The 70,864-nt window shown below is 41.7% G+C and overlaps 2 protein-coding genes and 1 pseudogene across 3 annotated transcripts in view; all 3 read left to right on the top strand.

The window, feature by feature from the left end:
• The first annotated feature begins 21,871 nt into the window (after positions 1-21,871).
• Positions 21,872-30,240, top strand: LOC134480493 (uncharacterized). The gene is made up of 5 exons (XM_087568626.1): positions 21,872-22,072; positions 22,803-22,962; positions 24,290-24,421; positions 25,090-25,273; positions 29,439-30,240. The coding sequence occupies exons 1-5, from the start codon at positions 21,943-21,945 to the stop codon at positions 29,442-29,444; spliced, it is 612 nt and encodes a 203-aa protein (XP_087424752.1). The 5' UTR covers positions 21,872-21,942; the 3' UTR covers positions 29,445-30,240.
• Positions 30,241-52,892: 22,652 nt separating this feature from the next.
• On the top strand, positions 52,893-53,783 carry LOC134480452 (reticulocalbin-1-like; annotated as a pseudogene).
• Positions 53,784-63,050: 9,267 nt separating this feature from the next.
• Positions 63,051-70,864, top strand: part of LOC148003416 (uncharacterized) — an 8,477-nt gene continuing 663 nt past the window's right edge. The window contains exons 1-5 of one of the 2 annotated variants that reach the window (XM_087568612.1): positions 63,051-63,244; positions 64,070-64,229; positions 65,218-65,349; positions 66,017-66,200; positions 70,485-70,864. The exon at positions 70,485-70,864 is cut by the window's right edge and continues 663 nt beyond it. In XM_087568612.1, the coding sequence (XP_087424738.1) occupies positions 63,115-63,244; positions 64,070-64,229; positions 65,218-65,349; positions 66,017-66,200; positions 70,485-70,490 (612 nt within the window). In that variant the 5' untranslated portion in view covers positions 63,051-63,114 and the 3' untranslated portion in view covers positions 70,491-70,864. Of the gene's footprint in view, positions 63,245-64,069; positions 64,230-65,217; positions 65,350-66,016; positions 66,320-70,484 lie in introns of those variants that run through there. The other variant, XM_087568613.1, reaches the window with a different exon arrangement.

Raw genomic sequence — 70,864 nt, 5'->3', positions numbered from 1 at the left:
TGAGGGTGTATTAGCAACTCTATTACCATTTTTAAAGAGCTGGGTCTATGGTTTTGTTTAGTTGTCTGAGCCAGAGCACTGAAGGGACAGTGAGTTGTCAGACATTTACACTGAAATCACTCACTGATTTCATGTAGAAAACTTGTCTCTAATAAAGCATTAAGTAATTGAAATCAATTGTAAACCACAAACCACACATTGGCTATCAGTATATGAATTGAAAGCTTGATTTTTTAACATTTTAAAAACAGCAGCTAAAGCATGGAATTTAATAATCTGTGCTGAAGCAGCAGAAACTCAAGAGAATAAACAAGTGATCTAATCATATATGTAGCCTTTTCATTAGATGAACCACCTATAAATGCACTAAGCGCATTTCCTATGGGTTGTACGCACAAATATGCAGGAAGTACAAAAGCATGTAAAGAGTAAAATTATCAATTTTGCCTGAAAAAGTTGTATATGTAATAGGCCAAATATCAGTATTTAGTAGTAACCAATTAACTGTTGTTTGGAATAAGATATGTTTTACCAGGTTTCTATTCAAAATACTTCCATGACTCTAGTCCACAACTCTGTACTAACACAGCTGAAGCTTTATCTCCAATGTGCATAACAAAGACCTAAGTCCTCTGGTAAGGTGAGGTACTTAGCCAATTAACATATCTTTAGAAGCTTAAAATTAGCTTCAAATATTCTTATCCGGAGTAGTGTGACAGCTACTCCCCAAATATTAAAGCTCATTTTAAGAGCAAAGGTTTGTAGTAAAAATTTCTATATACATTGATAGATTTAAGTTCTAACTTCTTACACTGAAGAAGCAACAAAATTATCTAACATGAGGCTGTTAGCAATCCTCTAAATCTATCCTGAAATGGCAGTTGGAGTAAGTAAACTGGCTGTAATGCTCTCACAAGTTCCAAAACCTCATCAGTCCTTCGTAAATCTTGTAACAATCTCTACCTGTATGATTTTTCCTTAATTAAAAATATGTTTGAGTTAGTCAATGTAACACTGGCAATCCTAAATCACAATCTTTAAGTTCTCTTTGTAACACCAGAGCACAGCCACGAGGTCACCTGAGTTCTGAGTACGGGACTAGGCAGCTGTTCTCTGGGCAGTGGAAATTAGCATTAGAATACGGATAACTTCAGGGCAAGCCACAACTTTGGAAAGCAAAACTCAACCTCCAACAAACAATCTAGTCTCCAAGGCACCCCAGGTCTATCTATTATGTTACAAAGTTTGACTGTCAATTCTTACATTTGGACACACAATGGTGCGGTCTCCAATACCTCAAGGGACAATGTCCTAAATTCTTTTAGAAGCCTGGTTTCTAGGATAAGAGTTCCATAAAAATATTACCTCAATTTAGACCTGTTTCCCTAGGTTGGCTCATGTCACATGTTATCTAGAATTACTCCATCCAGATTACCAGCTTTATGTCAACTTTCTGTTACCAATATTATACCTTTTTAACCATATCCAATAACTTGAAAGCCAATAGTCCATAACCAAGGCAAGTAGAGCATATTTACACATTTAAAACCAATGAGAAACAAAATTGAAGTGGCTACACCTATCTTTAATATTTAGACCAAACACCATTTTTACCCTTTTAGCTATGATTTTAAGAGAAGCACCTTGTCACCTGTTGAGTCAAGTAATAAGTCAGGGATTTTTCTAAGAGAAACAGCTATCAACTCTTGTATGAAGAAGCTGTTGGCGCTTTTAAGATCAGCTCGTGTAGACGCTTAGCTTCTGGGCAGCTTCTCCAGCTGACCTATGTTCCTAGCTACAGGTGCAGGGCTTTAAAGGCCTGATTGAAACTGTTTTTTATTCATTGGTCCTTTTTGAAACGAGTTAAAACCAAGTCAAGGTGTGCACGACCAGCAGGTAAAGTTTTTACCATTTTTTCTTTTGAACATGAAACATAAAACATTTAGACAACGAGGAACAAAAACCACAGACATACACTGACAGACATGGGGACATCCTGGTGCACCAGAGACAAACAATAGACAAAGAGGGGAAAAAGCCAGATGGTGTTCACGGTGACTATCCACTCGAGTGGAGTTGATATGGGCGATGGATTGTCTCAATTCCTGGACTAGTCCACCAACGTGTTGAAACCCAATTCCTGTAAGATACTGAGATATATTATCTGAGCGGCACAACCAACATTCGCCAATGGTATGGAAGTGAAACACAGCCCTGAGTATTTTTACTCACAACCCAATTATATTAACTCTATCAGGCTGCGCACGGGCACTGAAATGTCCTTTTGCTTGATTCTCCTGAATAAATTTTCAGGCGGTCTGCCTCTATCAAATCTGATCAGTATGACTCTGTAAAGCTGTCGAGTCAGCGCCCGGATGCCGCGGCGTCCCCAGAGCCGGCGCGGGAGCTTAATAACACCTTTTATAAGCACCAAGACAAAGTTTTTCTCCCAAAATACTGTGTTCCTTTTACCTCCTCCCTTCTCACCCGGGACGTTCTTTCCCCAATCTTTCACCTCTGGCGGTGGTAAGACCGCAGGGGGGCCTGGTCCTTGAGATCGATCAGGATCCTTTTCTCGTTGCAACTTTTCACTACCCTCTGTTTCTGACCCTTTGTCGCTTCGCCCTTCCCCCAACACTCTCCGCTTTGCTGTTATAGCTGGGCAGTTCCCACGCGACCTCTGATGCCGTTTGGCGATAGCTAGAAACTCAAAGGTCAATAGAAACAACTCGAGGGTTGCCAGAGCAACCATAGCCGCACCTGCCGCGTCTGGCAGGGGACTGAGCTGGAGCAGATCAAGGCTAAACATAGTCTCTCAGAGTTTTTTACCTGCATTCCACAGTTTCTGGATTTCTTCCGTGAAACGGAGGCTTCCTCTTGGCACCGGCGATGATGTAGCTTTCTGGGTCCCGGGTTCTCGGCACCAAATGTCCCGCGCATGACTTTTCGCCGGCAAGGAGCACGCGGACATTTAGAAATCCTTACTGTGACCACTTTATTAATCTTAGAAGAGGAAAAACCATGCCGCGCCAACATGGCACGCTTATAAAACCCTAGTGCGGCGCACCCACACCTGATTGGTTGTTACCCATGATCTCATAAGGCACGCCCCGGAGTGGGCAAAGACCTGGCACAAAGGCACTCTTGCACATGCGCACAGTTAACTTCCTGAAAGGTGGCCGGCTGATGCAGCGAAGGCTGGCGCCATCTTGCAATGGCAGAGTCTATCCTAGCCTACCACGTGGGGCGCAGTGGAAGCCAGCGCCATCTAGTGGTGGCAAATGTTATTGCGGCCCTCTACAAGGACCCCTGCCTGACCTCACTTAACTTTGCCAGCTTTGTGGGCTTCTACAGTGCTGCTCTGAGAAGAACTGAAAACTAATGGAATAAATGTGTAGCCCCCCATTACCTTTGTCATTGTTAGGATATTAGTAGGAAAGGTTTGATTCAAATATACTCTCAAGAATATTAACAAAACCATTGCCTCTTGTGTACCATCTGGATAAAGTACCAAGTTCCTAGACAGTTCTTCACCAACTTCCAAAAGCCAGCAAACTGGAGCATGAAGAAAGCCAAGTCCAAGGCATTCAAAACCAGTATCCTCACCAATGCTACCAGGAAAGGCTTTGGTAAAAGGAGGGAGGTACTGAGACAGTTGGCCCTCACACACTCAGAGAAGACTGTGGCAGGAGAATTGGGGAAGGATTGTGGGAGAGTAATTAGGTATCAGTAGTCAAGAAAAAGAAAAAAATATATAAATAGAAATAAAATAAAGGTCTTTAACAAAATGGGACACAATGTTTTGCTGAACTAACTCTACTCTGTTTACACTTGCACATGCTTTAACATCTAGAGAGACTAGATGTGATAAAGTAGGATGCCCTTGTCATTTACATATACTATGTATACAGCAAAGATTATGGTAGCAGAGAACAGGCAGATCAAAGATCCATTGTTCCCTCACATCTATGTGGCTCTGCTTCCCTTTATCAGGACTATGGAGGCCTCTGCTCATTAAGGTCTCACGGTTCAACCAAAATGCAGTCCCCTATGATCTCTGGCCAAGTGCTCTTCTGTTCCCAGTAGAACTCTGCCTCAGGCTGCAGAGGCACTGAAGGGCCAGCCTTCACCTTCAAGGTACAACCACTCTTTCAGCCTTTTCAGGCTCCCTGTTACTCAACTGGAGGCTTCAGCAGAGGCCTTTCATCTCAATAACAGAAGCTTACCTGATCCAAAACATTGGGAAGCCATCCTACACTCCTCATTGTTTGGTTACCTGAGACCAAACAACACAGCTCTCTTCTTTCTGCCTGTTTTCCTGATTTGAAAGTAAATATTGTGCTCATCTGTGCTGTTGGTGGTAAGAATAAAATCCTTAACATGAATAAGAGGACCATGCAGAGCATGGCTTTACATTCTACTTGCAAATTGAATAGCTAGAGGGAATTACCAAAGAAAACAATAAGAATCCTAACAACAATTACAGCAATAATGAAATGAAATAAAACAAAAACAAAAGCAAAAACAATATTTTGTGGGTGCTGGAATTTAAGGCATGTATTAATTCTGACCTGCTTTGTAGGTATTTCCAATAAAAAGCAAGCAAACAAACAAACAGCCTTATTAAAAGTGCAGCAGGTGCAGGAGAGAAAGCTGGGAGACATCCTGTGCTGCTGCCCCCATGCTGTGATTCTGCAGCAACAACTTCCTTGGGATTTTTTATGCAGTGGGATCCCTTGCTGGGCCTGTCATCTCAAAAAGAGGGGCTTCCCTAATCCAAAACCTTGGAATCCAGTTTACTTCAGGCCAGGAATGAAGTCAGCCATCATTTGTGAAAGAGCAAGGGAAAAATTACATAGGAAAAAATATGGGCCTCAATCAGAAAAGATCCTCAAATTGTAAGGCCTCCACAATCTCCACCCCTCTCTTCTGAGCTGTGCATAGTGATGTTGTATAACTCCAGATGGTAGTAAAAGGCAGAGTTCTTCCCAGAAAAGTCATACATGATTTTCACCGTGACATCTGTGAGGTGAAGTGGCATCGTTTCTCAGAGTCAGCATACCCGGGATAAGGACACAGAAGCCACAGATGACAATGCCAAATGGACTCCCTCCCGAAATTATGGACCCATTAAAATTGAGGTTTAGCCTAACCTTAGGCCATTCCACTCCCTGCCCATCTGCCTGATTTTTATGTTTGCTCTGAGTAAAGGATCAGAGTGGAGCCCCAAATATCCTCATGATTGGACTTGGAAATTCAGGAAGAATGATATTGGAGAAGGGATGGCTATGTGGTTACAATGTAGTAACTAGGTTCTGACCAGGAACCTCGTCCTTAGCCAATGGGGACTTTAAGGCCGGGCCTCCTGCTTGTTCCAGTGCAGGCTAAGACTTCAGGGTCAGGCCACCTCCTGAGCCCCACACAGGGCTGCCTGCATACTCTTGTGACTGCATTAGAGCCAGAGTGCTCTCCACCCTATCCTCTTCTCTCCTCTTTGTCAAAGCCATGGTCCCCAAGAGCACTTGTCAAACACCTTTATACATGTATCTCTATCTTAAGGTCAGGTTCCCAGAGAACCAATCCACATAACTGAGTATAAATGAGTATTCAATGTGTGTGTATATATAATGTTTTAGAACACAGAATGGGGATTCTTGGTGACAGCTTCTTGGACATGTGTCTTTGCTAGATGTCTTTCCACTGGGATCTTTCCAGATGACTTAGATATCCTTGCCATGAGTTCATTACCCGTCCCCTTTCCATTTCAGTTTCTTTTTTCTTGTGGATGCTAATGCTCTTTGACATAAGATCCAAGGATGAACTTCCATACTGGGCTATGGTTTCAGACTTGATTTACAGCTATGTGGCCCTCAGGTTGCTGCCTTTTGATCCTAGAGGTTGATTAATCTTTCCAGCAAGGCTTCCAGTAGTTGATAGGATTGTGCTACATGCTGTCAGAGCAGAGTTATACAGAATTCATATGCTGGCCTTCCTCTGACGGTGCTTACCTTTGCCAAGTCCTCAAACAGGGCAGCACTTGGAAAAAACACTTCAGGGAAAGAAATCATATATGTGGGTCTACCCCTGACTCCTTGAGAAATGAAAGAGGAATATGGTCTTGACTTACTGGAAGTCTTATCTCAAAACTAGGGAAGGGGACTCCAGAGAGCACTAAGCCTTCTCCTCATCCATCATAGTCTGTATAGCCTGTGGCTTTCATTTGGTCGGTGTGGTGACCTTGAAATGTTCTAGGTATTTCTGCCATGTTCTGTCTCTAAACCTAGACATGACCTCAGGTGTACAGTCACATTGGAAACATAAAAAGCCTTGCACCTGAATTGTGAGATTCAATGTGTGTTATATTTAAAATACCACAATAATTGAGTGGCCATTGCTAGAGTAAATATTATTAGGGGGTTTCTGCCCCACCGTAGATCATTTAGTTCCCAAATAAAAGACACAAAACTTTTAGATTTAGAATAAGCCTTAAAGTACTAGAGCTGGGCAGACATCAACCCTCTGTGCTATTTTTTCTGCTTCCCTGTCCATCACCCCGAGGTATTGCTTGCCATGCTCTGCCTGGGCCACTCCTGTTCTGACAGGCTGCCCCTCATGGTAATACACTCACGATCCACCTACCCTATGGGGTGGTGTCTCCTTCCTTCTCCTCCATGTCCTTTCCTTCTCCTCATGGACCCTGCCTGAGCCCCCAGGCCCAGGGAAACTTTGTTCTGTCCCTTCTCTTCTGCCCAGCCCATGTTGTAGGGATTTTATTAACCAATCAGGAATAACTTAGGAGGCAAAAAAAAAAATCTGGTATACATGAGGATCTCCTTGTTTGGAGCAACCAGGTGTTAGGGTACAGAATTTAGCATTTGAATATACAGCAGCAACAGACCCATTATAGGCCAATCTACTTTGTAGTTGGACTCAAAGCTTGGCTCTCACACCCATTGGATGTTCAACCGTGGAGAAGTTATTTTACCTTGTGTGACTCAATTCCCTTTTCTGCACAGTGAGGATGATAACGAGTGTTTAATTCACAGAGTTGTCTTGGGGACTGACGAGTCAATATATCTAGTAGTTAAACATTAAACACCATGTACTTTGCATAACTAATAAAAGTCTGTGGAAAGAGCAAAGTCATAAAGACAGAAGAACATCTGATTTGGAAATTGGGCCATACAACTACTTCTAATAACAAACTGAGAATCACGGAATGGTGGAAGACTAAGGCCAGAGATTTGGGAAATCAAGGCCAGCCTGGGCTGCATAATAAGATCCTATCTCAAAATAGCAAGAAAATCAGGTTCATACTAATAATAAATCAAGAAATAGCCATTGTAAAGAATTTACAAAAAGCAAAGCAGTGGAGCAGAGTGGACGCTGTGTGTCAAGTCCCTCTGCTGTCCATCTCTGGGACCAAGTATGCATCAGATCAGTGACGGGAATGGGGTGCTGAGAGCCCGGAGCAAAGTGATGCTGGCTGCATGGCCACATTTGAACAGCACTAAAGCAGGACTAAATGCTAAGAAAAAAAGCCATATGCAAACCATGTAAATTTTAATGTCCTCCAGAAAGGCAAAACCACAATAATTTTACTGTTTGTCAAGCTACTTGTGTCACCAAACTTCTAATATTGGTAAGGATGTGAAAAACTCTTCTGATGCAAACCAGCTGCCAATAAGAAGAGCAACCACTGTCCTGACCAAGGTGACCTGAATGCTGTCAAACAGGCTGAGGCAGCCTGGACAGCCATCAGAGTTTGTTTAACACACAGATATCTGTCATTTCAAAGGGGGGGGGAAATGAAGCCACACTTTTCCCCCCACTTTATGCAAAACCAAGAATACTCCAGCACTGAGGCTTACAAATAAAAATATGCGAAGAAACTTCATAGAATATACATTTCTCTTGTGTGTGCTACTGAGTGTGTGTGTGTTTGGTATGTGTTTTGTGTGTGTTTTGTGTGTGTGTATGTGTGAGTGTGTGTGTATGTGTGTGTGCTTCTGTGTATGAGTGTGTTTGAATATGTGTGTGAGTGTGTGTGAATATGTGTGTGAGTGTGTGTGTTTTGTGTGTGTTTTGTGTGTGTGTAAGTGTGTGTTTTGTGTGTGTGTGTGAGTGTGCGTGTTTTGTGTGTGTGTGTGTGTGTTTTGTGTGTTTCTGTGTCTGTGTGCACTAATGCTTCAATTATCTGCTATGGTGAATACTGTCCCCAACTCAATCAAGAAGGTTAATATTAAACTGTGAGTAGTATGTGGAGAGTGGTCACAAAGAATAATTAGGAGTCCTCTTCTGTTAAGTTGTCTGAGACTTCCAAATGCTGCATGCTGTGAGTGGGTCTCACATCTCAGCACACTAACTCTATTAAGTACAATTCCCGTGTGTTTTTCTTAAACAATTTTCTATGAAAACCTTTAATAGTTTTTTTCTCCCTTTCATTTTTTTGGGGGGGTAAGGGTCTTTTTTTTTTTTTTGCTTATTTTCGGTCAACAGGATTTTCTGTGGCTTTGGAGGAAGTCCTAGACTTAGGACACTGGATCTGTATATTTTAGGGAATTAACCAGTTCACTGAGCACATTTCTTCTTTGTTTGGTTTCTGTTTTTCTTGTGAGATCTCACTGTGGGAGCAGAGGAAGCCCTGAGGGAGTGCAGCCCTAAATAGATGTGTGCTTTAAACATGATATGACCATGCCATGGACCCAAAGCCATCTATCCACGGGGAAAAGGCAAAGGCCCCCATGCCCTTGAGGCTCAGAGACATGACAACGCCTTCTCAGGATGGCATTGATAATGTGTGCAGAAAAAGTCTACTCCACCTTTCTCTGTGGCCCCATCTGGATATTTACAGCCTGAAGACTGCTCCCTGCAGAGACTGCTCCTACTGAGATTAGGATTAAATCTGCCCCTTGTCAGTTACATATGCATAGTCCTCCCCTCTTGTTTATCTGCATGTAATGCCCCCCTCCTTGCTTCCCTGTGCAACAGCCCTGCTTCCTGGCCAGCTCTATATAATAAACATGCTGAACTTCTGGGATGCTGCATTTTCTCCAGCCCACGGACCCAGCCTTCCCCATGTATGTTTGTCCAATGTCATTCTTCATTTCCTCCTCACCCCTGGTCAGGCCCAAGTCCCTGGAGCCACACAAAGGACTTGGCAATCTAAGTCTGCTCCACTTTGAAGGAAGTGCTTTCTAAACTGAAATCTAAAGCACACAGTGGGTTCAGCTCCCTCTCAAGTGTCTTTGGTGAGGGTTGGGGTGGGTGTGAGACCAGTTGCATTCTGACTACTGCAGAAGAGTAAAGGATTCACAGTTTCCTTTTGGTGAAGGTGAGCTCCCCAAGAGGCTATCATTGCCAACATTTTCCCAAGTCACCTTCTAGGAGGTCAACTGACTCCTAGGTGAGTCTTTGGTTACACTGCTTCAGTTTTCTGTGGCTACACTGTTCAAATGGCACCCACTGGTCACACAGGGCTATTTGAGATGAACTGAACTTAGAACTAAAATCTGCCTCTTAAGTCACAGCAGGCAAACCAGGAGGCAAACAGCCAGCCAGAATCCATAGCCAGAAACACAGCAGATATAGAATATTTCTATCATCTAGAAATTTCTCCTGGACAGCAGTGGTCTAGGTTCTTGGTGTCCGGTTTTTCCTTCAGGGAGAATTACTTGCCATACTAATATCCAACGGTTTATTTTTAAAGCAACTTTAACAAAATATGACTTACTCATCCCCAAATTAATCCAGTTTAAGGCTACAGTGCAATGGTTCCCCATAAATCTACCCGAGTTCCCCATAAATCTACCCGAGTTCGTTGCTAGACCACGGAACAAAAGAATGAGAGTATATGCAGTTATGTAAAATGGTATGCAACAGTATTGACCACTGCATAATTATACTGCACTACTTTTGAATTCTTCAAAATTCAGGCCTTTTATTGATAGTTGTACAAAAATACATTATCCTAGAGTTGAGAAAATATACAGTATTTCATCTGGGCTTTTTTTTCATTGAGATTTTAATATTTTTGCATCTTTTGCTAGTATCGTTAGATTCTTTATAAGAGTTTTATTTTTTGGAGTTTTTTTTCTTTTTGTTTTTTGTTTTTTGTTTTTTTTTTTACCAGTCTGGTCAGTATTTGATGCCCTCTTCTGGTGTGTCTGAAGACAGATGCATTGTCTGACATATAAATAAATAAATCTTACAAAAGATTGTCATCTACTGCAGTTTCTATGTGGACAGGGCACAGTTGAAGGGCTTAAAGATCAAGTACATTGTCTGTCTTTAAAGATCAAGTGTATCACCTAATTTTTAAACCAAGAAATGTAGTGTCTTTTTTGCTGCTTCTGTACCATTTAATGATGTATCTTTTCTCCCAGTATTTTACGTCATTTGTTTCCATGATAGTTGTTTTCAAGTGTATATGATCATTGATCCTATTTGCAGAGCTATTCAATATTTCTGTTTTCATTGGTTAAATATTTGTGGTGATCAATCCCCAGCCCTGAAAAAAAAATATTTGTGGTGAATTTGCATTGTGATATCAGTGAAATGTCATGTGAAAATTTTAGAGAATATACCGGTTTGGGTAATTGTAACAACCTTTCCCCTCAAGTGGTGGCCTGTTTTCACATTGAAAAGACTGGAATGTATTACCATCCATAGCAGGATTGATAGGGAAACACAATGGACAGCGACAGTGTTGTTCCCTTTGACAGTTGTGGGAGCCAAGAAAGAAGTGTGACTTGCTTTTTGTGTCTTACAAAATCGAGACTGAGTATCATTACTGTGGAAGCCCATGGAAAAAATGATGAAGTTTTCAGAAATCACCAGTTAAAGAAATGGTGGTTTTGCTTATATTGAATTCTGAGTTTCAAAGTTACGTTTCATTTTTCTTTATTCCTTAATGAGGCTTTTTATTAAGTTTTTTATTCACCATTACACCCTGAGATGCACAGTGCTAGAATCGTAGTAGATGCTCAATAAAGCTCTGACCATCGGGGAGGAGGAATGATAAGAAAGTATGTATTTTCTGTAAGTTCTGTTAGTTTTGGGAACAGGTGGTTTTAGGTTTACCATCATAGCTTGGTATATTGTCCCACATAAGACAACTTGACAGAACCCCCTTTCTGGCCATTATGTTGAACTTATTTTTCTCTTAATCATTCTTGAAAATCATGGAAGTAGTGTGGAAAATTGATTGTACCTGCAGTATAGCAAAAAAGGCCAGTCTAGATAGGTAAGCAGTTATGTTTCTCCATGAGCTGATGTCTTAAAACATCTAGATTTAGGAATTTGGTGTTGTGTTTTCTAAACATACATTGTACAGCATACAGATAACACCATAATAGAATAAAGGAATCTTTTGATTTAGCACCAAATTCCATAAAGCAGTGACTACTGCACAGTTCTCTTGGCCATATGAATAGCCGAAGTTATATTTCACTCTTTTAAAGAAATAATGAAAGCACTTAAGGTTAAGCAAAGCCAATGGAAAAGGTCCCTATGGTGTTTCTCTTTGGTTCCTTGTGCTCTTTCTAGAGAATGACTTTAAGAAGTCAGGGAGGTCAGGTGGTCAGTGTGGTCAGGCAGTCATGAGCAGATGGTTAAGCGATGTGCTGGGGCCCCATAGGCCAGTGAGCCCAGCTGAAGAGTGCAGGCTAGGCAGTGAGCCCAGCTGAAGAGGAGAGCCTAGGCAGTGAGCCTGAGTGAAGAGCAGAGGCTAGCCAGTGAACAGGCTGAAGAGCAGAGGCTAGCCAGTGAGCCTGACTGAAGAGCAGAGGGTAGCCAGTTAGCCAGGCTGAAGAGCAGAGGCTAGCCAGTAAGCCTGACTGAAGAGCAGAGGCTAGCCAGTGAGCCAGGCTGAAGAGCAGAGGCTAGCCAGTGAGCTTGACTGAAGAGTAGAGGCTAGCCTGTGAGCCTGACTGAAGAGCAGAGGCTAGCAAGTGAGCCAGGCTGAAGAGCAGAGGCTAGCCAGTGAGCCTGACTGAAGAGCAGAGGCTAGCCACTGAGCCTGACGGAAGAGCAGAGGCTAGCCACTGAGCCTGACTGAAGAGCAGAGGCTAGCCACTGAGCCTGACTGAAGAGCAGAGGCTAGCCACTGAGCCATGCTGAAGGCTGATGAGCAGTGATTTTAACCTTTATTTCTAAGTTCTTCAGTTTTCCTAAAAGTTTCTACAAAAGTTTGCCTCCATACAGTTTGGTTTACAAGGTTCTCCGTGCTCCCTTCTTCTTATCTCCATTCCTCTTGCTCTTATGACCCAATAATTTTCTTACTCTCAATGCCTTACTCTCAACGCTATGCCTTTACCTCTAAGTTCTTCTTGAGTTCTGTTCTCTTCTATTCTCTTCAGTTCTATTCTGTCTGAAAAGCTTTCTCTCTCTTTGTCCTCAGCATTTGTATATCTTTCTGAACACAGCATCACATGGTGAAAAGTTCACCACAAGTTTGCACAGGAATTCAAATCATAAGTTGGATAATAAGTTTACGACAGAGAATGTTTACATGCACATCCAGGAAGATTAATCATCAGGATAAACCATCATCATCTGTCACTGGCTCTGCACATTCATGGAGAGTTAAAAGCTGTAATTTTTATGAGAAAAGAAGTGAAATTACCTATAGGCAAGTCCAGTCAATTATTTATGTTCAGTCCTTGTACCTATAGTAAATCATTAGTTCTCTTTATGAACTTTGGTTAATTGGTTTATACCCTCTTAGGATGGGCTCTAATTTGTAGATGCCTGCTTGGTATTGCAGAAGCAATTCACTCATGACACTTTAAGAATGGCAGAGTTCTCAATGCAATTTTGATTACCAGAGAAAACATAATAGCAGTCCCATTATAAAGGAGCTTAAAATTACTAATCTAATTTTAGGAATTCTTATAGAACCATCATTAGGAAATAAGAAATCATCTATTTGTCTGTACATCATCATGCCAAGACAATACATCTTCGTTGCTCTGTGGTGATGTGCTGAAAAGAGTGGGGTAAAGAGCATGACAAATACAGAGGCAGATGCTTGCAGCCAACCATTTAGCTGAGATCAGGGTCCCCAGTGGAGAAGTACGAGAAAGGATTGAGGGAGCTGAAGGGGTTTACAGCCACATAAGAACAGCACTAAAAATACCCAGAGCTCGCAGGGCTGAAACCACCATCCAAAGAGTACACATGGACAGACCCATGGCTACAGCGGCATATGTAGAAGAGGATGGCCTTCTTGGGACAAATGGGAGGAGAAGCCCTTGGTCTTGTCAAGGCTTGATGCCCCACTGTAGGGGAAACCAGAACAGGGAGGCAGGTAGGCCTTGGTGTTTGGGTGGGTGTGGTAACACCCTCCTAATAGAAGGGGGAGGGGGTTTTATACGGGGTTTTGTGGATGGGAAACCAGGAAAAGGGATAACATTTGAAATGTAACAAAGGCCCTCTCTGGGGATGGACAGTGGCTAAGGTGCTCTGAGCCCACACCCCCTTTGATCTGAGCCTGCTGCCTCCCTTTGTACACAACTGTGATGCAAGGTGTCAGCCTGGGACTCCCCATGGGCTGCTGCTGGCACTGGTCTTGGCGTTCAGGGCCAAGAGCACGATGAGCAAGGAGCACATGGTTTGTCCTGATTCAGAGCAGGGCCAGTGGCCACCGGAGAACAAGCACAGCTTCCTGTACGATCATGAGGTCTTCCTGGGCAAGGAGGACTCCAAGACCTTTGATAGCTAAGCCTGGACGAGAGCAGGAGAGGCTGGGGAAAATTGTTGATCCAATTGACAGTGATGGAGGCAGCCTTGTTACTACTGAAGACCTGAAAGTTTGGATCAAACAGGTACAGAAAAGATACAGCAACCATAATGTGGCTAAACTCTGGAAGGATTATGATAGGGACATAGAGGAAAAAATCTCCTGGGAAGAATACAGGCAGGCCACCTCTAGCTACTACCTGGGAAACCTTGCTGATTTCCAAGATATCTCTGAACATCACAACTTTAAAAAGATGCCTCCACGAGATGAGAGGAGGTTTAAGGCCTTGATGGTGACCTGACAGCTACTCAGGACGGGTTCATTGCTTTTCTGCACTAACAGGATTTAGAACATATGAAGGAGATTGTAGTTCTGGAAATCCTGGAGGATATCGACAAGAACGGGGATTGTTTTGTGGACCAGGATGAGTACATTGTGGACATCTTTTTCCCATGAGGACAATTGCCCTAAGACATACTGGGTTTTGTCTAGGGAGCAGTTCAATGATTTCCCAGATCTGAACAAGGATGGGAAGCTGGATTAAGATGAGATTCACCACTGGACCCTCAGGACTATGACCATGCACAGGCTGAGGACCAGCATCTGGTGTATGAGTCAGACAAATAAAAGCATGAGATGCTGTCCAAGGAGGAGATTCTAGACAACTGGACCATGTTTGTGGGAAGCCAAGCCACCAATGATGAGGAAGATCTTACCAAAAATCATGATGAACTTTGAAAGACACTCATCCTCATGTGGCCAACGGTCACAGGCTTCCTGCGGATGTCTGGGTTATTGCTATATTTGTCAAGTTTATAGCAGTTGTGTCCCCAATGAGAAACCTTTCTAAAGCTCAAAAAATCGTACATTGCACCACAAACCATAATAGTAGGCGATTTAAACACCCCACTTTCATCAATGGACAGATCAGGGAAACAGAAATTAAACAGAGACATAGAAAGACTAACAGAAATTATGAACCAAGTGGATTTAACATATATTTATAGAACACTCCACCCTAAAACCAAAGGATATACTTTCTTCTCAGCATCCCAGGGTACCTTCTCCAAAACTGAGCATATAATCGGTCACAAAACAGGCCTCAACAGATACAGGAAGATAGAAATAATCCCATGCATCCTATCAAAAAACCACGGACTAAGGCTGCTGATCAATAACAACAAATAGGACAGAAAGTCCACATATATATGGAAGTTGAAGGCAATGACAACTTGGTCATTGGAGACATAAGAAAGAAATTAAAGACTTCTTAGAATTTAACGAAAATGAAGATACAACATACCCAAACTTATGGGACACAATAAAAGCAGCGCTAAGAGGAAAACTCACAGCTCTGAGTGCCTGCAAAAAGAAACAGGAGAGAGCATATGTCAGCAGCTTGACAGCACACCTAAAAGCTCTAGAAGAATATTAAATAAACCCTAGAGGAGTAGAAGGCAGGAAATAATCAAACTCAGGGCTGAAATCAAACAAGAAGAAATAAAACCGAGTATCAAAAGAATCAGCAAACCCAGGAGCTGATTCTTTGAGAAAATCAACAAGATAAATAAACACATAGCCATACTAACCAGAGGTCACAGAGAGAGTATCCAAATTAATAAAATCAGAAATAAAAGGGAGACATAACTACAAAATCTGAAGAAATTAAAAAGATCATCAGATCCTACTACAAAAACATATTCAACAAAACTAGAAAATGTGGAGGAAATGGACAATTTTCTATACAGATACCAGGTACCACAGTTAAATCAGGAACAAATAAACCATCGAAACAACCCCATAACTCATAAAGAAATAGAAACTGTTATTATACATCTCCAATCCAAAAAGAGCCCAGGACCAGATGGATTTAGTGCAGAATTCTATCAGACCTTCATAGAAGAATTCATACCAATACTGCCCAAACTATTCTGCAAAATAGAAACAGACAGAGCACTACCAAATTCCTTCTATGAAGCCACAATTACTCTTATACCTAAACCACACAAAGATACAACAAAGATAGGGAAATTCAGACCTATTTGATTTATGAATATTGATGCAAAAATGCTCAATAAAATCTTGCAAACTGAATCCAAGAACACATCCAAACAATCATCCATCATGATCAAGTAGGCCTCATGGCAAGGATGCAGGGATGGTTTAATATACAGAAATCCATCAACGAAATTCACCATATAAACAAACTCAAAGGAAAAAAAACCCACATGACCATTTTATTAGATGCTGAGAAATCATTTGGTAAAATTCAATACCCTTTCATTAATAAAGTCCTGGAAAGATCAGGAATTCAAGGCCCATATCTAAATATAGGAAAATGCAGAATACATCAAACCAGTAGCTAACATCATACTAACCTGAGAAAATTGAAGGAATCCCACTAAAATCAGGGACGAGACAAGGCTGCCCACTCTCTCCCTACTTTTTCAATGTGGTACTTAAAGTTCTCGCCATAGCAATCAAACAATGAAAGTAGGTTAAAGGGATGAAAATTAGAAGGGATGAAGTCAAAACACTAATATTTGAAGATGATATTATAGTATATTTAAGCAACACCAAAATTCCATCAGAGAACTACTTAACCTGATCAACAATTTCAGCAAACTGTCCAAGAATAAAATTAACTCAAACAATTCAGTAGCCTTTCTCTACTTAAAGGGTAAAGAGGCTGAGAAAGAAATTAAGGAAATGACACCCTTCACAATAGTCCCAAATAATATAATATAACTTGCTGTTACTTGAACCAAGCAAGTAAAAAATTTGTATAACAAGAACTTTGACAAATTCTGTATGACAAAGAACGTTGACAAGAACTGTATGACAAATCTCTGAAGAAATTGAAGAAGATCTCAGAAGACGGAAAGATCTCCCATGCTCATAGATTGGCAGGATGAATATGGTAAAAAATGACCATTTTGCCAAAGGCAATCTACAGATTCAATGCCATCACCAACAATATTCCTACTCAATTCTTTATAAAGGTAGAAAGTGCAATTTGCCATCATTTGGTATAACATAAAACTCAGGATAGCAAAACTCTACTCAACAATAAAAGACCTTCTGGGGGAATCACCATCTCTGACCTCAAGCAGTATTACAGAGCAATAGTTTGTATGGTATTGGCATACAGACAGGCAGATCAGTGGAACATAATTGAAGACACAGAAGAGAACCCACACACCTATGGTCATTTGATCTTTGACAAAGGAGGTAAAACATCCAATGGAAGAAAGATAGTATTTTTAACAAATGGTGCTGGTTCAACAGGAGGTCAGCATGTACAAGAATGCAAGTTGACCCATTCTTATTACCCTGTACAAAGCTTAAGTCCAAGTGGATCAAGGGCCTCCACATCAAACCAGATACACTAAAATTAATAGAAAAAAGTAGGGAAGAATCTGGAAGACATGAGCACTAAGGAAAATTTCCTGAACAAAATACCAATGGCTTATGCTTTAAGATCAAGAATCGACAAATGGGACCTCATAAAACTGAAAAGCTTCTGTAAGGCAAAGGAGAGTGTCATTAGGACAAAAAGGCAACCAAGAGATTGGGAAAGAATCTTTACCAATCCTGCATCTGATGGAGGGCGAATATCCAAAGTATACACAAAACACAAGAAGTTAGAGTACGGAGAGCCAAACACCCCTGTTAATAAATGGGGTTCGGAGCTAAAGAAAACATTCTCAGCTGAGGAAGATCGAACAGCTGAAAAGGACCTAAAGAAATGCCCAACATCCTGAGTCATCAGGGAAATTCAAATCAAAACAACCCTAAGAATCCACCTCACACCAGTCAGGATGGGTAAGATCAAAAACTCAGGTGACAACAGATGCTGGTGAGGATGTGGAGAAAGAGGAACACTCCTCCATTGTTGCTGGGATTGCAAACTGGTACAAGCACTCTGGAAATCAGTCTGAAGGTTCCTCAGAAAATTGGATATTGCACTACCTGAGCTCACAGCTATACCTGTCCTGGGCATGTACCCAAAAGATGCTCCAACATATAACAGCATACATGCTGCACTAAGTATATAACAGCCTTATTCATAATAGCCAGAAACTGGAATGAACCCAGATGCCCTTCAACAGAGGAATGGATTCGAAAAATGTGGTACATCTACACAATGGAGTACCACTCAGCTATCAAAAACAATGCTACGTTCAATTCATAGGCAAATGGAAAGAACTAGAAAATATCATCCACAGTAAGGTAATCCAATCACAGAAAAACACACTTGGTATGGTGTTGGGAGCGATGGCCTTGAAGCCCTCCATTATTGATGTTATTATTATGGTTAGAAGTATGTATGACTGGGTTCATGAAAAATTTCCAGCCACCTCAGAAGACTAATACAAATGTTGTGGTCAAGATGAATAATCATATAATAACGTGTGACATTAAGATACCTAATGTCATGACCTGTAACCTTTCTGAAAAACCAACATCCTGCTGACTAATAGATATGACAAACCTGTGACTTTTCTGACAACTTGTCAACATCAGCCGATTCCCTGACCACATGAATATTGTGTCCTTGGCGTGGGTAAATGTTTCTTACTTCTCTCCTCTCTGTTACCCATTTTATGGTACAAATTCAGCCTTGGGGAAAAATAAAATTGTCACCTTGATCAGACTCTTGTCTTGGAGTCCTTCACATCTCTTGTCCCTCATTCTCTTCCAGGTACTCAGCACCCCTCATTGACAGTATGCACTCATTGATAAGTGGATATTGACCAAAACCTCGAATTACCCAAGATGCAATCTACAGATCTCAGGAAACTCAAGAAGAAGGATGACCAAAGTGCAGATGCTCCCACTCCTTCTTAAAATAGGGGAACAAAAATATCCATAGGAGGGGATATGGAGGCCAAATCTAAAGCAGAGACTGAAGGAACAGCCATTCAGAGTCTGCCCCACATGTGGCCCATATATATACAGTCACCAAAACTAGGCAAGATTGATGAAGCTAAAAAGTGCTTACTGAAAGGGACCAGTTATACATCTCCCCTGAGAGACACATCCAGGGAATGTCAAATAAAGAGGTCAGTGCTGGCAGTAAACTACTTAACTGAGAACAGGACGCCCTTTATGGGAATGAGAGGAAGGATTCAAAGAGCCGAAGGGCTTGCAACCTCATAAGAACAGCAATGCCAACCAAATAAAGCACCAGCAAAAGACTATACATGGACTGACCCAGGGGTCCAACTGCATATGTAGGAGAGAATAGCCTTGTTGGGGCACCTGTGGAAGGGGAAGCCCTTGTTCTTAACAAGGTGGGACCGTCAGTGCAGGGGAATGTCCAGGAAGTGGTTTCTAAGTGGCGTGGATTGGGGGACCATACATATGGGAGAGGGCACGGCAGGGCAGCTTATGGACCAAAAGCTGGGAAAGGGAATAATGTTTGAATGAAAAATATATATCTATTAAAAAACTAAAACTTTAAAAATGATAATAATACTAAGAAATAATCAAAAAAAAAGAAAATGTGAATAAGAAAAAAATTTTAGGATTTGGAAAAAGATGAATGCCAGGTATTTGAAAAACTGTATGACCATGTAAACACTTTAATATACTTGAGAAAATTTTTACACGTTAATGAACCGCATCTTTTTTTTTAAATAGTGAATGGAAATACAGCTAGGTATCCAGATGTAGTGGAATTCATTATTTGTTGAGTCCTGAACCTTTGAGTCTGCTTCTAACTCAGCTTATGCCAAGGAAACTAGGCTAAGGTGATATCTAAGCCATTGACCAAACTATCTGGACTAACAATCACAGGTGAAATTCCACCTTGTAAATGGCATGAGAGGAATAAAAGATACCTTTAAGGATTTAGAAAAAAATGAAATGTACCCAAAAAATTCAATAAAAAGGTTTAAAATAAAGATAACTTAGGAAATACAAAATACTGGGGTTCCACTGCACAATCATGATGTGTTTCTTCTGTGATAGCTTACAGGTTAATTTACTTCTCTATGACTGTTTTCTTATTTGAAAGTAAGTAATGGCAACATCTGTGGAGTGGATACTGAGAACAAAAGCCTTGCCAAACTTGAATAATCGATCCTTCCCGAGCACATGCTTATCATTCTAAGTACAGGGAAATTTCCTGAGGGGATGAAAAAACAAAATCCAAACATAAAACAGGAACAACAACGATTTAAAAACATTCTGCAAGCTGGGTATGAAGGCATGTTACAACTTTAATCAGCTTTGTAGGTATTTCTAATAAACACACAAGAAACAAAAATCCTATCACAGTCCTAGCAGTTGCATCCAACAAAGAGAGAGCTGTGAGGTAGTGCCTGCTGCTTCTTTCCCCAGATACCCCTGGGCCTCAGGCCTGCATCCAGTGAGCTGGACCAAGAGCAGCCAGGTTGAAATTCCTGCTGCCATGGCAGGATTCTGCAGGAACATTTCCCTTTGACAACAAGGAACCTGTGTGGAGGAGACCTCTTGGTGAGTCCTCAAGGACTCTGCATTTCCTATTCTATAGGGAGAAGCCCTGCCAGGTCTTGGCAAAGCCAGCCAGTTGTTTGGGGAAGTCTCTGGTCCTGTGGCAGAGGGCGAGGAATGGCAGAAAGAATGGCAGCTCCACTGAGAGCAAAGGCTACCCCTTCTAGGCCTATGACCTCCTAATTAATTTATCTTTTCACCTGATGCCTATTCACATTTTCTTACTATCATACAACTGTGATCTTGATGAGCAGCTGGTCTCTTCTTTTCTTAATCAGTTCTTTGTTGTCACAGACCTTTTTAACTTACTCCAGCCCATGAGACTATTCATACCTTCTGTATGCAGTAGGACCCTTGGTGGGCCTGTCATCTTAAAAATAGAAGGTTCGGTAATCCAAAAGATTGAACTCCAGTTTACCTCAGGCCAGGAAAGTAGTCAGCCATCATTAGTAAAAGAACAAGGGAAAAATTACATAGGACACATAAGTGCCCTAATCAGAAGAAAAGATCCTCAACTTCTAAGGCGCGCACATCTGCACCCCTCTCTTCTGAGCTTTGCATAGTGATATTGTGTAACTCCAGATGGTAGTAAAAGACAGAGCACTTCCCAGAAAGGTCAAACATGATTTTCACTCTTACATCTGTGAGATGGGGTGGCAGTATAGCACACATTCATGTTGAATTAAAACACCTAGGATAGGAAGACAGAATCCATATATCACAATGCCAAATGGACAACCTCCTGAACTTATGGACCCATTAAAATTGAGGTTCAACCTGAACTCAGACCATTCCACTCCCTTCCCGTCCTCCTGATTCTTATGTTTGCTAGAAGGAAAAGATCATGGTGCAGCCCCCAATATTCTCATGCCTAGACTTGGCTATTCAGGAAGAATGATATTGGAGAAGTGATGGCTATGTAGTTACAATTTAGTAACACAAGGTCCAGGTTGACATTTGCTCACTGATGTCCAATTTAATTGTCTTGTTATATTTGAGAAAGGGAGGATGTCCTACATAATATATAAAAGAAAGAGAAATTTATTATTTTATATATGCCCTGTAGTTGATCCCTATGTTCCCAAGGAAAAGGAGTTTTTATTGCAAAAAAAAATAGGATTATAGACCATTGATTTTGTGAAATACATGGATATGTAAATGGAAACAATGTTGGCTGTCAAGGACTGCACAGTAAGCAAATATTTCCAGGTTTTATACACTCAGAGGTATAGAAGAAATATATTGGCCTCCAGAAAAAGGGAAAAGCTTAGGAATGGAAATGTGTGTCACATGCATTGTCTCAAGTAGTTGATTTACTTTTAAGAAAAATCTCCCTCTTCCTTGGTCCCTAGAGATTTGGGTGCTAAGAAAACTCTGTTCTCCAATTCAGGGTTGTAAGCAACCCTCCCCATCAAAAGCATTGTTGACTTCTAATGAAGCAGAGAGACATATCTAGCTTTGAAATAGAGGTTGCCAAATGGTATTCCCAGTGACACATGGGAGACTGGAGGAAAGGGTCCCCACATAAATTCATCAGTGTGGGGAAAGCTGGTTAGTAGGTAGGCCATAGAACTTTCCAGTGACATCACCAGTAAGCCGTTCACTGGACACTCTATTGTATCTAAGAGATCCCTAGAATCTTCTGTGATGTCACCAGTGTTGTGGTGACACCAACTGCCTTTGGGATATTACTTCAATTCCCTTTGGGTTCACAAGCAGGCATGTTTCGCCAGCTGCTCAGGCTATTTCGGAAGGAAAGTGTTGATCAAGGAGAGATCACACCAGGTCAGAGAGAAGCTGACCCCCTCTCTAGTGACACAGGAAGGAGGAAATCATTCTGGAGAAGGCTTGGTGAGTCCTGGGCAGAGTTGGGGAACATCCTCAAGGAGGTAGGTTTGAGATGTGCCTTCTAAGACTAGGCCTTAAAAGCAGGAGCCTTGGGATTTTTCAAAGGCAAACCAAGAGTCAGGAGTTCCTGATCTTTAATTTGAGAGAAAGCCATAAAGTTTTAAGACTTCAGTGTCTTTTCTTGAAGCTTTTTAAATGTGAGTGTCAACGATTGGCAGGAGGAGGCACTGTGAGATTAACAATGTGACCATCCATGTTTGGGAGTTGAAGCACTTCATCCTCTAGATTACTGTAGGTTACATAAGTCTCTGATGGCGAGAACAAGGAAGGATGCACCCCTAGTCATGAATTGAGTTCTCAGACACTTTGGGCTGGACCACACTTGGTTAGAGCTTGATGGTGGTAAGCATAATGAAGTCATTATGAACTCCAGGATTATCTGCACCACATCTGATGTAAGATAACATTGTCGCAGATGTTTATGTCTCAGTCATATTATAACTTTCAGTGCCGGGAGTTGTTTAATAGTGAGTGTGGCACGTGTATGGCATTAGAGGTTGGGAAGAGGGACATAGCTTAAGAATCAACCTTTAAGAAAGCTTTTCTGCTCTTTCAGGGATTCACCCAGTCTCTACCATTTCCCCTTCCTCAACCTCCTTTTCGGATTCAGAATGTTCTTTTCTGCCCATGGGCCATCAAATATGCAATTTCACTTGGGTTTGTCTGTCTACAGGTTTTGGTAGGAAGGCATCATCCCAAAATGTCATCAGTAAGCAAGAGGAGTGTCTAAAGGAACTGGAGGAACTCAAATTTGAAATCCAGAAGTGTCAATTCGAGAGGGATGAACTTTATCAAATCCTGGATCTTTATATCTATGATGAGTGGGACCACAGGTAGTCATTATGCCCAGTAACCTGTTCACTGTCTTGCGCTTTCTCTCTGCTACCTCAAGATTTACTCATAGCACGAGAAAGTTTCACCTCTCATCCTGGATTTTAAGGAGCTTTGGCAGGCATTTGCTTGTGAGATAAGCTAGGTGCTGTGTGTTTAGGGTCAACCTCTTTTGTACTTGACCCTGAGCCTCTTGGATTAGCGTTGGTTCTGTCATCAGCTGGAAGGACCTGGTCACAGTTGCTGCAACTGTGTGTGTGAATGAAATGCCTGCACGGCATCACTCTTTCCTCTGAATTTGTTCATTATACACTGATTCTATGGCACCTCCATGCATGTAGTTGACATTCTAAATGTGTTTGGATATGGGTTGCTATGTATGTATGTGGAAGTATATGTGGTGTTTACTCAGGATCAGGACGTCTGGGACCTTTGATGGGGTCTGAGGATTTGTTTGATCAATAGTCTGCAGGTCATGAAAGTGATGAGTAGGTGGAGGCCCACACTGATCAACAGAGCACTTTGCTCCTTCTGTATACCTTGGTGGCACCCAGGACTCTCCCGAGGGGAGGAGGTGCTATAAATCCTCTTCCCTGTCAAACTTAGTTATGCCCTCTGGGAATTCATGTAACGATAGAAACCAAGGATTGAGTATACCTGCTTTCAAAACAAGAGAAATGTCATCACAGCTTTCTCTTGGGCCCAAAGCTGTGGCACAGACTGGAGGAATCTTCTTCCTGAACTAGTCAATTCCATCATGCTCACCTGGCCAGCTCTTGAAGGTCAGGTCCCTCCAAATGGTACCGTGGCTCTGTTGTCCTGTGCCCAGGATAATAAACTTAACCAGTACAAATACTTTGAAGGAGCAAGTATGTGGTACATACTGAGTTTAAGTAATAGAGAGAACAGTCTGATTTTACCTAATTTGTTTCACCTGCTTTGGTCTTTAGTTTTTTATTTTTTTAACTATCCAGGGATTGTTTATTGTGACCTAGAAATGGTCACTGTGGTCTTGACAGTGTTATTACCAAACAGGCAGCTCTCAGGCTCTGCCCCCTCCTATATAGTGAGTCTTTGCAGAACCATATCTCTCAGGATTCCAAGGAGTCCTTATTTCAAAAGAAATGTTGCTTATTTACAGAGAAATATTTTCTGTGGATTGAGTCTCACTGTTGGGTTTTGGTCTGGTTTTTGACTTTGCCATTTTCTTCCCTTCCACCATTCCTTGAATTTGAAATTTTTTATTATACATTTTTATTTACATTTCACCTAATTCTGAAATCGTGAGTTCAAAACATTATTTGTTCCTTTGGCCATGACCTAACCCAGGCTGCACGTCGAATTGCCAGTCCTTCAATCCGAACATGAGATGAGAATGATGGCTATGCAAATGATGACCAACTCAATAAGTGATGCCATGGAGAGGTACAAGGAGCTCATACAAGTGAACAGTTCCAACCGGTGAGTCGCTGACAGAGATGAGAACCCAGCACTAGGCAGGGAATGCTTCTGTCCTGTATGACTTTAACAAATGTCAGGGCTCTGGTTCTGTAGTGTCTGACTCTTAACAAGAAGGCTGCCTCCTGGCAAGAGTCTTGGATTTGTAGCTCTTGGACTCAGTTGTCGTACATGTGAAGGGTGTCGAAGACCCTCCAATTGTTATTTTCCCCGTTAAAGATCCTCTAGATAGAAAAGGTTTGCACCATGATGGGAATATCAATCAATTCTGAATCTCTAGGACTCTGACAGGAGATTTAAAGATCTGTGATCCATGAGAAACACATGGAAAGATTGTACAGCTATTGGGTCATCAACTACCCCTCAGAGGGGCTTTCCCCACAACGTGAAGATGGTTTCACCATACCATGGACATACGAGCTCCCTTATGGACCATCTCTTCTTCCTTGATTTATATAAACCGTCTTAGTGTCAGGATTTTCAGAAGTACTTTGATTCATGTGGAATGTGGATTCTGGATTTGACCTCCTCTAATTGGTGCTAACTTGTATAGTGTGGCTCTATTCTGGGGATTTCTGAGGATGAGAACCCTTGAAGGGATGATTGGACTTGCAGGAGTGACAGGCAAATAGAAGCTGCCTGGGATTTACCATTTTTTGTTTGTGGTTCAGCATCAGGCAATCCCAGCTCCTACGGGAACAAACTCAATTGAAGAACAATATACAGATTTTGCTGAATGAGAAGAGAGAACTGCTGGTGGAGCAGACTGAACTGCCAGCATCCTCTGTGGAGACAAAGAGGTTCTGTGAAGAGGCCGGAATGAACATCTCTGACCCCAGAGCCAAGCAACAGCAGGTAGGGTTAGGCCTCAGGGTCAGGTTGTCCTCAGGTCTTACCATAACCATAGACAAACCAATGTAACTGTCTATATACTGATCCATGTCCTGTCCTAAGTCTCATCCAAGTGTTCATTCATGTGATGGTTTACAAGGCTTTCTGTGGAGATAGCCCCTTTACAAGAAACTGCATGTTTGGAAAGCAAATGCTCCTGCTCTTCGAGAATCTGCAGTTTATTAAGGGAGATAGGTTGATCACACAGCACAACACTACATGCCATTATGTATGGAGGGTGCTATGTGTGAGTCCCTCTTTAGACTAGAACAGGGCTTTGAGGGATAAAGCAAAAGCCTGGAGCTCATTTTCTTTTCAGGGATGGTGTGAGACTCAGGAAGTAAGTAGTTTTCAAGGAGGAGAGCCTGCTGGAAATGCCAAAGAAATGGTTCTCATTGTCATTTGTGGTGGCTTTTGTTCTTCCTCCCCTCATGTCCCTGTATATGAAGATGGTGTCTTCATGCTTCATAGATCTTGGGTAACTACAGAGCCTGTGTATCAGCATGTCAGTCCTGTCTTATTTGAGTTCTCCTGGAGAGTTCATAACTGGGCCTTACAACCTGAAGCTGGTTAGAAGAGCAAGGATGTGGAAAAGGTTTCTCAAAGTCTTAGGGTTGGCATGAGAGACTTGAGGCTTCAAGAACAAAGTTATCCGTATGTACCCCCAATTCTCACCAAGAAAGGTGCATTGCTGTGCTGACCTGCATCTTAGGGAGCATGTGGGGAGGCCAGTTCATGACATGCAGTTTTTTGTCCAGTCATTATCTAACTTAGTCCTTTAAGCCTAGGTCTCTCAACAAACATGAAGCTTCCTGTTTTGTGCTGGCCAGCAGTCTTTGCATCATTCATCCAGTTCCAAGTGGAGCCCCCTCTCTTATTTGTCTCAACACATTCTTAAACCATTCAGCTATTTTAAAAATAAGGATTAGATTTCTTCACTTTACCTGAACAGAGTTATCCCCCGGGAAGATTCTGGATTGTCTTATTGGCTTCACCATGATCTTGCATGGAATCCTAGAGTGCAACCCTCTGCTGACATTGCTTTGCTGACTATATCATGGGCACTGCATTCTTTCAGGATAGATTCCCTCTCAATATTGTACACAGTGCTGCATTTCAGAAAATTCACTGTATGTTATTTATTTAGCCTTTTTCTGACTGACACTGAGGTTGTTTTAATAACACAGGAACTCTAATGTGATGAAATGTTCCTGGTAACTGACCGTGAGTTACTGTCTTCTCTGATGCTTCCAAAGTCTTCTACGAAGGAAATAGGGTAGTTTTAGTGAGGGGCCTATGATGAGTCAGCATAGAGCTTGATGGAGTCTTTTCCTAGTCTTTTCCAATCTCTCTCTTGGGGATTTGATGTTGTGTTGTTTAGGCTATCTGTGCAGAACATGTAACTTACTTGTCGGACCAGCAAGTATCTGCATAGAAAGGTTTCCTGAAGTGGAAATGAGTACAGGCCAGGGCAGCACATCTTGCTTGAGTCTAAGAGACTTGTACACAGCATTGTTCCCACTAATTCCTCACTCAACAGGAAATGTGCTGCATAAGAACAAAGTTTTCATTTGTGCATGGGAGTGTGTATCTGTGTGTCTGTGTTTGTGTGTGTGTTTGTGTGTGTCTGTGTGTGTGGTGTGTGTGTGGGTATATTTGTGTGTGTGTGTGTGTGTGTGTGTGTGTGTTTGCAGTAGTGAACGTGTGTTTCCCTCTATTTCCAAGTTTCATGAGAAAAGTACTCTAAGCGTTCACTTTACATCCATGAAACATGAAATAGAGCGGCCCAGTCATTTGGCATCTCCATCTAGCTCTGTACAGCAAAAGGACTCTTAAATTACTAATTTATTCTATTTCCAAAAATTTCAGAACAGAATTATCTTGTGAAGTCTGGGGGAGGAATTGAAATATGTTCAAGTGAGTCCTGTTTCACAGGGATAACAAATGGTGTAGGCCTAGAGCTAGCAGGTCCCTTTATGTTATGGTGTAGAAACAGGACACTACAATCCTTTAGAAATGCAACCCCCAAAAAGAGGACACAAAAACACCTGTAAAGTTAGATTTTCAAGTGATTAGGGGCAAAACTACTGATCTGCATTGAAATCCTTTGGAGCACATCAAAGGAATGGAGTACTGGGAGGTAAGGGCAAGGCTTCTCTATAAAATCCATGAGTTTATGTTGCTTCTCTGTTCTTTGTGAATTGTGAAAGCCCACTGGAAGGTTATGACACTCACTGTGTCTTCTCCAAGGTTGCTTTCCACATTGCCTGCTACCATTTCTTTCGAGCTACCTTGGCACACTACAACTTCCCCTAGGAGTTTGGCTTGGATTTTATTCATTGAGAATTTGAGTTGCTTGGAATTGTATCGTCATCCAGAAAAAGTCCCATAGCTATGCTGTGGTGCAAGAACAGGGCAGTTTCAGAAACCCCTTTAGGTGCACAGATAATCCAAAGCGCTCCTCTATGTTATCTGTGTAGCATTCTGCAAGTGCTGTCGATCAACATCATTTTCTCTCAGTTAATTTCAGCCTCAATGGAGTCAGGAGAAATTTTGAGCTTCAAATGGGTCTGACCGTGTAAGAACAGGTAGCCCTATGAGAAGCCATGTTCAGAAAGTGGAACAGAAGTTTTAGTTAACCCAGTGATTCCACAACAAGGAGTAGGTATTGCCATTGCAACTAGGGAGCATCAATGTTGTAGTGGTCCCAGAGTAACCTTGAAGGAGAATCTATCCAGAAGTCCATCAGCCAAGGAGTAAAAGTGTACCATACGATGGAGCCCTTCCCTAGATTCTGATTCAGTGTGAGATAATCCATGCAAGCTTTTACTTACTTATTCAAATTATCTGTGGAACAATCACATTACGGGGAGAAAATTTGTTGATTTGGATCCTGGTTATGGAGATTTCCTATGATTCTAGCTTTGGGCATGAAGTCACTCAGGCTATGGTAAAGACAACTCCTATTAGAAGAAGTTGCACACTTTGGAGAAAGTCTGAAACAGTGAACAAGAACAAGAGTCTAGTCCACCACCAACATATTATCCTTTGCTGAGCAACAAGACAGCTCTACACAGCCTTTGGGACTTGCTAAGCCAGATTGTTAATGGGGAAAGAACCCTGAGTCTATGACGGTTTATGGGAGGACATCACATCACTGACTGAGCTGTCTATAGGTCTGGCCACTATGTACATATCCCACTCAACATTTGTTTTTATGCCTCCAGCGAATCCTGGGGAATCTTTACATTAAGCATTAATGTTCAGGTAGGAACATAGGCTGGAAGAGGCCATTTGAATATCCTTCCCTATATAAATACCCTTTTTGGGTGGATGACCACCCCACCTGGATTTCAGCCTCAGGCAGCTAAGGAGCTACTCATAGTATTGTTCTGGTACACTTCATGTGAATTTTGCCCATGAAACAATATATATGATCCTCTGTATTTCTTGGTATGTTCTACTCCTTTCTTCCTGTGATCTCTCCGGAAAGATCTGAGGACATTTTCTCTTCTGTCCTCTCACAAATTGCCTTACACTAGCCATAGACTTACAGGGGTGCTGTTCTGTTTCTACATCACAATCACCTTTAATGTCCATGTGTACGCTGGGAGGATTTGCATGGAGCACATTCTCAGTGATTACAGGATCTATGCAATTCCCATGGATTTGATGTGAGATGGCTTCTCTGTGTATTTGCAGATTCCGTGGTTACAAATGTAAACTAGACAGGTTCCTTCAGTGCTGACATAATCAGAAATTTCACCTCAATTCTGGGCATGTTCTCCAGAAGGAATCCACATGGTATTCTAGGTTGCTCAAACCTCTCTTGAACTCAGATTCAGACATAGCTACAATGTTATTATTCAATGTCATATACCTGGACCAGTGGGAAAAAATGCTCATTTTTCTCTTAATCCCAGTACAGTGCATAGTCCACAGTTCAAATTCTAGCAGTGTTAAAAGCTGAGATATAAATCCATGCGCAGGTACTCTATGTCACTTGGGGCTGCAGGGACTGACCTCAGCTGACAAGTCATGCTGGATTGTTCAACTGAATAGAGCTGATGTAAGAGGGAGAGCTGAATTGACAACCACTCACTAAATCTTTATTCCCTTGCTCTGTTAGGTCTGAAATTCTCCAGCAGAAACTCGAACATGACACAGTCCAGGACAAGATCTCCCTTGGAGAGAAGAACTACAGGAGGAGAACTAAGTGTGCACAGCAAATACACCACTATTGCATCTCATCTGTAATGTCCATAGCAATTGTGGACTGCATTTTCCTCCTTTAGTTTGACTTCTTTGGATTGAATAGGCCTTACTTTCACCTCGCCTCTCTCCAGCAAGTGTACACTTTTTGAGGGACTCAGAGAAGTGCTGATGCACATCAATCAAGAGCTGCTGGTCATCCAGAAATACTGTGCATGTGTAAATTTTTACTTGTCCTGATGGGTCATCCAGAAGAGTTTCATGGAGATCAGTTCACAACATTGGAAAGACTTTGTGACAAAGTCTGTAATATCATTTATACTCAGTGTTGGATGGCTTTTTCCTTAATACCCCCACTCCAACAAAACAGACCTACTTCCACTCCCCTTGAAAAGATTATTACCATCACTAACTGCTTGTCTACTATGTCTCCAAGGCAAGCCACAGGCTATAAGTCTATTCTGCAAAAGGAGCAGCAAAAAATGCTTAGTGCAATTCCTCTATTTAAAGTTTGGTTAATTTTTAATTGTTTTGGTTATTTGGTTTTCCTTCTATTCATTTGAAGATTTGTTATTTATCTGTTGTTGTTTTGTTCATTTGCTTTTCTATTTTGATAAGGATATAGACTGTATATATTGACTACCTGCATCTGGTTACTATCAAGTAAATTGGATGTATTCTGGTCAATAAAGGAGTAATCTCAAACTCTTCACTCTTAAGAACCTTCTTCATTGATCATTAGTGTCAACATCTGAAGTCCCACAGCGATCAGGGAGGGATGGATCTCTGCTTTCTCTTGGGGACTGGGCATCAAATCACTTCCCAGTCAGACTGAGATTCACAGGCATTTATACAGTCACTGTGCACTGTGTTTCCAACTCTGAATTTCACCTTAATCATGCATATATTACCCACTGTGTATGCTTGCTGTCAAATATATAGATACCTCTAAATTATACTCTGTCGATGAGAGTTTTGACCAAATTAGTAGGATAAACATTAATTTTTCTGTAACACCTCCCAGGACATATAAACATGGTATAAGGGAGTTTAAAGCCATCGGGAATCCTGCACCCAAATCCTGGGGCAGAAAATGCTGAACACCCAGGAATGCAGATTATCCTGAGACCACAGGACAGAAAGCCACTTCTGACCAGCTCTGCCCACATCTCTGGCCCAATATTAATCTGCATGATGCCTCTGGAAAGAGGAATAGAGGAGCAGTCACTGGCAGGAACCTGCTTGGTTCAGCCTGGGCACAGGACCTACCTGGGCCCTGAGCATATTTGAAGAAAACCATAGGCATACAATTCTCTGTTTCCTGACTGTGGCTTTTTTTGATTCGAAGCTCAAAATACCATTTTGTTGTTGTTGATTTTTAGTTGGATATTTTTCATTTCGAATTCAAATGTTATTCCTTCCTTGTTTTCCAGAAATAAGTCTGAATACCACCGCCCTCCACCTCTGCTATAAAAGTATTCCCTTCACCAGCCATCCACTTTCCCAGCCTAGGCAGGACCAAGGGCTGCTCATTCCATTTGTGCCCAAGAAGACCATCCTCTGATACACATGCAGATGGAGCCATGGCACAGTCCCTGTATAGTGATTGGTTCTGGTTTAGTCACTGGGAACTCTGCTTGGCAGCCATGGTTGTCCTTATGGGGTTGCAAGTCCCTTCAGCTCTTCCAATCTTTCTGTAATTCCTCCAACTGAGGTCCAGTTCTCAGTTCAATGGTTTGCTCCTAGCATTCTCCACTGTATTTGACATGATCTGCCTCTCAGGAGACATCTATATCCAGTTCCTGTCAGCCTGCACTTCTTAGCTTCATCCAACTTATCTAGTTTGAAGGCTGTATATGTATAGGTCACATGTGGGGTAGACTCTGAATGGCCATTCCTCTAGGCTCTGTTCTAAATTTTGCCTCCCTACTCCATAAATAGGGATTCTTCTTCTCCTTTAAAGGAAGGAGTGAAGAATCAGCATTTTGGTCATCCTTCCTGAATTTCATTTGGTCTGTGAATCTTGGAGAATTTGAGCATTTGGGCTAATATCCACTTACCAATGAGTGCATAGCATGTGTGTGTTTCTGTTATTGGGTTAACTCACTCAGGATGATATGTCTTAGTTCATTCTCTTTGCCTATGAAATTCATGAAGTCATTGTTTTTGATATCTCTGTAGTACTTCATTGTGTAGATGTACCATACTTTCTGTTTCCATTCCTCTGTTGCAGGGCATCTGGGATCTTTTCATTTTATGACTATTATAAATAAGGCTGCTATGAACATAGTGGAGGGTGTGCATTGTTGTATGTTGGAGCATCTTTTGGTATGTGCAAGAGAGCTATAGCTGGGTCCTCAGCTAGTGCAATGTCTAATTTTCTGAGGAACCTCCAGACTGATATCCAGAATGGTTGTACCAGTCTGCAATCTCACCAACAATGGAGGAGTGTTCCTCTTTCTCACATTCGTGCAAGCATCTTCTATAGCCTGAGTGTTTGATCTTAGCCATTCAGACTGGTGTGAGGTGGAATCTCAGGGTTGTTTTGATTTGCATTTCCCACATAACTAAAGATGTTGAACATTTCTTTTGGTGCTTCTCAGCCACTCCATATTCCTCAGCTATGAATTCTTTGTTTAGATCTGAACCGCAATTTTTAATAGGGTTATTAGTCTCCCTGCAGTCCAACTTCATGAGTTCTTTGTATATTTTGGATATTAGCCCTCTATCAGTTGTAGGATTGGTAAAGGTCTTTTCCCAATCCGTTGGTTGCTGTTTTGTCCTAACCACAGTGTCCTTTGTCTTACAGAAGCTTTGTAGCTTTATGAGGTCCCATTTGTCTACTCTTGATCTTAGAGCATAAGCCATTTGTGTTTTGTTCAGGAAATTTTTTCCAGTGTCCATGTGTTCAAGATTCTTCCCCGCTTTTGCTTCTATTAGTTTGAGTGAATCTGGTTTGATGTAGAGGTCCTTGATACACCTGGACTTAAGCTTTACACAGGGTAATAAGAAGAGGATAATTTATACTCCTCCATATGCTGACCTCCATTTGAACCAGCACCCTTTGCTGAAAATGCTATCCTTTTTCCACTGGATGCTTTTGTCTCCTTTGTCAAAAATCAAGTGACAATAGGTGTGCTGGTTCATTTCTGGGTCTGCAGTTCTATTCCACTGGTCTATCTTCCTGTCTCTGTACCAATACCATACAGTTTTATCACTAATGCTCTGTAAACTGCTTGAGTTCAGAAATAGTGATTCCCAGGGAAGTCCTTTTATTGTTGAGGATAGTTTTAGCTATCCTGCGTTACTTGTTATTCCAAATGAATTTGCAAATTGTTCTGTCTAACCCTATGAAGAATTGGAATCGATTTTGATGGAGATTGCATTGCAACTGTAGGTCACTTTGGGAAAATGGCCATTTTTACTGTCTTCATACTGCCAAGCCATGAACAAGGGAGATCTTTCCATTTTCTGAGATCTTCTTCAATTTCTTTCTTCATATCATGAAGTTCTTGTCACAGAGATCTTTCACTTGTTTGATAAAAGTCACACTGAGGTATTTTTATATGATTTGGGACTATTATGAAAGGTGTCATTTCCCTAATTTCTTTCTCAGCTTGTTTATCTTTTGTGTAGAGGAAGGCTACTGGTTTGTTTGAATTAATTTTATATGCAACCACTTTGCTGAAGTTGTTTATCAGGCTTAGGTGTTCTCTGTTGTAAATTTTGGGGTGTCCCATGTATACTACTCTATCCTCTAAAACAGTGATATTTTGACTTCTTCCTTTCCAATCTGTATCCTTTTGACCTCCCTTTGTTGTCTGAGTTCTGGCTAATGCTGGGGACAACATACTATGGAGACATCTCAGTAGCCCACAGTAGCTTTTTGTAAAAACTGGTTGTTTCCATTTCTCCAAACCTTAGCCCTGGACAACGGCTGTATAGATTTCATTTGTGTGTGACTGCCTATCAGTTGGCCTTGGTGTGCACAATTATTGTATTATATCTGACTTTCCTACTTCTTTCTCCTTCTGCTCTGGTGAATTCTGTGAAACTAGATGTTCCTTGATGTTATGATTCTTAGACAATTGGAAATTTATGCATAGGGGCACAGCACAGCACAGCCCTAGAGGCCCAGGTGGATACTGTGTATTCTCATCTTGGAAAAAATGTAATAACTGCAGAATTGTAGTTCCAGATTAGGGTTTGACTTGCAAAGACAGCTTGAAGAAAATAAGAGAAAATGAATTAGAGCCAACATTGGGACCCTAGGAAAGGAAAAAAGTTATTGAAGTTAGGAAGTAAGTTTTACATAATATTATAGACTGGTTAAGGAAGTATAGAATATATAAAATAATATACTAGTAAACTAAGTCTAACTACTGGAACCCTTATGAGAGTCATTGTGTGCAAGGAACAGAAAGCTAGTGGAATTAGTGTGCTAAGGGTTACCTTGATTCTTTCTGGCCACTGCCTGGCAGTTTTGCCTATGTCATTTATCATTAGAGTGTCACAGGAAAATGCAATTAGCTGATCCCGGAACTTTGGACTCTGAAGTATAAAAGTAAAGAGTTAAAGTTTAAATAATGATAACTTTACAATTATTATTTGGTCTCTGAAGTATAAAAGTAAAGAGTTAAAGTTTAAATAATGATAAGTTTACAATTATTATTATTATATTGGCCACAGGCCTGGGAATAGGGCAAGCCTGAAACTTTGGAGAACAGTTGTAATTCTTAGTTCTTGGTGAGATGTAGTCATTCTTTGCATTTGATTTGGCAATGATTACACAATGTCTTTTTTCTACCTATTTTTGGATTATTAATAAAGGACTGGGGCAAGAGATAGGCTACGGAACATGTGAAGAGTAAATGAGAGAGAACATGAGCGAGTGAATGAGAGAGTAAATGACAGAGCAAATGTAAGAACAAATGTGAGAGCGAATGAGAGAGCATGAGAAGAGCATGTGAAGAATGAGTGGAGAGAGAATGTGAAGAGTGAATGTGGGAGGGAATGAGGGAGCTAATGAGAGAGCGAGTCTGAGAACAAATGTGAGAGCCAGGGAGAGAGCATGAGGAGAGCATGTGAGAATGAGTGAGGAGAGAATGTGAGGTGTGTATGAAGATTGTGTGTGTGAGTGACAGGAGAGTGCATGTGGTGTGTGTGAGATATGTATGAGGTGTGTGTGAAGATTGTGTGCGTGACAGGAGAGTGCATGTGGTGTGTGTGAGATATGTATGAGGTGTGTATGAAGAGTGTGTGTGTGCGTGACAGGAGAGTGCATGTGGTGTGTGTGAGATATGTATGAGGTGTGTATGAAGATTGTGTGTGTGAGTGACAGGAGAGTGCATGTGGTGTGTGTGAGATATGTGTGAGGTGTGTATGAAGAGTGTGTGTGTGTGCGTGAAAGGATAATGAACAGACGTGTGCATGATTGTGGGAGTTTGAGAAAAGAAAACTGCAATAAAAAAGGCAGAGTGCACAAAAGAATGCAGAGTGTGTGCAACCTCAAGCTGAGAGAGAGAGAGAGAGAGAGAGAGAGAGAGAGAGAGAGAGAGAGAGAGAGACAATGACTTTAAGCCTTGAAGTTGCCTGTCAGTTTGTACCCAAAGAGTTGTCTGTGGATATGTATTATGTGCCTTCCAGATATTCCTGCTTCCAGGTGAGAACTCTGATCCTGTGAGAGGGCCAGGAAAGTCTGACAGAATGGCTGCAACCCTGAGGGCAGAGGATAAAATATTTGGCTTAGACCTCCTAATTTATCTTTTCACCTGAAGCCTTATTATTAAATTTTCTTACTGGAATAGGACTACGATCCTGGTGAGGGTCTTCTCTCTTGGATACTCAATCAGTTCTTCGTTGTCACAGACTGTTTGAGCTTACTCCAGTCACTGGGAGTTATTCACACCTTCAAATTTGCTGAACTTTTCAGATTTCTACCATTTGTGGCAAACTGAGTGACAAAAGCAATGAATGTTGAGCACTTCACTGGGGTCCAGTGCATATGGAGCTACGAGTGTATGGATATGGTAATTCCCAAGGAGTTACACTAAGAAAGTAGGACTGTGCTCTCAGGACCCCTGTGTGACCTCACTTCACTTTGCCAGCTTTGTGGGCTTCTACACTGCTTGTCTGAGAAGAACTGAAAACTAATGAAATAGATGTGTAGCCTCCCATTACCTTTGTCATTGTTAGGATATTAGTAGGAGAGGTTTGATTGAAATATTCTCTCAAAAATATTAACAAAACCACTGCCTCTTGTGTACCATCTGGATGAAGTACCAAGTTCACAGACAGTTCTTCACAAACTTCTCAAAGCCAGCAAAGTGGAGCATGAAGAAAGCCAAGTCCAAGGCATTCAAAACCAGCATCCTCAACAATGCCCCCAGGAAAGGCTTTGGTAAAAGAAGCGAGGTACTTAGACAGTTGGCCCTCATACACTCAGAGAAGACAGTGCCAGGAGAATTGGGGAAGGATTGTGGGAGAGAGTAATCAAGTATCAGTAGTCAGTGAGCAGAACGTAAAGTGAAAAAGATAAAATATATAAATAGAAATAAAATAAAGGTCTTTAACAAAATGGGACACAATGTATTGCTGAACTAACTCTACTGTGTTTACACTTGCACATGCTTTATATCTAGAGAGACTAGATGTGATAAAGTAGGATGCCCTGGTCGTTTACATATATGAAGTACACTGCAAAGATAAATGTAGTGGATAACATGCAGATCACAGATCCATTGTTCCCTCGCATCTATGTGACTCTGCTTCCCTTTTCAAAACTGTGGAAGCCTCTGCTCATCCAGGTCTCAGGGCTCAACCAAAATGCAGTCCCCTATGATCTCTGGCCAAGTGCTCTTGTGTTCCCAAAATTACTCTGCCTCAGGCTGCAGAGGCACTGAAGGGCCAGCCTTCACCTTCAAGGTGCAACCACTCTTTCAGTCTTTCCAGGCTCTCTGTTACTCAACTGAAGGTTTCAGCAGAGGCCTTTCATCTCAATAACAGAAGCTTACCTAATCCAAAACATTGGGAAGCCATCCTACACTCCTGATTGCCTGCTTACCTGAGACCAAACAACATAGCTCTCTTCTTTATGCCTGTTTCCATGATTTGAAAGTAAATATTGTGTTCATCTGTGGCATTGGTGGTACGAATAAAATCCTTAACATGAATAAGAGGACCATGCAGAGCATGGCTTTACATTCTATATACATATTGAATAGCTAGAGGGAATTACCAAAGAAAACATTAAGAATCCTAACAACAATTACAGAAATTATGAAGTGAAATAAAACAAAAACAAAAGCAAAAACAAAAATACCTGTGGGTGCTGGTATTAAAGGCATGTATTAACTCTGACCAGCTTTTATGTATTTCCAATGAAAAGCAAACAAACAAACAAACAAACAGCCTTATTACAGTTGCAGCAGGTGCAGGAGAGAAAGCTGGGAGATATCCTGTGCTGCTGCCCCCATGCTGTGATTCTGCAGCAACAACTTCCTTGGGAATAGGAACCTGTATGCAGTGGGATCCCTTCCTGGGCCTGTCATCTCAAAAAGAGGGGCTTCTCTAATCCAAAACCTTGGAATCCAGTTTACTTCAGGCCAGGAATGAAGTCAGCCATCATTAGGGAAAGAGCAAGGGAAAAATTACATAGGAAAAAATATGTGCCTTAATCAGAAAAGATCTTCAACTTCTAAGGCCTCCACAATCTCCACCTCTCTCTTCTGAGCTGTGCATAGAGATGTTGTATAACTCCAGATGGTAGGAAAAGGCAGAGTTCTTCCCAGAAAAGTCATACATGATTTTCCCCCTGATATCTGTGAGGTGAGGTGGCATCATATCACAGAGTCAGCTCACCCGGGATAAGAACACAGAAGCCACAGATGACAATGCCAAATGGACTCCCTTCTGAACTTATGAAACCATTAAAATTGAGGTTTAGCCTAACCTTAGGCCATTCCACTCCCTGCCCATCCACCTGATTTTTATGTTTGCTATGAGTAAAAGATCAGAGTGGAGTCCCAAATATCCTCATGATTGGACTTGGAAATTCAGGAAGAATGATAATGGAGAAGGGATGGCTATGTGGTTGCAATATGGTAACTGGGTTCTGACCAGGAACCTCGTCCTTAGCCAATGGAGACTTTAAGGCCGGGCCTCCTGCTTGTTCCAGTGCAGGCTAAGACTTCAGGGTCAGGCCAGCTCCTGAGCCCCACACAGGGCTGCCTGCTTACACTTGTGACTGCATTAGAGCCAGAGTGCTCTCCTCCCCATCCTCTTCTCTCCTCTTTGTCACAGCCATGGTCCCCAAGAGCACTTGTCAAACACCTTTATACATCTATGTCAATCTCAAAGTCAGATTCCCAGAGAATCAATCCCCATAACTGACCATAAATGAGTATTCTTTGTGTGTGTGTATATATAATGTTGTAGAACACAGAATAGGGATTCTTGGTGAAAGCTTCGTGGACATGTGTCTTTGCACTGGGATCTTTCCACATGACTTAGATATCCTTGCCATGAGGTCATTACCAGACACCTTGCCATTTCAGTTTCGTTTTTCTTTTGGATGCTATCGCTGTTTGATGTAAGATCCAAGGCTGAACTTCCATACTGGGCTATGGTTTCAGACTTGCTTTACAGCCATATGGCCCTCGGGTTGTTTCCTTTTGATCCTAGAGGTTGATTAATATTTCTAGCAAGGCTTCCAGTACATGATAGGATTGTGCTACATGCTGTCAGAGCAGAGTTATACAGAATTCATATGCTGGCCTTCCTCTGATGGTGCTTACCTTTGCCAAGTCCTCAAACAGGGCAGCGCTTGGAAAAAAAACCCTGCAGGCAAAGAAATCATGTATGTGGGTCTACCCCTGGCTCCTTGAGAAATGAAAGAGGAGTATGGTCTTGGCTTACTGGAAGTCTTATCCCAAGACTAGGGAAGGGGACTCCAGAGAGCACTAAGCCTTCTCCCCATCCATCATAGTCTGTATAGCCTGTGGCTTTCATGTGGTCAGTGTGATGACCTTAAAATGTTCTAGGTATTTCTGCCATGTTCTGTCTCTATACCTAGACATGACCTCAGGTGTACAGTCACATTGGAAATATAAAAAGCCTTGCATCTGAATTGTGAAATTCAATGTGTGTTATATTTAAAATACCACAATAATTGAGTGGCCATTGCTACAGTAAATATTATTAGGGGGTTTCTCCCCCACCGTAGATCATTTAGTTTCCAAATAAAAGACACAAAACTTTTAGATTTAGAATAAGCCTTAAAGTACTAGAGCTGGGCAGACATCAACCCTCTGTGCTATTTTTTCTGCTTCCCTGTCCATAACCCCAAGGTATTGCTTGCCATGCTCTGCCTGGTTCACTCCTGTTCTGACAGGCTGCCCCTCATGGTAATACACTCACGATCCACCTACCCTATGGGGTGCTGTCTCCTTCCTTCTCCTCCATGTCTTTTCCCTCTCCTTGTGGACCCTGCCTGAGCCCCCAGGCCCAGGGAAACTTTGCTCTGTCCCCTCTCTTCTGCCCAGCCCATGTTGTAGGGATTTTATTAACCAATCAGGGATAACTTAGGAGGCAAAAAAAAAAAAAGAAAGAAAATCTGGTATACATGAGGATCTCCTTGTCTTGGAGCAACCAGACCTTAGGGTACAGAATTTACCATTTGAATATACAGCAGCAGCAGACATATTATAGGCCGATCTACTTTGTAGTTGGACTCAAAGCTTGGCTCTCACACCCATTGGATGTTCAACCCTGGAGAAGTTATTTTACCTTGTGTGACTCAATTCCCTTATCAGCCCAGTGAGGATGATAATGAGTGTTTAATTCACAGAGTTGTCTTGGGGTCTGACGAGTTAATATATCTAGTATTTAAACATTAAACACCATCTACTTTGCATAATTAATAAAAGTCTGTGGAAAGGGCAAAGTCATGAAGCCAGAAGAACATTTGATTTGGAAATGGGGCCATTTAACTACCTCTAGTAACAAACTGAGAATCAGGGAATGGTGGAAGACTAAGGCCAGAGATTTGGGAAATCAAGGCCACCCTGGGCTGCGTAATAAGATCGTATCTCAAAATATCAAGACATGTCATGGTCATAGGAATACTAAATCAAGAAATAGCCATTGTAAAGAATTTACAAAAAGCAAAGCAGTGGAGCAGAGTGGACGCTGTGTGTCAAGTCCCTCTGCTGTCCATCTCTGGGACCAAGTATGCATCAGATCAGTGACGGGAATGGGGTGCTGAGAGCCGGGAGCAAAGGGATGCTGGCTGCATGGCCACATTTGAACAGTGCTAAAGCAGGACTAAATGCTAAGAAAAAAAAGCCATATGCAAACCATGTAAATTTTAATGTCCTCCAGAAAGCAAAACCACAATAATTTTACTGTTTGTCCAGCTGCTTGTGTCACCAAACTTCTAATATTGGTAAGGATGTGGAAAACTCTTGTGATGCAAACCAGTTGCCAATAAGAAGAGCAACCACTGTCCTGACCAAGGTGACCTGGATGCTGTCAAATAGGCCGAGGCAGCCTGGACAGCCATCAGAGTCTGTTTAACACACAGATATCTGTCATTTCAAAAGGGGGAAAATGAAGCCTGACTTTTCCCCCCACTTTATGCAAAACCAAGAATACTCCAGCATTGAGGCTTACAAATAAAAATATGCCAAGAAACTTCATAGAATATGCATTTCTCTTGTGTGTGCTCCTGACTGTGTGTGTGTTTTTTTTGTGTTTTGTGTGTGTTTTGTGTGTGTATGTGTGAGTGTGTGTGTATGTGTGTGAGTGTGTGTGTGAGTGTGTGTGTTTTGTGTGCATGTTTGTGTGTGTGTGTCTGTGTGTCTGTGTGTGTGTGTGTGTGTGTGTTTGTATGTGTCTGTGTGCACAAATGCTTCAATTATCTGCTATGGTGAATACTGTCCCCAACTCAATTATGAAGGTTAGTATTAAGCTGTGAGTAGTATATGGAGAGTGGTCACAAAAAATAATTAGGAGTCCTCTTCTGTTAAGTTGTCTGAGACTTCCAAATGCTGCATGCTGTGAGTGGGCCTCACATCTCAGCACACTAACTCTATTAAGTACAATTCCCGTGTGTTTTTCTTAAACAATTTTCTATGAAAACTTTAATAATTTTTTCTCCCATTCATTTTTTGTGGAGGGGACAAGGGTCTTTGTTTTTTTTTTTTTTTTCTTGCTTATTTAGGTCCACAGGATTTTCTGTAGCCTTTGAGGAAGTCCTAGACTTAGGACACTGGATCCATATAAGTTAGGGAATTAACCAGTTCACTGAGCACATATTTTGTTTGTTGGTTTCTGTTTTTCTTTTGAGATCTCACTGTGGGAACAGAGGAAGCCCTGAGGAAGTGCAGCCCTAAGTGGATGTGTGCTATAAACCTGATATGACCATGCCATGGACCCAAAGCCGTTTATCCATGGGGAAAAGGCAAAGGCCCCCATGCCCCTTGAGGCTCAGAGACATGCAAAAGCCTTCCCAGGATGACATTGATAGCCTGTGCAGAAAAAGTCTACTCTACCTTTCTCCCTGGCCCCATCTGGATGTTTACAGCCTGAAGACTGCTCCCTGCAGAGACTGCTCCTACTGAGATTAGCTAAATCTACCCCTTGTCAGTTACATATGCATAGTCCTCCCCTCCTTGTTTATCTGCATGTAATGCCCACCTACTTGTTTCCCTGTGCAACAGCCCTGCTTCCTGGCCAGCTCTATATAATAAACATGCTGAGCTTCTGGGATGCTGCATTTTCTCCAGCTCACGGACCCAGCCTTCCCCATGTATGTGTGTCCAATGTCATTCTTCATTTCCTCCTCACTCCTGGTCAGGCCCAAGTCCCTGGAGCCACGCAAAGGACTTGGCAATCTCAGTCTGCTCCACTTTGAAGGAAGTGCTTTCTAAACTGAAATCTAAAGCACACAGTGGGTTCAGCTCCCTCTCAAGTGTCTTTGGTGAGGGTTGTGGTGGGTGTGAGACCAGTTGCATTCTGACTATTGCAGAAGAGTAGAGGATTCACAGTTTGCTTTTGGTGAAGGTGAGCTCCCCAAGAGGCTATCATTGCCAACGTTTTCCCAAGTCACTTCTAGGAGGTCAACTGACTCCTAGGTGAGTCTTTGGTTACACTGCTTCAGTTTTCTGTGGCTACACTGTCCAAATGGCACCCACTGGTCACACATGGCTATTTGAGATGAACTAAACTTAGAACTAAAATCTGCCTCTTTAGTCACAGCAGGCAAACCAGGAGGCAAACAGCCAGCCAGAATCCATAGCCAGAAACACCGCAGATATAGAATATTTCTATCATCTAGAAATTTCTCCTGGACAGCAGTGGTCTAGGTTCTTGGTGTCTGGTTTTTCCTTCAGGGAGAATTACTTACCGTACTAATATCCAACGGTTTATTTTTAAAGCAACTTTACCACAATATGACTTACTCACCCCCAAATTAATCCAGTTTAAGTCTACAATGCAATGCTTCCCCATAAATCTACCTGAGTTCGTCTCTAGACCACGGAACAAAAGAACGAGAGTGTATGCAGTTATGTAAAATGGTATGCAACAGTATTGACCACTGCATAATTATACTGTAGTACTTTTGAATTCTTCAAAATTCAGGCTTTTTATTAAAAGTTGTACAAAAATAAATTATCCTAGAGTTGAGAAAATATTATACAGTATTTCATCTTGGCTTTATACTTCATTGAGACTTTAATATTTTTGCATCTTTTGCTAGTATCGTTAGATTCTTTATAAGAGTTTTATTTTGTGGAGTTGTTTTGTTTTTTTTTTTTTTTTTTTTTTTTTTTGCCGATCTGGTCACTATTTGATGCCATTTCAATGTTCTCAGGATTTTGATGAAAATAATACCAAATGATAAAGTGATATTCATATTCTTGAGCCATTTACATATGTATAAACAAACATATGGGAAGTTATGTATACATATTTCTATGCTATACTGTGTAGAATACAATTCTATTATATGTCAACATATACAGTTTGCTCAATATGATTTCTGTGAATGTTATCAGTCATAGGGAAATATTAAGAGCCTGAAGAAACATGCACAATATTTGCAGAATGCACATAAAATTGAAGATGGTATATAAGCAAAAATGTGAATTACAGCACTTACAGCTTTCATATCGAATGCAATTTAAAATGTTTAATAGATTAAAAATATTTAAATCATCTTTACCCACGTTCTTGTCTTTTTTCAACATGTGTCTCCTGGATAATTTTAATTATATATGCTGCTCAAGATCCTTTTGAAAACAGTAACCTAATGCCTTAAAAGTGTTTCTGATATTTCTGTTCACTTGATCACTGTTCAATAATTGTACCAAGTTGATAGCTGTAATTTTTTCTCACTTTAAGAATGTAACTTTCATGTGTGAGTATACACTTTTGATCCTAACTCTTTGGAGGCATAGGCAGGTAGATCTCTTTTTTGAAGTCAACATAGGAAAACCCTATCTTAAAAATCAATCAATAAATAAGCAAATAAATAGAAAGAATTTTAAATATTTGAAATTAATATGAACACAACCAGATCTTTAATAACAATTGATTTTTATTGCTGATAATTCATATAATCAATTTACAAAATGTTACATAGTGTCATATGGGAACTCAATTTCATCGTAAAATAAACCTGCTTTTCTCTTTTAATTGGTTGCTCTTAGTTAACATTTTCATACACATATATAATTTATTCTGATTATTCTCTCCCCCACATTGTCCCATTCCCTCCCCTATGACTTAAACATATACAGTCTTCTAAATTTAGGTTTCGATGTCTGATTTCTCTTTTATTTATTAAACATTCCTTTACTTTTCCATCTATAGTTTATGATATCTTAATAAGAAACCCATTCTGTCATTAGCATTATCTCAGTGCTTGGTAGGAGACATTGACATTCTTCAGTAGCTTGTCATCAGTGCAAGAAATGACATCGAGGTCTCTCTCTGTTTCTGTCTCTCTCTGTCTCTGTCTCTGTCTCCCTCTCGGTCTCTTCTGTCTCTCTGTCTCTCTGTCTCTCTCTGTCTCTCTGTCTCTCTGTCTCTCTCTCCATCTCCTCCCCAATTGTTTTGTTTTCTAGTATAAGGTCTCACACTTTAGTCTAGCCTTGAAGTCAAGGCAATCCACCTACCTCAGCCTTGTGAGTGTTGGGATTCCAGGCATACACCATGTTGCCCAGTGAATTTTGTGACTCTCGTACATCCCTTTACTATTTCTGAGTTATTTTTAATATTGCTGTGACCCTTTTCTAGCTTCTAGATGTAGATACATTAACTGTTTAGAAGGTTTTATTTTTAAAGATTTATTTATTTATGTACATGAGCACTCTGTTTGCGAGTGTGCCTGCCATGTCAGAAGAGAGCTTCAGACAGAAGAGGGCATTGGATCCCACTACAGATAGTTGTAGGTCACAATGTGGTTGCTGGGAATTGAACTTGGGAGCACTGGAAAAGAAGCACTCTTAACCACCAAGCCATCTCTCCAGCTGATAAAAAAGATTTTAAATTTCATTCTTTTTGTGTTTGTTTGCAATCTTTCTTCTTGAGAACACTGTGAAGGAATGTCCAAATGGTAATTAGTGGCGGTTGGTAGAAGGAGCCATATGTGTGATGCTGCCACATGTGTGAGGGTCTAGCAACAAGGTGCAGACCCAAGACCCCGGCCCGGTGCCCTGAGGCTCGCCTGCTGGACATGTGCTCTGAAGCACCATCAGGATGCCTTCAGGTGAGGAAAGGTGGTGGTGGCTTGCGCCCTGCTGTGCCGGCCTAGGATAGTGGCAACCACAATGACAATGTCCAAGCTGCAAGCCTGGGGCAGCTCGAAGCTCCAGAGGTGATGGCCTTGTGTAAGTCACCTTATGCCTGGGGGCCCGCAGAAGCCTCCCTGGGCCTTCACAGAGCCCTGAGGGAGGACTGATGGGCCTGGGCGAAGCCCAGAGCTCAGCACCTTGCAACTCCCTGTTTAGCCCTCCCCGTGTTGTATGCACCACGTAGTGGGCACACGTGTCCTTCCCACCCCGCCCTTCCACCGCGCCCGAGCTGGGCCTCAGGGCACGCAGAGCTCGTGGGTGAGCGCGGGGCCTGAGGGGACCGGGCGCGCGTTATATTTGGCGCCAGCAGCAGCGCGTGTGCCTGGGCGAGTTTTCCTTCCGCGGGTGCCGGCAGCCGGGGCGCCGCCGCCCAAGCTGACTCCTCTCTCTCCCTCTCCAACCCCGGCAGGGCCCAGAGGTGATTCTGCCTGAATGATGTCCTCCATGCTGGAGGCGAGCTCTTCGCAGGCGCCACGTGGCGAACAAAAAGAGAAAGAAAAAAAGAAAAGAAAAAGCAGAATAAGCGGCCAGGGAAGGGGGCGGTAACGGCGTTGGGGGTCACCTCGGCCACGGGAGGGTGCGCTATGACAGCGGTGGTGTTTCCAAGGGAGACTACAGCCTCGCAGTGTCCAGGAAAGAAGCCCAGGCCAGTCCTGCCAGGGTACATCCAGGCTTGGGGCTCGCGCGCACCTGGCCACCGGTCTGGTCCTCAGGGATAGCAAGCACCAAGCAGGGCGGGCTGCACCTTAAGAGCACAAAATAAAGAAAGAATATTAAAAGCAGTAAGGGAAAAAGGTCAAGTAACATATAAAGGCAGACCTATCAGAATCACACCAGACTTTTCGCCAGAAAATATGAAAGCCAGAAGATCTTGGACAGATGTCATACAGACACTAAGAGAACACAAATGCCAGCCCAGGTTACTGTATCCTGCAAAACTCTCAATTAACATAGATGGAGAAAACAAGATATTCCATGACAAAACCAAATTAACACAATATCTTTCTACAAATCCAGCACTACAAAGGATAATAAATGGTAAAGCCCAACATAAGGAGGCAAGCTATACCCTAGAAGAAGCAAGAAAATAATCGTCTTGGCAACAAAACAAAGAGAAGAAAAGCACAAATACATAACCTCACATCCAAATATGAATATAACAGGAAGCAATAATCACTATTCCTTAATATCTCTCAACATCAATGGCCTGAACTCCCCAATAAAAAGACATAGATTAACAAAGTGGATACACAACAAGGACCCTACATTCTGCTGCCTACAGGAAACACACCTCAGAGACAAAGACAGACACTACGTCAGAGTGAAAGGCTGGAAAACAACTTTCCAAGCAAATAGTCAGAAGAAGCAAGCTGGAGTAGTCATTCTAATATCAAATAAAATTAATTTTCAACTAAAATTCATCAAAAAAGATAAGGAAGGACACTTCATATTCATCAAAGGAAAAATCCACCGAGATGAACTTTCAATCCTATGCCCCAAATACAAAGGCACCTACATACGTAAAAGAAACCTTACTAAAGCTCAAAACACACATTGCACCTCACACAATAATATTAGGAGACTTCAACACCCCACTCTCATCAATGAACAGATCATGGAAACAGAAATTAAACAGAGACGTAGACAGACTAAGAGAAGTCATGAGCCAAATGGACTTAACAGATATTTATAGAACATTCTATCCTAAAGCAAAAGGATATAACTTCTTCTCAGCTCCTGATGGTACTTTCTCTAAAATTGACCATATAATTGGTCAAAAAACGGGCCTCAAAAGGTACAGAAAGATAGAAACAATCCCATGCGTGCTATCGGACCACCACGGCCTAAAACTGCTCTTCAATAACAATAAGGGAAGAATGCCCATATATAGGTGGAAATTGAACAATGCTCTACTCAATGATAACCTGGTCAAGGAAGAAATAAAGAAAGGAATTAAAGACTTTTTAGAATTTAATGAAAATGAAGGTACAACATACCCAAACTTATGGGACACAATGAAAGCTGTGCTAAGAGGAAAACTCATAGCGCTGAGTGCCTGCAGAAAGGAACAGGAAAGAGCATATGTCAGCAGCTTGACAGCACATCCAGAAGCTCTAGAACAAAAAGAAGCAAATACACTCGGAGGAGTAGAAGGCAGGAAATAATCAATCTCAGAGCTGAAATCAACCAAGTAGAAACAAAAAGGACCATAGAAAGAATCAACACAACCAAAAGTTGATTCTTTGAGAAAATCAACAAGATAGATAAACCCTTAGCCAGACTAACGAGAGGACACAGAGAGTATATCCAAATTAACAAAGTCAGAAATGAAAAGGGAGACATAACTACAGAATCAGAGGAAATTCAAAAAATCATCAGATCTTACTATAAAAACCTATATTCAACAAAACTTGAAAATCTGCAGGAAATGGACAATTTCCTAGGTACTGAAGTACCAGGTACTGAAGTTAAATCAGGAACAGATAAACCAGTTAAACAACCCCATAACTCCAAAGGAAATAGAAGCAGCCATTAAAGGTCTCCCAACCAAAAAGTGCCCAGGTCCAGACGGGTTTAGTGCAGAATTCTATCAGACCTTCATAGAAGACCTCATACCAATATTATTCAAACTATTCCACAAAATTGAAACAGATGGATCACTACCGAATACCTTCTACGAAGCCACAATTACTCTTATACCTAAACCACACAAGACCCAACAAAGAAAGAGAACATCAGACCAATTTCCCTTATGAATATCGACGCAAAAATACTCAATAAAATTCTGGCAAACCGAATCCAAGAGCACATCAAAACTATCATCCACCATGATCAAGTAGGCTTCATCCCAGGCATGCAGGGATTGTTTAATATACGGAAAACCATCAACGTGATCCATTATATAAACAAACTAAAAGAACAAAACCACATGATCATTTCATTAGATGCTGAGAAAGCATTTGACAAAATTCAACACCCCTTCATGATAAAAGCCCTGGAAAGAATAGGAATTCAAGGCCCATACCTAAGCATAGTAAAAGCCATATACAGCAAACCAGTTGCTAACATTAAACTAAATGGAGAGAAACTTGAAGCAATCCTACTAAAATCAGGGACTAGACAAGGTTGCCCACTCTCTCCCTACTTATTCAATATAGTTCTTGAAGTCCTAGCCAGAGCAATCAGACAACAAAAGGAGGTCAAGGGGTACAAATCAGAAAAGAAGAAGTCAAAATATCACTATTTGCAGATGATATGGTAGTATATTTAAGTGATCCCAAAAGTTCCACCAGAGAACTACTAAAGCTGATAAACAACTTCAGCAAAGTGGCTGGGTATAAAATTAACTCAAATAAATCAGTAGCCTTCCTCTACACAAAAGAGAAACAAGCCGAGAAAGAAATTAGGGAAACGACACCCTTCATAATAGACCCAAATAATATAAAGTACCTCGGTGTGACTTTAACCAAGCAAGTAAAAGATTTGTACAATAAGAACTTCAAGACTCTGAAGAAAGAAATAGAAGAAGACCTCAGAAGATGGAAATATCTCCCATGCTCATGGATTGGCAGGATTAATATAGTAAAAATGGCCATTTTACCAAAAGCGATCTACAGATTCAATGCAATCCCCATCAAAATACCAATCCAATTCTTCAAAGAGTTAGACAGAACAATTTGCAAATTCATCTGGAATAACAAAAAACCCAGGATAGCTAAAACTATCCTCAACAATAAAAGGACTTCAGGGGGAATCACTATCCCTGAACTCAAGCAGTATTACAGAGCAATAGTGATAAAAACTGCACGGTATTGGTACAGAGACAGACAGATAGACCAATGGAACAGAATTGAAGACCCAGAAATGAACCCACACACCTATGGGCACTTGATTTTTGACAAAGGAGCCAAAACCATCCAATGGAAAAAAGATAGCATTTTCAGCAAATGGTGCTGGTTCAACTGGAGGTCAACATGCAGAAGAATGCAGATCGATCCATGCATATCACCCTGTACAAAGCTTAAGTCCAAGTGGATCAAGGACCTCCACATCAAACCAGATACACTCAAACTAATAGAAGAAAACCTAGGGAAGCATCTGGAACACATGGGCACTGGAAAAAATTACCTGAACAAAACACCAATGGCTTATGCGCTAAGATCAAGAATCGACAAATGGGATCTCATAAAACTGCAAAGCTTCTGTAAGGCAAAGGACACTGTGGTTAGGACAAAACGGCAACCAACAGATTGGGAAAAGATCTTTACCAATCCTACAACAGATAGAGGCCTTATATCCAAAATATACAAAGAACTCAAGAAGTTAGACCGCAGGGAGACAAATAACCCTATTAAAAATGGGGTTCAGAGCTAAACAAAGAATTCACAGCTGAGGAATGCTGAATGGCTGAGAAACACCTAAAGAAATGTTCAACATTTTTAGTCATAAGAGAAATGCAAATCAAAACAACCTTGAGATTTCACCTCACACCAGTGATAATGGCTCAGATCAAAAACTCAGGTGACAGCAGATGCTGGCGAGGATGCGGAGAAAGAGGAACACTCCTCCATTGTTGGTGGGATTGCAGACTGGTACAACCATTCTGGAAATCAGTCTGGAGGTTTCTCAGAAAATTGGACATTGAACTGCCTGAGGATCCAGCTACACCTCTCTTGGGCATATACCCAAAAGATGCCCCAACATATAAAAAAGACACGTGCTACACTATGTTCATCACAGCCTTATGTATAATAGCCAGAAGCTGGAAAGAACCCAGATGCCCTTCAACAGAGGAATGGATACAGAAAATGTGGTACATCTACACAATGGAATATTACTCAGCTATCAAAAACAATGACTTTATGAAATTCGTAGGCAAATGGTCGGAACTGGAAAATATCATCCTGAGTGAGGTAACCCACTCACAGAAAAACACACATGGTATGCACTCATTGATAAGTGGCTATTAGCCCAAACGCTTGAATTACCCTAGATGCCTAGAACAAAGAAACTGAAGACGGATGATCAAAATGTGCATGCTTCACTCCTTCTCTAAAAGGGGAACAAGAATACCCTTGGCAGGGAAGAGAGAGGCAAAGATTAAAACAGACACAGAAGGAACAGCCATTCAGAGCCTGCCCCACATGTGGCCCATACATATACAGCCACCAATTAGACAAGATGGATGAAGCAAAGAAGTGCAGGCCGACAGGAGCCGGATGTAGATCACTCCTGAGAGACACTGCCAGTATACAGCAAACACAGAAGCGAATGCCAGCCGCAAACCACTGAACTGAGAATAGGACCCCCATTGAAGGAATCAGAGAAAGAACTGGAAGAGCTTGAAGGGGCTCGAGACCCCATATGTACAACAATGCCAAGCAACCAGAGCTTCCAGGGACTAAGCCAATACCGAAAGACTATACATGGACTGACCCTGGACTCTGACCTCATAGGTACCAATGAATATCCTAGTAAGAGCACCTAGTGGAAGGGAAAGCCCTGGGTCCTGCTAAGACTGAACCCCCAGTGAACTAGATTGTTGGGGGGAGGGCGGCAATGGGGGGAGGATGGGGAGGGGAACACCCATGAAGAAGGGGAGGGGGGAGGGGGATGTTTCCCCGGAAACCAGGAAAGGGAACAACACTCGAAATGTATATAAGAAATACTCAAGTTAATAAAAAAAAAAGGAATAGTGGTATTGCCTATATTGAATTCTGAGTTTAAAAATTATGGTTCATTTTTCTTTATTCCATAATGAAGCTTTTTATTAAGCTTTTGATTCACCATTACACACTTAGATGTACAGTACTAGGATCGTAGTAGGTGCTCAATAAATCTCTGACCATCGGGGAGGAGGAATGATAAGAAAGTATGTATTTTCTGTAAGTTCTGTCAGTTTTGGGAACAGGTGGTTTGAGGCTTACCAGTCATAGCTTGGTATCTTGTCCCACACAAGACAACTTGACAGAATCCCCTTTCTGGCCATTATGTTCAACTTATTTTTCTCTTAATCATTCTTGAAAATCATGGAAGTAATGTGGAAAATTGATAGTACCTGCAGTATAGCAAAAAAGGCCAGTCTAGATAGGTAAGCAGTTATGTTTCTCCATGAGCTGATGTCTTAAAACATCTAGATTTTAGGAATTTGGTGTTGTGTTTTCCAAAGATACATCTTACAACATACAGATAACATCGTAATAGAATAAAGGAATCTTTTGATTTAGCACCAAATTCCATAAAGCAATGACTACTGCACAGCTCTCTTGGCCATATGAATTACAGAAATTATATTTCACTTTTTTTAAAGAAATAACGAAAGTACTTAAGGTTGAAAAAAGCCCATTGTAAAAGGTCCCTGTGGTGTTTCTCTTTGGTTTCTTGTGCTCTTTCTAGAGGACAACTTTAAGAAGTCAGTGAAGCCAGGTTGTCATTGTGGTCAGGCAGTCATGAGCAGATGGTTAAGTGATGTGCTAGGGCCCCATAGGCCAGTGAGCCCAGCTGAAGAGGAGAGGCTAGACAGTGAGCCTGACTGAAGAGCACAGGCTAGCCAGTGAGCCTGACTGAAGAGCAGAGGCTAGTCAGTGAGCCTGACTGAAAAGCAGAGGCTAGCCAGTGAGCCCAGCTGAAGAGGAGAGGCTAGCCAGTGAGCCTGACTGAAGAGCACAGGCTAGCCAGTGAACCTGACTGTAGAGCAGAGGCTAGACAGTGAGCCTGACTGTAGAGCAGAGCCTAGCCAGTGAGCCTGACTGAAGAGCAGAGACCAGCCAGTGAGCCTGACTGAAGAGCAAAGGCTAGCCAGTGAGCCTGACTGAAGAGCAAAGGGTAGGCAGTGAGCCTGACTGAAGAGCAGAGGCTAGCCAGTGAGCCTAACTGAAGAGCAGAGGCTACACAGTGAGCCTGACTGAAGAGCAGAGGCTAGACAGTGAGCCTGAGTAAAGAGCAGAGGCTAATCAGTGAGCCTGACTGAAGAGCAGAGGCTAGCCAGTGAGCCTGACTGAAGAGCAGAGGCTAGCCAGTGAGCCAAGCTGAAGGCTGAAGAGCACAAGCTAGCCAGTGAGCGAGGCTGAAGGCTGAAGAGCAGTGATTTTAACCTTTATTTCTAAGTTCTTCAGTTTTCCTAAAAGACAAAAGTTTGCCTCCATAAAGTTTGACTTAGAAGGTTCTCCTTGCTCCCTTCTTCTTATCTTCTTTCCTCTTGGTCTTATGACACAATAATTTCCTTACTCTTAATGCCTTACTCTCAACACTATGCCTTTACTTCTATGTTCTTCTTGAGTTCTGTTCTCTTCAGTTCAGTTCTGTCTAAAAAGCTTCTCTCTCTTTGTCATCAGCATTTGTATATCTTTCTGAACACAGCATCACATAGTGAAAAGTTCACCACAAGTTTGCACAGGAATTCAAATCATAAGTTGGATAATCAGTTTACGACAGAGAATGTTTACATGCATATACATGAAGAGTAATCATCAGGATAAACCATCATCATCTGTCACTAGCTCTGCACGTTCATGGAGAGTTAAAAACTGTAATTTTTATGAGAAAAGAATAAGTGAAATTACCTATAGGCAAATTCAGTCAATTATTTATGTTCAGTCCTTGCACCTATAGTAAATCATTAGTTCTCTTTATGAACCTTGGTTAATTGGTTTATACCCTCTTAGGATGGGCTCTAATATGTAGATGCCTCCTTGGTATTGCAGAAGCAATTCACTCATGACACTTTAAGAATGGCAGGGTTCTCAATGCAATTTTGATTACCAGAAAGAACATAATAGCAGTCCTATTATAAAAGCTTAAAGTTACTAATCTAATTTTAGGAATTCTTATCGAACCATCATTAGGAATTAAGAAATCATCTATTTGTCTATACATCATCACTCCAAGACAATACATCTTCGTTGCTCTGTGGTGATCTGCTCAAAAGAGTGGGGTAAAGAGCATGACAAACACAGGGGCAGATGCTTGCAGCCAACCATTCAGCTGAGAGCAGGGTCCCCATTGGAGGAGTAAGAGAAAGGATTGAGGGAGCTGAAAGGGTTTACAGCCCCATAAGAACAACACTAAAAAACACCCAGAGCTCCCAGGGCCGAGACCACCATCGAAAGAGTACACATGGACAGACCTATGGCTACAGCTGCATATGTAGAAGAGGATGGCCTTCTTGGGCACAAATGGGAGGAGAAGCCCTTGCTCTTGTCAAGGCTTGATGCCACAGTATAGGATAAACCAGAACAGGGAGGCAAGGAGAGCTGGATATTTGGGTGGGTGTGGTATGACCCTCATAGTAGAAGGGGGAGGCGTGCTATAAGGGGTTTTTTGGATGGGAAACCAGGAAAAGGGATAACATTGGAAATGTAACAAAAGCCCTCTCTGGATGGACAGAGGCTAAGGTGCTCTGAGTCCCTACTTCCCTGCTGCCTCCCTTTGATCGCAACTGTGGTGCATGGTGTCAGTCTGGGAGTCCCCATGGGCTGCTGCTGGCACTGGTCCTGGTGTTCAGGGCCAAGAGCATGATGAGCAAGGAGCACATGGTTTGTCTCGATTCAGAGCAGGGCGAGTGGCAACCAGAGGACAAGGACAGCTTCCTGTACAATCATGAGGTCTTCCTGGGCAAGGAGGACTCCAGGACCTTTGATCAGCTAAGCCTGGATGAGAGCAGGAGAGGCTGGGGAAAATTGTTGATCCAATTGACAATGATGGAGGTGGCCTTGTTACTACTGAAGACCTGAAAGTTTGGGTCAAACAGGTACAGAAAAGGTATATCAACCATAATGTGGCTAAACTCTGGAAGGATTATGATAGGGACATAGAGGAAAAGATCTCCTGGGAAGAATATAAGCAGGCCACCTATGGCTACTACCTGGGACACCTTGCTGAATTCCAAGATAGCTCTGATCATCACAACTTTAAAACGTTGCCTCCACGAGATGAGAGGAGGTTTAAGGCCTTGACGGTGACCTGACAGCTACTCAGATCGGGTTCATTGCTTTTCTACACTAAGAGGATTTAGAACATATGAGGAGATTGTAGTTCTGGAAACCCTGGAGGATATCAACAAGAACGGGATGGTTTTGTGGACTAGGATGAGTACATTGTGGACATCTTTTTCCCATGAGAACAATTGCCCTAAGACAGACTGGGTTTTGTCTGGGGAGCAGTTCAATGATTTCCCAGATCTGAACAAGGATGGGAAGCTGGACTAGGATGAGATTCACCACTGGATCCTCCCTCAGAACTATGAGCATGCACAGGCTGAGGCCCATCATCTGGTGTATGAGTCAGACGAAAACAAGCATGAGATGCTGTCCAAGGAGGAGATTCTAGACAACTGGACCATGTTTGAGGGAAGCCAAGCCACCAATTATGCGGATGATCTTATCAAAAATCATGATGAATTTTGAAAGACACTCATCCTCATGTGGCCAACGGTCACAGGCTTCCTGCGGATGTTCTGGGTTATTGCTATATTTGTCAAGTATATAGCAGTTGTGTCCCTAAACAATGAGAAACCTTTCTAAAGCTCGAAAAAATCATACATTGTACCAAACAATAATAGTAGGAGATTTAAACACCCCACTTTCATCAATGGACAGATCAGGGAAACAGAAATTAAACAGAGACATAGAAAGACTAACAGAAGTTATGAAACAAATGGATTTAACATATATTTATAGAAAATTACACCCTAAAACCAAAGGATATACCTTCTTCTCAGCATCTCATGGTACCTTCTACAAAATTGACCATATAATCGGTCACAAAACAGGCCTCAACAGATACAGGAAGATAGAAATAATCCCATGCCTCGTATCAAAAACCCACGGACTAAGGCTGCTGATCAATAACAACAAAAAGTACAGAAAGCTCACATACACATGGAAGTTGAAGTCAATGACAACTTGGTCATTGGAGACATAAGAAAGAAATTAAAGATTTCTTAGAATTTAATGAAAATGAAGGTACAACATACCCAAATTTATAGGACACAATAAAAGCAATGCTAAGAGGAAAACTCACAGCTCTGAGTGCCTGCAAAAAGAAACAGGAGAGAGCATATGTCAGCAGCTTGACAGCACACCAAAAACCTCTAGAAAAAAAATTGAGTAGAAGGCAGGATATAATCAAACTCAGGGCTGAAATGAAACAAGAAGAAACAAAACCGAGTATTAAAAGAATCAGGAAACCCAGGAGCTGGTTCTTTGAGAAAATCAACAAGATAAATAAACACTTAGCCATACTAACCAGAGGTCACAGAGAGTGTATCCAAATTAATAAAATCAGAAATAAAAGGGAGACATCAAAATCTGAAGAAATTAAAAGGATCATCAGTTTCTACTACAAAAACATATATTCAACAAAACTGTAAAATGTGGAGGAAATGGACAATTTTCTATACAGATACCAGGTACAACAGTTAAATCAAGAACAAATAAACCATCCAAACAACCCCATAACTCATAAAGACATAAAAACTGTTATTAAACATCTCCCATCCAAAAACAGCACAGGACCAGATGGATTTAGTGCAGAATTCTATCAGATCTTCATAGAAGACTTCATACCAATACTGACCAAACTATTCCGCAAAATAGAAACAGACAGAGCACTACCAAATGCCTTCTATGAATCCACAATTACTCTTATACCTAAACCACACAAAGATATAACAAAGATAGAGAAATTCAGACCTATTTGATTTGTGAATATTAATGCAAAAATGCTCAATAAAATTCCTGCAAACTGAATCCAAGAACACATCCAAACAATCATCCATCATGATCAAGTAGGCCTCATGGCAAGGATGCAGGGATGGTTTAATATACGGAAGTCCATCAACGAAATTCATCATATAAACAAAGTCAAAACCACATGATCATTTCATTAGATGCTGAGAAATCATTTGACAAAATTCAATACCCTTTCATTAATAAAGTCCTGGAAAGATCAGGAATTCAAGGCCCATATCTAAATATAGGAAAAGGCACAATACAACCAACCAGTAGGTAATATCAAACTAAACTGAGAAAATTGAAGGAATCCCACTAAAACCAGGGACTAGACAAGGCTACCCACTCTTTCTCTACTTTTTCCATATGGTACTTAAGGTCCTAGCCATAGCAATCAAACAGTGAAAGTAGGTCAAAGGGATAAAAATTAGAAGGGATGAAGTCAAAACACTAATATTTGAAGATGATATGATAGTATACATAAGCAACACCAAAATCCTACCAGAGAACTACTTAACCTGATCAAAAACTTCAGCAAACTGTCCGAGTATAAAATTAACCCAAACAATTCAGTAGTCTTCCTCTACTCAAAGGGTAAACAGGCTGAGAAAGAAATTAAGGAAATGACACCCTTCAGAATAGTCCCAAATAATATAAAATAACTTGCTGTTACTTGAACCAAGCAAGTAAAAATATCTGTATGACAAGAACTTCAAATCTCTGAAGAAAGAAATTGAAGATCTCAGAAGATGGAAAGATCTCCCATGCTCATAGATTGGCAGGATGAATATGGTAAAAAATGGCCATTTTGCCAAAATGAATCTACAGATACAATGCCATCACCAACAATATTCCTACTCAATTCTTTATAAAGGTAGAAAGTGCAATTTGCCGTCATTTGGTATAACATAAAACCCAGGACAGCAAAACTCTACTCAACAATAAAAGATCTTCTGGGGGAATCACCATCTCTGACCTCAAGCAGTATTACAGAGCAATAGTGTGTATGGTATTGGCATACAGACAGGCAGCTCAGGGGAACATAATTGAAGACACAGAAAAGAACCCACACACCTATGCTCATTTGATCTTTGACAAAGGAGGTAAAACATCCAATGGAAGAAAGATAGTATTTTCAACAAATGGTGCTGGTTCAACTGGAGGTCAACATGTAGAAGAATGCAAGTTGACCCATTCTTATTACCCTGTACAAAGCTTAAATCCAATTGGACCAAGGGCCTCCACATCAAACCAGATACACTAAAATTAATAGAAAAAAAGTAGGGAAGAGTCTCGAAAACATGAGCCCTAAGGAAAATTTCCTGAACAAATACCAATGGCTTATGCTTTAAGATCAAGAATCGACAAATGGGACCTCATAAAACTGAAAAGCTTCTGTAAGGCAAAGGACAGTGTCATTAGGACAAAAAGGCAACCAACAGATTGGGAAAAAATCTTTACCAATCCTGCTTCTGATGGAGGGTAATATCCAAAGTATACAGAAAACACAAGAAGTTAGAGTACAGAGAGCCAAACACCCCTGTTAATAAATGGGGTTCAGAGCTAAAGAAAACATTCTCAGCTGAGGAATATCGAATACCTGAAAAGCGCCTAAAGAAATGCTCAACATCCTTAGTCATCAGGGAAATGCAAATCAAAACAACCCTAAGAATCCACCTCACACCAGTCAGGATGGCTAAGATCAAAAACTCAGGTGACAACAGAGGCTGGGGAGGACGTGGAGAAAGAGAAACACTCGTCCATTTTTGCTGGGACTGCAAACTGGTACAAGCACTCTGGAAATCAGTCTGAAGGTTCCTCAGAAAATTGGACATTGCACTACCTGAGCACACAGCTATACCTGTCCTGGGCATATACCCAAAAGATTCTCCAACATACAACAACACACATGCTGCACTAAGTTCATCGCAGCCTTATTCATAATAGCCAGAAGCTGGAATGAACCCAGATGCCCTTCAACAGAGGAATGGATTCGAAAATGTGGTACATCTACACAATGGAGTACCACTCAGCTATCAAAAACAATGCTATGTTCAATTCATAGGCAAATGGAAAGAACTAGAAAATATCATCCACAGTGAGGTAATCCAATCACAGAAAAACACACTTGGTATGCTGTTGGGAGCGATGGCCTTGAATCCCTCCATTATTGATGTTATTATTATGGTGAGCATTAAGTATGACTGGGTTCATGGAAAATCCCCAGCCAGCTGCAGAAGACTAATACAAATGTGGTGGGCAAGATGAATAATCATATGATAACGTGTGACGTTAAGATACCCAATGTCATGACCTGTAACCTTTCTGAAAAACCAACATCCTGCTGACTAATAGATATGACAAACCTGTGACCTTTCTGACATCCTGTCAACATCAGCCGATTCCCTGACCACACGAATATTGTGTCCTTGGCGTGGGTAAATGTTTCTTACTTCTCTCTTCTCTCTGTTACCCATTTTATGGTACAAATTCAGCCTTGGGGAAAAATAAAATTGTCACCTTGATCAGACTCTTCTCTTGGCGTCCTTCTTCACGTCTCTTGTCCCTCATTCTCTTCCAGATTCTCAGCACCCCTCATTGACAGTATGCACTCATTGATAAGTGGATATTGACCAAAACCTCAAATTACCCAAGATGCAATCTACAGATCTCAGGAAACTCCAGAAGAAGGATGACCAAAGTGCAGATGCTCCCACTCCTTCTTAAAATGGGGAACAAAAATATACATAGGAGGGGATATGGAGGCCAAATCTAAAGCAGAGACCGAAGGAACAGCCATTCAGAGCCTGCCCCACATGTGGTCCATATATATACAGCCACCAAAACTAGGTAAGATTGATGAAGCTAAAAAGTGCTTACTGTAAGGGACCGGATATACATCTCCCCTGAGAGACACATCCAGAGCATGTCAAATAAAGAGGTCAGTGCTGGCAGTAAACTGCTGAACTGAGAACAGGACGCCCTTTATGGGAATTAGAGAAAGGATTCAAAGAGCTGAAGGGCTTGCAACCCCATAAGAACAGTCATGCCAACCAAATAAACCACTAGCAAAAGACTATATATGGACTGACCCAGGGGTCCAACTGCATATGTAGGAGAGAATAGCCTTGTTGGGGCACCTGTGGAAGGGGAAGGCCTTGTTCTTAACAAGGTTGGACACTCAGTGCAGGGGAATGTCCGGGAAGGGGTTTCTAAGTGGCGTGGATTGGGGGACCATACATATGGGAGAGGGCACGTGAGGGGGGCTTATGGACCAAAAGCTGGGAAAGGGAATAAGGTTTGAAATGTAAATAAAAAGTATATATCTATTAAAAAATAAAATTTAAAAATATGATAATAATACTAAGAAATAATCAAAAAAAGAAAATGTGAATAAGAAAGAAATTTTAGGATTTGGAAAAAGATGAATGCCAGGTATTTGAAAACTGTATGACCATGGTAAACACTTTAATAACTTGAGTAATTTTTTTACATGTTAATGAACTGCATCTTTTTTTTTCAATAGTGAATGGAAATCCAGTCCCTTCCTGGCTGTGAGTCTAGGTATCCAGATGTAGTGGAATTCATTATTTGTTGAGTCCTGAACCTTTGAGTCTGCTTCTAACACAGCTTATGCCAAGGAAACTAGGCCAAGGTGATATCTAAGCCATTGACCAAGCTATCTGGACTAACAATCACAGGTGAAATTCCACCTTGTAAATGGGAGGAGAGGAATAAAAGATATCTTTAAGGATTTAAAAAAAAATGAAATGTACCCAAAAAATCCAATAAAAAAGTTTAAAATAGGGGTTGGGGATTTAGCTCAGCGGTAGAGTGCTTGCATAGCGAGCACACGGCCCTGGGTTCGATCCCCAGCTCCGGGAAAAAAAGAAAAAAAAAAAACAAAGAAAAAAAAAGAAAAAGAAAAAAAAAGTTTATAATAAAAATAACTTAGGAAATACAAAATACTGGGGTGCCATTCCACAATCATGATGTGTTTATTCTGTGATAGCTTACAGGTTAATTTACTTCTCTATGACTGTTTTCTTATTTCAAAGTAAGAAATGGCATCATCTGTGGAGTGGATGGTGAGAACAAAAGCTTTGGCTAACTTGAATAATCGATCCCTCCAGAGCATATGCTTAACATTCTAAGCACAGGTAAATTTCCTGAGGGGATTAAAAAACAAAATCCAAACATAAAACAGGAACAACAACGATTTAAAAACATTCTGCACGCTGGGTATGAAGGCATGTTACAACTTTAATCAGCTTTGTAGGTATTTCTAATAAACACACAAAGAAACAAAAATCCCATCACAGTCCTAGCAGTTGCATCCAACAAAGAGAGAGCTGTGAGGTAGTGCCTGCTGCTTCTTTCCCCAGATACCCCTGGGCCTCAGGCCTGCATCCAGTGAGCTGGACCAAGAGCAGCCAGGTTGAAATTCCTGCTGCCATGGCAGGATTCTGCAGGAGCATTTCCCTTTCACAACAAGGAACCTGTGTGGAGGAGACCTCTTGGTGAGTCCTCAAGGACTCTAAGTATCTTATTCTACAGGGAGACCCTGCCAGGTCTTTGGCAAGGCCAGCCAGTTGTTTGGGGAATCTCTGGTCCTGTGGCAGAGGACAAGGAATGGCAGAAAGAATGGCAGCTCCACTGAGAGCAAAGGATAACCCTTCTAGGCCTATGACCTCCTAATTAATTTATCTTTTCACCTGATGCCTATTCACATTTTCTTACTATCATACAACTGTGATCTTGATGAGCAGCTGGTCTCTTCTTTTCTTAATCAGTTCTTTGTTGTCACAGACGTTTTTAACTTACTCCAGCCCCTGAGAGTTACTCATACCTTCTGTATGCAGTAGGACCCTTGGTGGGACTGTCATCTCAAAATTAGAAGGTTCGGTAATCCAAAAGATTGGACTCCAGTTTACATCAGGCCAGGAAAGAAGTCAGCCATCATTAGTAAAAGAGCAAGGGAAAAATTACATAGGAAAAACAAGTGGCTTAATCAGTAGAAAAGATCCTCAACTTCTAAGGCCCGCACATCTACACCCCTCTCTTCTGAGCTTTGTATAGTGATGTTGTATAACTCCAGATGGTAGTAAAAGGCAGAGTTCTTCCCAGAAAGGTCAGACATGATTTTCACTCTTACATCTCTGAGGTTGGGTGGCATTATAGCATTCAGGTGGGATTATAAAACCTAGGATAAGAAGACAGAATCCACATATCACAATGCCAAATGGACTCCCTCCAGAACTTATCGACCCATTGACAAAACCACTGCCTCTTGTGTACCATCTGGATGAAGTACCAAGTTCACAGACAGTTCTTCACAAACTTCTCAAAGCCAGCAAACTGGAGCATGAAGAAAGCCAAGTCCAAGGCATTCAAAACCAGCATCCTCACGAATGCACCCAGGAAAGGCTTTGTTAAAAGAAGGGAGGTACTGAGACAGTTGGCCCTCATACACTCAGAGAAGACTGTGCCAGGAGAATTGGGGAAGGATTGTGGGAGAGTAATCAGGTATCAGTAGTCAAGAAAAAGAAAAAAAATAGAAATAGAAATAAAAAAAGGTCTTTAACAAAATGGGACATAATGTATTGCTGAACTAACTCTACTCTGTTTACACTTGCACATGCTTTAACATCTACAGTCATTTACATATACTATGTATACAGCAAAGATTAATGTAGCAGAGAACAGGCAGATCAAAGATCCATTGTTCCCTCACATCTATGTGGCTCTGCTTCCCTTTATCAGGACTGTGGAGGCCTCTGCTCATCCAGGTCTCAGGGCTCAACCAAAATGCAGTCCCCTATGATCTCTGGCCAAGTGCTCTTCTGTTCCCAGTAGAACTCTGCCTCAGGCTGCAGAGGCACTGAAGGGTTCACCTTCAAGGTACAACCACTCTTTCAGTCTTTCCAGGCTCTCTGTTACTCAACTGGAGGCTTCAGCAGAGGCCTTTCATCTCAATAACAGAAGCTTACCTGATCCAAAACATTGGGAAGCCATCCTACACTCCTGATTGGCTGGTTACCTGAGACCAAACAACATAGCTCTCTTCTGTATGCCTGTTTTCCTGATTTGAAAGTAAATATTGTGTTCATCTGTGGTGTTATGGTAAGAAAAAATCCTTAACATGAATAACAGGACCATGCAGAGCATGGCTTTACATTCTATGTACAAATTGAATAGCTAGATGGAATTACCAAAGAAAACAATAAGAATCCTAACAACAATTACAGAAATAATGAAATGAAATAAAACAAAAACAAAAGCAAAAACAACAATACTTTGTGGGTGCTGGAATTTAAGGCACGTATTAATTTTGACCAGCTTTGTAGGTATTTCCAATAAAAAGCAAACAAACAAACAAACAGCCTTATTAAAAGTGCTGCAGGTGCAGGAGAGAGAGGTGGGAGATGTCCAGTGCTGCTGCCCCCATGCTGTGATTCTGCAGCAACAACTTCCTTGGGAATAGGAACCTGTATGCAGTGGGATCCCTTGCTGGGCCTGTCATCTCAAAAAGAGGGGCTTCCCTAATCCCAAACCTTGGAATCCAGTTGACTTCAGGCCAGGAATGAAGTCAACCATCATTAGGGAAAGAGCAAGGGAAAAATTACATAGGAAAAAATATGTGCCTTAATCAGAAATGATCCTCAACTTCTAAGGCCTCCACAATCTCCACCCCTCTCTTCTGAGCTGTGCATAGTGATGTTGTATAGCTCCAGATGGTAGTAAAAGGCAGAGTTCTTCCCAGAAAAGTCATACATGATTTTCACCCTGACATCTGTGAGGTGAGGTGGCATCGTATCACAGAGTCAGCACACCCGGGATAAGGACACAGAAGGCACAGATGACAATGCCAAATGGACTCCCTCCTGAACTTATGGACCCATTAAAATTGAGGTTTAGCCTAACCTTAGGCCATTCCACTCCCTGCCCATCCACCTGATTTTTATGTTTGCTCTGAGTAAAATATCAGCATGTAGCCCCAAATATCCTCAGGATTGGACTTGGAAATTCAGGAAGAACGATATTGGAGAAGGGATGGCTATGTGGTTACAATGTGGTAACACAAGGTCCAGGTTGACGTTTGCTCGCTGATGTCCGATTTCACTGTCTTGTTATATTTGAGAAAGGGAGGATGTCCAACTTAATATATAAAAGGTACAGAAATTTATTATTTTATATATGCCCTGTAGTTGATCCCTATGTTTCAAGAAAAAAGGAGTTTTTATTCTAAAAAAAATAAGATAATAGACCATTGATTTTGTGAAATACATGGATATGTAAATAAAAACAATGTCAACTGTCAAGACTGCACAGTAAGCAAATATTTCCAGGTTTTATACACTCAGAGGTCTAGAAGAAACATATTGGCCTCCATAAAAAGGAAAACCTTAGGAATCGAAATGTGTGTCACATGCATTGTCTCGAGTAGTAGATTTACTTTTAAGAAAAAACTTGGGGCTGGGGATTTAGCTCAGTGGTAGAGCGCTTACCTAGGAAGCGCAAGGCCCTGGGTTCGGTCCCCAGCTCCGAAAAAAAAAAAAAAACCAAAAAAAAAAAAAAAAAAAAAAAAAAAAAAAAAAAAAGAAAAAACTCCCTCTTCCTTGGTCCCTAGAGATTAGAGATTTGGGTGCTAAGAAAAATCTGTTCTCTCATTCAGGTTGTAAGCAACCCTCCCCAGCAAAAGCACTGTTGAGTTCTAATGATGCACAGAGAAACATCTAGCTTAGCAATAGAGGTTGCCAAATGGTATTCCCAGTGATGTATGAGAGACTGGAGGAAAGGGTCCGCACAGAAATTGATCAATTTTTGGAGAGCTAGTTAGCAGGTAGGTCATAGAACTTCCCAGTGGCATCATCAGTAAGCCCTTCACTGGACAATCTATTGTATCTAAGAGATCCCTAGAATCTTCTGTGATGTCACCAGTGTTGTGGTGACACCAACTGCCTTTGGGATATTCCTTCAGTTCCCTTTGGGTTCACAAACAGGCATGTTTCGCCAGCCGCTCAGGCTATTTCAGAAGGAAAGTGTTGATCAAGGAGAGACCACACCAAGGCTGAAGGAAGATGACCTCCTCTCATCTTCCTTGGAAGGAAGGAAATCATTCTGGGGAAGGCTTGGTGAGTCCTGGGCAGAGTTGGGGAACATCCTCAAGGAGGTATGTTTGAGATGTGCCTTCTAAGATTAGGCCTTACAAGCAGGAGCCTTGGGATTTCTCAAAGGCAAACCAAGAGTCAGGAGTTCCTGATCTTTAATTTGAGAGAAAGCCAGAAAGTGGTAAGCCTTCAGTTTCTTTTCTGGAAGCGTTTTAATTGTGAGTGTCAATGCATGGCAGGAGGAGGCACAGTGAGATTAAAAATGTGACCATCCATGGTTGGGAGTTGAAGCATTTCTTCCTCTAGATTACTGTAGGTTACATAAGTCTCTGATGGTGAGAACAAGGAAGGATGCACCCTGAGAAATGAATTGAGTTCTCAGACACTTTGGGTGGAACACACATGATTAGAGCCTGATGGTGCTAAGCAGTATGAACTCCAGGATTAACTGAAACACATCTGATATGAGATAACAACGTCCCAGATGTTTATGTATCAGTCAGGTTATACTATTCAGGGTGAGGGGTCCTGTAATAGTGAATGTGGCACGTGTATGCCATTAGAGGTTGGGAAGAGGGACATAGCTTAAGAATCCACCTATAAGGGGATGGTGGATTTAGCTCAGTGGTAGAGTGCTTGCCTAGGAAGCGCCAGGCCCTGGGTTCGGTCCCCAGCTCCGAAAAAAAAAAAAATAAAAGAATCCACCTTTAAGAAAGCTTTTCTGTTCTTTAAGGGATTCACCCAGTCTCTACCATTTCCCCTTCCTCACCTCCTTTTCGGATTCAGAATGATCTTTTCTGCCCATGGGCCACCAAATATGCAAATTCACTTGGGTTTATCTATTTACAGGTTTTGGTAGGAAGGCATCATCCCAAAATGTCATCAGTAAGCAAGAGGAGTGTTTAAAGGAACTGGAGGAACTCAAATTTGAAATCCAGAAGTGTCAATTCGAGAGGGATGAATTTTATCAAATCCTGGACCTTTATATCTATGATGATTGGGACCACAGGTAGTCATTATGGCCAGTAACCTGTTCACTGTCTTGTGCTTTCTCTCTGCTAACCCAAGATTTCCTCTTAGCACAAGAGAGGTTTACCTCTCATCCTGGATTTTAAGGAGATTTGGAAGGCATTTGCTTGTGAGACAAGCTAGGTCCTGTGTGTTTAGGGTCAACCTCTTTTGTACTTGACCCTGAGCTCCTTGGATTAGCATTGGTTCTGTCAACAGCTAGAAGGACCTGGTCACACTTGCTGCCTCTAAGTGAGGGGATGAAATGCCTGCACGTCATCCCTCTTTTCCTCTAATTTTTTTCATTATACACTGATTCTATGGCACCTCCATGCATGTAGTTGGGATTCTGCTTGTGTTTGTATATTGATTGGTATGTAAGTATGTGAAAGTGTTTGTGGGTATTAAGCTCTCGGTCAGGGAGTCTGGGGAGTTTCGTGGGATCTTAGGATATGTCTGATGGACAGTTTGCAGGTCATGATAGTGGGGATGCCCACATTGATCAACTGAGCACTTTGCATCTTCTGTTTACTTAGGTGGTAGATAGGACCCTCCTGAGGGAAGGAGGGGTTACAAATCCTCTACCCTGTCAAAGTAGTTATTCCCTCTGGGAATTCATGGAACAATAGGAAACAAGGTTTGAGAATCCCTGTTTTCAAAACAAAAGAAATATCATCACAACTATCTGTTAGACCCAAGCCACTGCAGTACAGGTGGTCTTGGGGGAACCATATCTCCACAGTCTTAGAAAATGTCAGTATTTCAAAATAACTCTTTGCTGATTTGCGTAGAAATATTTCCTTGAAAGAATTGTTGTTGGAGTCTCACTGTTGTGTTTTTGCTCTGGTCTTTGTGTTTGCCACATTCTTCCCTCCCCCCACATTTCTTAAATTTCAATTTTTTATTGGGTTTTTTTAATTTACAATTCACTTAATTCTGAAATCCTGAGTTCAGATGGTTAATTTTTCTTGGGCCATGCCCCACAACAGGCTGGATGTCGAATTGCCAATACTTCAATCCGAACATGAGATGAGAATGATGGCTATGCAAATGATGACCAGTTCAATAAGTGAGGCCATGGAGAGGTACAAGGAGCTCATACAAGTGAACAGTTCCTACCGGTGAGTCGCTGACAGAGATGAGAACCCAGCACTAGGCAGGGAATGCTCCTGTCCTGTATGACATTGAACCAAAGTCAGGGCACTGGTTCTGTAGTGTCTGACTTTTAACAAGAAGCCTGCCTCCTGGCAAGGGTCTTATGTTTGTAGCTCTTGGACTCAGTTGTCCTACATGTGAAGGCTATAGAAGACCCTCCAATTGTTATTTTCCCCATTAAGGATCCTCTAGATAGAAAGTTTTGTACTGTGATGGGAATATCAATCAACTCTGAATCTCTAGGACTCTGACAGAAGATTTAAAGATCTGTGATCCATGAGAAACACATGGAAAGATTGTATAGCTATTGGGACTTCAATTACCCATCAGAGGGGATTTACCCACTACGTGAAGATGGTTTTAGCATATCATGGACATATAAGCACCCATATGGACCATTTCTTCTTCCTGGATTTATATAAACCGTCTTAGTGTCAGGATTATCAGAAGTACTTTGATTCATGTTGAATGTGGGTTCTGGATTTGACCTCCTCTAATTGGTGCTAACTTGTATAGTGTGGCTCTGTTCTGGGGATGTCTGGGGATGAGGACCCTTGAAGGGATGATTTGACTTGCAAGAGTGACAGGCAAATAGAAGCTGGCTGGGTTTACCATTTTTTGTTTGTGGTTCAGCATCAGGAACTCCCAGCTTCTGCGTGAGCAAACTCAATTGAAGAACAATATACAGATTTTGCTGAATGAGAAGAGAGAACTGCTGGTGGAGCAGACTGAACGGCCAGCATCCTCTGTGGAGGCAAAGAGGCTCTGTGAAGAGGCCGGAATGAACATCTGTGTCCCCAGTGCAAAGGAACAGCAGGTAGGATTAGGCCTCCAGGTCAGGTTGTCCTCAGGTCTTTCCATAAACATAGACAAACCAATGTAACTGTCTATTGACTGATCCATGTCCTGACCTAGGTCTCATCCAAGTGTTCATTCATGTGATGGTTTACAAGGCTTTCTGTGGAGATAGCCCCTCTTCAGGAAACTGCATGTTTGGAAAGCGAATGTTCCTGCTCTTCGAGAATCTGCAGTTTATTAAGGGAGATGGGTTGATCACATATCACAGCACTACATGCCATGTGTGTGGAGGGTGCTATGTGGGAGCCCCTCTTTAGACTAGAACAGGGCTTTGAGGGATGAAGCAAAAGCCTGGAGCTCATTTTCGTTACAGGGATCTTGTGAGACTCAGGAAGTAAGTAGTTTTCAAGGAGGAGAGGCTGGTGGAAATGGCAAAGAACCGGTTCTCATTGTCATTTGTGGTGGCTTTTGTTCTTCCTCCCCTCTTCTCCCTGTATATGAAGATGGTGTCTTCATGCTTCATAGATCTTGGGTAACTACAGAGCCTGAGGAGCAGCATGTCAGTCCTGTCTTATTTGAGTGCTCCTGGAGAGTTCATATGTGGGCCTTACAATCTGAAGCTGGATAGAAGACCAAGGATGTGGAAAAGGTTTCTCAAAGGCTGAGGGTTGGCATGAGAGATTTGAGACTTCAAGAACAAAGTTACCCATATATACCCCCAATTCTCACCAAGAAAGGTGCATTGCTGTGCTGATCTGCATCTTAGGAAGCATGTGGGGAGGCCAGTTAATGACAAGCAATTTTGTCCAGTCATTATCCAACTTCGTCCTTTAAGCCTAGGTCTCTCAACAAACATGAAGCTTCCTTTTTTTGTGCTGTCCAGCAGTCTTTGCATCACCAGTCCAGTTCCAGGTGGAGCCCTGTCTCTTATTTGTCTCAACACATTCTTAAACCATTCAACTATTTTCAAAATAAGGATTAGATTTCTTCACTTTACCTGAACAGAGGTATCCCCCGGGAAGATTCTTGATTGTCTTATTGGCTTCACCATGATCTTGCATGGAATCCTAGAGTGCATCCCTCTGCTGACATTGCTTTGCTGACTATATCATGGGCATGGCATTCTTTAAGGATAGATTCCCTCTCAATACTGTACACAGTGCTGCATTTCAGAAAAGTCAGGGTATGTTATTTCTTTAGCCTCCTTCTGACTGACATTGAGGTTGTTTTAACATCACATGAACTCTAATGTGATGAAAAGTTCCTGGTAAATGACCATGAGTCCCTGTCTTCTCTGATGGTTCCAAGGTCTTCTATGAAGGAAACAGGGTAGTTTTAGTGAGGGGCCTATGATGAGTCAACATAGAGCTTGATGGAGTCTTTTCCTAGAATCTCTCTCTTGGGAATTTGATGTTGTATTGTTTAGGCTATCTGTGCAGAACATGTAACTTACTAGTAAAACCAACAAGTATCTGCATAGAAAGGTTTCCTGAAGTGGAAATGAGTACAGGCCAGGGCAGCACAGCCTGCTTGAGTCTAAGAGACTTGTACACAGCATAGCTCCCACTAATTCCTCACTCAACAGGAAATGTGCTGCACAAGATCAAAGTTTTCATTTGTGCGTGCAAGTGAGTATCTGTGTATTTCTGTGTGTTTGTGTGTGTTTGTGTTTGCAGTAGTGAATGTGTTTCCCTCTATTTCCAAGTTTCATGAGAAAAGTACTCTAAGAGTTCACTTTACATCCATGAAACATGAAATACAGCTGCCCAGTCATTTGGCATCTCCATCCAGCTCTGTACAGCAAAAGGACACTTAAGGTATTAATTTATTCTGTTTTCAAAAATACCGTAACAGAATTATCTCGTGAAGTCTGGGGGAGGAGTGGGAAATATGTTCAAGTGAGTCGTGTTTCACAGTGGTAACAAATGGTACAGGCCTGGAGCTTTCAGGTCCCTTTTAGTTATGGTGTAAAAGAAGGACAATAAAGTCCTGTAGAAATGCAACCCCCCAAAAAGAGGACACAAAAACACCTGTAAAGTTAGATTTTCAAGTGATTAGGGGTAAAACTACTGGTCTGCATTGAAATCCTTTGGAGCACATCAAAGGAAAGGAGTACAGGGAGGTAAGGGGGGCTTCTCTCTAAAATCCATGAGTTTATGTGGCTTCTCTGTTCTTTGTGAATGGTGAAAGCCCACTGGAAGGGTGTGTCACTCACTGTGTCTTCTCCAAGGTTGCTTTCCACATGGCCTGCTACCATTTCTCTCCAGCTACCTTGGCACACTACAGCTTCCGCTGGGAGTTTGGCTTGGATTTTATTCATTGAGAATTTGAGTTGCTTGGAGTTGTATTGTCATCCAGCAAAAGCCCCATAGCTATGCTGTGGTGCAAGAACAGGGCAGTGTCAGGAGCCCCTTTAGGTGCACAGATAATCTAAAGCGCTCCCCTATGTTATCTGTGTAGCATTCTGCAAGTGCTGTCAATCAACATCATTTTCTCTCCCTTAATTTCAGCCTCAATGGAGTTAGGAGAAATGATGAATTTCAGATGGGTCTGGGAGTGTAAGAACAGGTAGCCCTATGAGAAGCCATGTTCAGAAAGTGGAACAGAAGGTTTAGTTAACCCAGTGATTCCACAACAAGGAGTAGGTGTTGCCATTGCAACTAGGGCACATCAGTGTTGTAGTGGTCCCAGAGTAGCCCTGAAGGAGAATCTATCCAGACATCCATTAGCCAAGGAGTGAAAGTGTACCATAGGGTGGAGCCCTTGCATAGATTCTGATTCAATCTTAGAAAATCCATGCAAGCTTTTACGTACTTACTCAAAATATCTGTGGCACAATCACATTACGGGGAGAAAAATTGTTGATTTGGATCCTGGTTATGGAGATTTCCTATGATTCAAGCTTTGGGCATGAAGTCACTCAGGCTATGGTAAAGACAGCTCAGATTAGAAGAAGCTGCACACTTTGGGGAAAGTCTGAAACAGTGAACAAGAACAAGAGTCTAGTACACCACCAACATATGATCCTTTGCTGGGGAACAAGACTGCTCTACACAGCCCTGGGAACTTGCAAAGCAAGATTGTTAATAGGGAAAGAACCCTGAGTCTATGTTGGTTAATGAGAGGACAGCACATCACTGACTGAGCTATCTATAGGCTCTATTCACTATGTACATATCCCACTCAACATTTGTTTTTATGCCTCCAGCGTATACTGGGGAGTCTTTACATTAAGCATTAATGTTCAGGTAGGAACACAGGCTGGAAGAAGCCATTTGAATATCCTTCCCTATATAAATACCCGTTTTGGGTGAATGACCACCTACATGGATTTCAGCCTCAGGCAGCTAAAGAGCTACTCAGAGTATAGTTCTGGTACAGTTCATGTGAATTTTGCCCATGAAACAATATATATGATCCTCTGGATTTCTTGCTATGTTCTACTCCTTTCTTCCTGTGATCTCTCTGGAAAAATTGAGGACATTTTCTCTTCTGTCCTCTCACAAATTGCCTTACACTAGCCATAGACTTACAGGGGTGCTGGTGTGTTTCTACATCACAATCACCTTTAATGTCCGTGTATACGCTGGGAAGATTTGCATGGAGCACATTCTCAGTGATTACAGGATCCATGCAATTCCCATGGATTTGATGTGAGATGGCTTCTCTGTGCATTTGCAGGTACAGTGCTTAAAATGGAACCTAGGCAGGTTCCTTCACTGCAAACATAATCAGAACTTTCACCTCAATTCTAGGCATCTTCTCCAGAAGGCATCCACATGGTATTCTAGGTTGCTCATCCCTCTCTTGAACTCAGATTCAGACATAGGTACAATGTTATTATTCAACATAATATATCTGGACCAGTGGAAAAATACGCTCATTTTTCTCTAAATTCCAATACAGTGTATAGTCCACAGTTCAAATTCTAGCAGTTTTAAAAGCTGAGATACAAATCCAAGAGCAGTTACTCTATGACACTTGGGGATGCAGGGACTGACCTCAGCTGACAGGTCATGCTGGATTGTCCAACTGAATAGAGCTGATGTAAGAGGGAGAGTTGAAAGACTGAACCCCCAGTGAACTAGACTGTGGGGGGGAGGGCAGCAATGGGGGGAGGGTTGGGAGGGGAACACCCATAAGGAATGGGATGGGGGAGGGGGATGTTTGCCCGGAAACCGGGAAAGGGAATAACACTCGAAATGTATATAAGAAATACTCAAGTTAATAAAAAAAAAAAAAAAAAAGAGGGAGAGCTGAATTGAAAACCACTCACTAAACCTTTATTCCCTTGCTCTGCTAGGTCTGAAATTCTCCAGGAGAAACTCGAACAAGACACAAACCAGGGCAAGATCTCCCTTGGAGAGAAGTGCTACAGGAGGAGAACTAAGTGTGCACAGCAAATACACCACTATTGCATCTCATCTGTAATGTCCATAGCAATTGTGGACTGCATTTTCCTCCTTTAGTTTTATTTCTTTGGATTGAATAGGCCGTACTTTCACCTCCCCACCCTCCAGCAAGTGTAAACTTTTGGAGGGACTCAGAGAAGTGCTGATGCACATCAATCAAGAGGTGCTGGTCATCCAGAAAGACTGTGCAAGTGTAAATGTGTACTTGTCCTGGTGGGTCATCCAGAAGAGTTTCATGGAGATCAGTTCACAACATTGGAAAGACTTTGAG

Source organism: Rattus norvegicus, chromosome 9, assembly GCF_021556685.1.
Source record: "Rattus norvegicus strain SHRSP/BbbUtx chromosome 9, alternate assembly SHRSP_T2T, whole genome shotgun sequence".
NCBI lineage: Eukaryota > Metazoa > Chordata > Mammalia > Rodentia > Muridae > Rattus > Rattus norvegicus.
Note: the sequence above shows the minus strand (reverse complement) of the source record. Positions and strands in the feature narration are given on the sequence as shown.

Bases quoted from the DNA above. Each gene is read 5' to 3' on its own strand.
- LOC134480493 (XM_087568626.1), top strand. From the start codon at position 21,943: ATGTTTCGCCAGCTGCTCAGGCTATTTCGGAAGGAAAGTGTTGATCAA. The intron at 22,963-24,289 runs GTAGTCATTATG...GACCTAACCCAG, and splicing joins TATGATGAGTGGGACCACAG to GCTGCACGTCGAATTGCCAG. The intron at 24,422-25,089 runs GTGAGTCGCTGA...TTTGTGGTTCAG, and splicing joins CAAGTGAACAGTTCCAACCG to CATCAGGCAATCCCAGCTCC.